Here is a 60948-nt window from a genome sequence, read left to right as displayed (position 1 = left end):
AATAAATCCAAGGCATTTGTTCGTGGGAGGGGCCAGGAGTCGTAGTGCACTGGTCCCCCTCACATGCCAGGACACCAACCGGGCACCCTAGGGGGCACTTTTACAAAAACAAAAAAAAAGGTAAACGAGCTCCCAGGTGCATAGCACCCTTCCCTTGTGTGTTGAGCCCCCCAAATCCCCCTCAAATCCCACTGCCCACAAGTCTACACCATTACTATAGCCCTAAGGGGTGAAGGGGGGCACCTACATGTGGGTACAGTGGGTTTGGGGGGGTTGGACGACTAAGCATTAAGCAGCACAATTGTAACAGGTAGGGGGGGGATGGGCCTGGGTCCACCTGCCTGAAGTCCACTGCACCCCCTAACAACTGCTCCAGGGACCTGCATACTGCTGCCAGGGAGGTGGGTATGACATTTGAGGGTGAAAGTAAAAAGTTGTGAAACATCATTTTTTGTGGTGGGAGGGGGTTAGTGACCACTGGGGGAGTCAGGGGAGGTCATCCCCGATTCCCTCTGGTGGTAATCTGGTCATTTAGGGCACTTTTTGGGGCCTTATTCATGAAAAAACAGGGTCCAGGAAAAGTGCCCTAAATTCTAGCTACAAACGCACACTTTTTGTCCATTATCGGCGAAAGGCGCCCATCTCTCCTCGGCCGATAACCACGCCCCAGTTCCACCTTCGCCACGCCTCCGACACACCCCCATCAACTTTGTACGCTTCCGCGATGGAGTGCAGTTGAAAACGTCCAAAATCGGCTTTCCATTATACCGATTTATTCGTTTTTGTGAGATAAACGTCTATCTCCCGATTTGGGTCGAAATCTAGGCGTTTTTCTCTTTCAATTATAAGGTGGATAGGGAAAAGGGATTATTGAAGAGAGGAAGACAAGATAAAGGTTACGAGCAGGTGACAAGTTAGGAATTAAAAGCAGCATCAAACAGGTAGGCTTTTAGTAGCAAGATTCCGGAATCCCAAAGAGTAACAAGATTCCAGAGTAGTAATATTCCATGCTACCAATCCAAAGGCAATTTAAGATAATAACAGGGCTCAGGGTGGCCTAATTGATTGTTTTCCTTTTCATAAAGCTTCCTTGTGAAAGTCCAAATGAGGCTCAGAGCAGGGTGACTATGTATTTAATTACATGGCTGCACACACTCAGCTTTCTGGTTTAAAAGCACTCTGCAGTAGTAATCCAGGGAGAGTGAACGAAATGAGGTGCACCTGAATCCCGCAGCAGCGATAAAACATTCTTTCCTAGCCTCACAGGTAAGTGATTGGCTTCAAATCACTAGTCAGCACTGCTCCTTAGCTCGTACTTATGTTTATGTTTAATTATGTTAAATTAAAACTTGATATGTAAATATCACTCTCTCATTCCTACTTTGGTCCGCTTCTAATTTTCTTTGGAATGGCCAGATTAAGAGACTGGGCAAAGGTAGAGTAAACTTTAGTGCAAAATATCTGTGGATATTATGTCTTCTGTCATTTTGAAATGACACATTTTTATCCCAGGCAAATAGCTCTGCACTAAATAATATGAGTATTGTGTTCAGTTCTGGTCGCCTCATCTCAAAAAAGATATAAAGGAATTGGAGAAGGTGCAGAGAAGGGCGACGAAAATGATAAAAGGGATGGGACGACTACCTTATGAGGAGAGGTTAAGAAGGCTAGGACTCTTTAGCCTGGAAAAAAGGCGGCTGAGGGATGATATGATTGAGGTCTACAAAATAATGAGTGGGGTAGAGGGGACAGATGTGAAGCGTTTGTTTACGCTTTATAACAGTAATAGAACCAGGGGACCCAAGATGAAATTAGAATGTGGTAGGTTTAAAACAAATTGGAGAAAGTTTTTCTTTACTCATTGCCGGAGAAGGTAGTGATGGCAGCTGGCCTTGCTGAGTTTAAAGGGGGTCTGGACAGATTCCTGAAGGAAAAGTCCATTGATCGTTATTAAATTTTGGGTTTTTTGCCAGGTTCTTGGGGCCTGAATTGGCCGCTGTCAGAGACGGAGTGCTGGGCTTGATGGACCTTTGGTCTTTTCCCAGCGTGGCAGTGCGTATGTACTTATGTAATATTAGCCAGGTTGAATGGAGGGGTCGGGTAAAAACATTTTATATAACTTTTTCTCTGTGATGTTATTTGTGAATTTTTGTCTTCCACATATGTTGCAGGAAATGAAAGAATTATGGAACAAAAGCACTATACAAAATTTGTTGTGTTCCTCATCTCACAGCCAATGCCCAAAACATTCTTAGCTCCATCACAACAAAATCAGAGATTAGCAAAATAAAAAATGTACCCATCCACCCAACTTCCAGGAGTTGGTTGGCTGATAAATTGTATATTCACTTAGATTAATTCATGCCAAAGTGCAGGGTAAGTTTGTCTTACTTAAGAAATGTGTTTATGATTGGATTTTACAGAACATTTAGCAACAGCGCTGCTTTCTTAAAGTTGTCTAATCCTTAAGTTGTCTTAAAGTGGAGGAGTAGCCTAGTGGTTAATGCAGTGGACTTTGATCCTGGGGAATCCGCTCGGAGGAAAAGGAAGGTGAGCAGTGGAGTTCCTCAGGGTGTCGGTGCTGGGGCCTATTCTGTTTAATATATTTGTGGGAGATATTGCTGAAGGGTTGGAAGGAAAGGTGTGCCTTTTTTGCGGATGACACGAAAATAGCCAATAGAGTGGATACCCTGGAGGGAGTAGAAACGATGAGAAGGGATCTCCCAACGTTAGAAGAATGGTCGAGGGTCTGGCAGTTAAGGTTTAATGCCAAGAAGTGTAGAGTGATGCACTTGGGGTGCGGAAACCCAAAAGAGAGATACCAGATAGGAGGGGAGAGATTAGTAAGCTCGACTCAGGAGAGAGACCGTGGGGTGTTGGTGTCGGAGGATCTAAAGGTGAAGAAACAATGCGACAAGGCGATGGCCATGGCCAGAAGGATGCTAGGCTGCGTAGAGAGGGGCATAACCAGCAGAAGAAAGGAGGTGTTAATGCCCCTCTGTAAGTCATTGGTGAGGCCCCATTTGGAGTATTGTGTTCAGTTTTGGAGGCTGTATCTTGCTAAAGATGTAAAAAGACTGGAAGCGGTGCAAAGAAAAGCTACGAAAATGGTATGGGATTTGAGTTGCAAACCGTACGAGGAGAGACTTGATGACCTGAACATGTATACCTTGGAGGAAAGGAGAAACAGGGGTGATATGATACAGACATTCAAATATTTGAAAGGTATTAATCCGCAAACGAACCTTTTACGGAGAGGGGAAGGCGGTAGAACTAGAGGACATGAATTGAGGTTGAAGGGGGGCAGACTCAGGACTAATGTCAGGAAGTATTTTTTCATGGAGAGGGTGGTGGATATGTGGAATGCCCTCCCACGGGAGGTGGTGGAGGTGAAAATGGTAATGGAATTCAAACATGCATGGGATAAACACAAAGGAATCCTGTTCAGAAGGAATAGATCCATGGAATCTCAGCGGAGACTGTGTAGAGACGCCGGTAATTGGGGAAACAAAATGGGAGCTGGGCATACTTCTACTGTCTACGCCCTGATCGTGACTGAATAGATAGGGATGGGCTGGAGTGTAAATTTTAAGGGGCTTCGATGTTAGCTTCAGAACTTAGTACAAGAACAGTACTGGACAGACTTCTACAGTCTGTGCCCTGAGAAAGGCAAGGACAAATCAAACTCTGATACACATATAAAGTATCACATACCATGTAAATGAGTTTATCTTGTTGGGCAGACTGGATGGACCGTACAGGTCTTTATCTGCCATCATTTACTATATGTTACTATATAAAAGTGGTGTGGTAGCCATGTTAGTCCACTTTTAAAGGTAATCAATAGAAATAAAACAAAATAAAACATGGAAAAGAAAATAAGATGATACCTTTTTTACTGGACATAATACATTTCTTGATTAGCTTTCGAAGGTTGTCCTTCTTCGTCAGATCGGAAATAAGCAAATGTTGGTAGATGACAGTATATATAAGTGAAACATTAAAGTATTCCAGTGGCAGTCTAACAGGATGGGGGTGGATAGGTGAGAGACAGGGAGATATGCATGGAGACAGGAGGGTGACAAACAAAGCAGTATATTTTTATGGTTTATAATGGGCTAGAAACCCCAGATCTTTGTTAAGTCCTGTCTGGTGGGTGTCAAAATATTTAATCATTCTGACTTCAAAGGTCTTACGTTCCTGTATTGTTTTAAAGTTACCTTTCAGGATTCTTACTATGAAATCACTGGTACAGTGTTCTGGTTTTGTAAAGTGGCGCCCCACAGGCGTGACATCCTGGCTGTCACTGGCATTTTTCATGTGATGTCTATGTAAATTAAATCTTGTCTTTAGCATCTGGCTTGTTTCTCCAATATAGTACCCTTCGTCACATTTTTTACACTGAATGATGTATACCACATTGGAAGATAAGCATGTGAAGGATTCCTTTATGTTGAATATTTTTCCTTTGTGAATGACCGTGGGGTCCTGTGAAATGTTTTGGCATAGTTTGCAGCTGGATATATTGCAAGGATGTGTGCCATTCTCTTCTTTTTGAGTCTGTGTTGGGAGTAGAGAGTTGCACGGGGACAGAAATCTGACCCATCCCTGCTGGAATCTTACCTGTCCCCACCCATCCCCACTGGAATCTTATCTATCCCCACAAAAATTTAACCCATCCCAACCCGTCCCCACCCATCCCTGCAAGAATTTAACCCATCCCTGTAAGAATTTAATGGTACATAAAAGAACATTCCGGTCAGCTCCCTCAGTCTCTCTCTGGATTTGAGCCACAGCACTGTAGGCAAGGAAGGAATTGAAGTTGAAACTTGGAACACTCTGGTATGCACATGTAAAATGTGTCTCTGATTTACTGGCACTGTGTGCTGATAGGTCACCACATGCACGTGCCAGAAGGTCAGGTGACATCCGATGCTCATGCCTGTGTCAGAGCTGAGGTCTGTGTATCAGCCTGGGAGCAAGGAGGATTAATTGTAACATAGTAAGTGACAGCAAATATTTTATTTATTTATTGTATTTGTATCCCACATTCCCCCACCTATTTGCAGGCTCAATATGGCTTACATAGATTTGTTGACATTGTCATAACAGGATATCAGATACAGTTAGTAGTGTGTAGCAATCAAGAAAGGGAAGAGGGAAGAAGGGAGGGAGTGAATTGGATAGCTGTATAAGGTAAGCTTTCATAGTTGAGAGGGTTGGTGAGGTGAGTTAATGAGGTTGTGGGTGCTCATTGTAGGCCTTGTTGAAGAGGAATGTTTTCAGCAATTTTTGAAAGATAGTTGTTTCGTTGATTGTTTTCAAGTCTGTGGGTAGTGCATTCCATAAAGACCTGAACCGTCCATCCAGTCTGCCCAATAGTCACACTCATTATCAATTCATGATTAAATCAACGAGTGTGATATTATATACTTGGATTATAGTCTTTCGTGTTTCTGGAGCGTAGACCATAGAAGTCTATCTGGCCCTACCCTTATGTTCTAACTGCTGGAGTTGCCATTGAAGCCCACCACTCTATTTGTCTTCTCATTTGTGGGACACAGACTGTAAAAATCTGTCCAGCACTGTCCTTATGTTCCAGCCACTGACGTTGCTGTCTAAGCCCTTTCCAGCCCATCCTAAACCAGATTGCCATGTATGAGACACAGATCATACAAGTCTGCCCAGTATCAGCCCTAGTTCATCAAAGCCAGAGTCGCCATCTAAGTGTCACTTGACACATCCACACACATGCAGCCATTTAAGGTTAGGTTTTATATAACTTCCATTTTCTAATTGGAGATCCTTTGTGTTCATCCCATGCCTTTTTGAATTCCATCATCATTTGTGTCTCTACCACCTCCTTAATGAAAGACTTTCCACATTTGTGCTGTCAAAGCAAGAAAGAAGAGGAAGAGGAGACAGCACTCAAAGAACTTTGAGTACTCGGTAGATGAGAGGCTGGTACAGGTGCAGCTTACATTTCCACGGGAACCCCACAGAACTGCTTCTGTCCCCGCGGGAAGCCCGCAGAACTGCTTCCGTCCCCATGGGAACCCTGCAGAACTGCTTCTGTCCCTGCGGGAATCCTGCAGGTTTTGCGGGTTTCCCGCAAACCACGTTCCCGTGCAGCTCTCTAGTTGGGAGCATACTTCTAATTAGCTTGTGTTTTAAGTTGGGTGGCTGTCAGAAGGCAAGCACTGGTGGGGATGGGAATATCTCTTTCAGTAATTCATCCTCCTGGAGTAGAGGCTGCAGATCTTTCATGATTTTTCTTAATTTCACATTTCACAGGACCCCACAGTCATTCACAAAGGAAAAATATTCAACATAAAGGAATCCTTTACATGTTCATCTTCCAATGTGGTATATACATCATTCAGTGTAAAAAATGTGACAAAGGGTGCTATATTGGAGAAACTTGCCAGATGCTAAAGACAAGATTTAATTTACATAGACATCACATGAAAAATGCCAGTGCCAGCCAGGATTCCACTCCTGTCCTGTGGGGCGCCACTTTACAAAACCAGAACACTGTACCAGTGATTTCATAGTAAGAATCCTGAAAGGTAACTTTAAAACAATACAGGAACATAAGACCTTTGAAGTCAGAATGATTAAATATTTTGACACCCACCAGACAGGACAACAAAGATCTGGGGTTTCTAGCCCATTATAAACCATAAAAATATACTGCTTTGTTTGTCACCCTCCTGTCTCCATGCATATCTCCCTGTCTCTCACCTATCCACCCCCATCCTGTTAAGACTGCCACTGAAATGCTTTGATGTTTCACTTATATATACTGTCATCTACCAACATTTGCTTATTTCCGATCTGACGAAGAAGGGCAACCTTCGAAAGCTAATCAAGAAATGTATTAAGTTGTGTCCAATAAAAAAGGTATCATCTTCTTTTCTTTTCCATGTTTTATTTTGTTTTATTTCTATTGATTACCTTTATATATAAAAGTGGAAATGAGGGAAATAAAGTTCTAAACGTGTCCGAAGAAAGCTAATTAATAGCTTGCATAACAAATGAAATTAGGGCACCAAGTAATCAGTTAGGTGCACCGTTTCTCCAGTTATACAAAACAAGGATCAGAAAGGATACACAATGTGGGAGAAAAGTTTAACATGCCAGATGTGCAGCATGGCTTCGCTAGTGGCAGGTCGTGTCAGACAAATCTGACTGTCTTCTTCGACTGGGTGACCAAACAGTTGGATGAGGGAGGGGCGCTTGATGTGGTACACTTGGATTTCAGCAAAGCCTTTGACACGGTTCCGCACGGGCGCCTGATAAATAAATTGAGTGCCCTCGGAGCGGGACCTAGTGTAACTGATTGGGTAAAAAATTGGTTGAATGGTAGGAGACAGAGGGTGGTGGTAAATGGAGCTTGCTCTGAGGAAAAGGAGGTAGTCAGTGGAGTACCGCAGGGATCGGTCCTAGGGCCGGCTCTTTTTAACGTCTTTGTGAGCGATATTGCGGAAGGGCTGTCTGGTAAGGTTTGTCTCTTTGCGGATGATACTAAACTCTGCAACAGGGTGGACACCCTGGAGGGTGTGAATGACATGAGGAAGGACCTAGTGAAGCTAGAGGAATGGACCGATATTTGGCAACTAAGGTTTAATCCCAAAAAATGCAGGGTCATGCACTTGGGTCGCGAAAATCTGAGGGAATGGTACAGTATAGGGGGTGTAGTGCTTCAGGGTACGAAGGAAGAGCGGGACTTGGGGGTGATTGTGTCTGATGACCTTAAAGCTTCCAAACAGGTAGAAAAAGCGACGGCCAAAGCCAGAAGGATGCTTGGGTGCATAAAGAGAGGCATGAGCAGCAGGAAAAAGGAGGTGATAGTGCCGTTGTATAAGTCTCTGGTGAGGCCTCATTTGGAGTACTGCGTGCAGTTCTGGAGACCACATCTATGGAAAGATATAAACAGGATGGAGTTGGTCCAGAGGGCGGCTACGAAATTAGTAAGAGGTCTTGATTGCAAAAATTATAGGGACAGGCTTATGAACCTCAACATGTATAAGCTGGAAGAGAGGAGGGAGAGAGGAGACATGACAGAAATGTTTAAATATCTCAAGGGCATTTATGTACAGGAAGAGAGCCTTTTTCAAATGAAGGAGAGCTCTGGAATGAGGGGGATTATGACAAAGTTAAGAGGGAATAGGCTTAGGAGTAACCTAAGGAAGTATTATTTCACAGAAAGGGTGGTGGAGGCGTGGAATGGCCTCCCGGTGGACGTGGTGGAGTCGAGGACTGTTCCAGAATTTAAAAGGGCATGGGATAAACATGTGGGATCGCTTAGGAACAGGAAGAATTAGTGGTTACAGAGGATGGGCAGACTGGATGTGTCATAGTAACATAGTAGATGACGGCAGAAAAAGACCTGCATGGTCCATCTAGTCTGCCCAAGATAAACTCATATGTGTATACCTTACCTTGAATTTGTACCTGTCTTTTTCAGGGCACAGACCGTGTAAGTCTGCCCTCCCCTATCCTAGCCTCCCAACCACCAACCCCTCTTCCCCCCCCTCTTCCCCCCACCTGCTGTCATGTTTCTAAGTTTACTTGCAGCATCTAAATTATATATACAGTAGTACCTCGGTTTTTGTTGACGTCTGTTTTCATCGTTTTCGGATTTCATTGATTTTTTTCGACGAGAAATTTGTCTCGGGTTTTCGTTGGTTGCCTCGGATTTCGTCGAAAAAGAAGGACGTCCATCTCCCAGTTTGTATCGGAAGTCCTTCTCCCGATTTTGGGCGTCCTCGTTAATTGCCTCGGTTTTCATCGGTTTCGGATTTCGCCGATTGTTTTCGGACAGATTATTGACAAAAAACGAGGTTTCACTGTATATAGTATTTAGAAGCATCCCTCTTGTTGCTGAAACAGTAAAGAAAACAAAAATTTCTGCAGTTAATACAAAACAATAAATTGAGAAAGTTTGCACTCAGATAATGGTCCCAAATAAGAAAGCTATCAATGTATTGCTTATACAAATTAGGGCAAACTAGGCAGTTGCCTAGAAAGGCTCTGGAACGGCACAAAACATTTTCATTCAAGGTACATAAAAGAGATTAACAACTTCAGAATCTAAACATTCACTCTTCCTGGAGTACAGAACACACACATACTGTATATATATGTAGCAATACTTATGTACTTACAGTATGTAATCTTACGTTTTGTCTGCTAAGGAAGCACACAATGGTTGAAACTGACTGTGGCCCTTCTGCAGGGTCACCGAATAGCCCTGAAATATCTTGATTGGCTTGCCAGCATATTGTAGGGTGTCCCATTTCTATCGGTAGCCCCAGACAAAATCTCCTCCTTATGCGCAACACATAATTAAACACTGGAATTTGTTGCCGGAGAACATGGTGAAGGCGGTTAGCTTGGCAGAGTTTAAAAAGGGGTTAGTTTCCTAAAGGACAAGTCCATAAACCACTACTAAATGGACTTGAGAAAAATCCGCAATTCCAGGAATAACATGTATAGAATGTTTGCACGTTTGGGAAGCTCGCCAGGCGCCCTTGGCCTGGATTGGCCGCTGTCGTGGACAGGATGCTGGGCTCGATGGACCCTTGGTCTTTTCCCAGTGTGGCATTAGTTATGTACTTATGAGGCCTCCATTTCCCTTCCTTCACATGCCCGACTTTGATGTGTTCTTTCAAGACACAGTGGACCCACGCTGTTTGATAGTGCGAACGCTGACGATAGCCAGCGCTTCATTTCTGTAATTAATGTTCTCCCTGCTCTTGTTTCAGGCAGTCCAACGATCCGGAGGTTGTTTCGGCGGGCTCTGTTTTATAGCCATCAAGTTTTTCAGATTGTTCCCACAGTTTTTTTACAGGCTGGCGAGTGCTCCGTCTGTTTTCAGGGCTGCATCCTGCAATGTGCACAACCGCTGTTCTAACTCCCCTGTTCTGTGTGTGAGATCTACTACCAACGTCTCCATACTGGATAGCTGGTCGGAGAGCTGAGTACGTTTAGGCTCCATTGCCTGACCCACTGCGGTAGTAATCTGGTGCAACTGTTGTTGACATACTGGGAAAGACCAAAGGTCCATCGAGCCCAGCATCCTGTTTCCAACAGTGGCCAATCCAGATCACAAATACCTGGCAAGATTCCAAAAAAGTACAAAACATTTTACACTGCTTATCCCAGAAATAGTGGATTTTCCCCAAGTCCATTTAATAACGGTCTATGGACTTTTCCTTTAGGAAGCCGTCCAAACCTTTTTTAAATTCCGCTAAGCTAACCGCCTTTACCACATTCTCTGGCAACGAATTCCAGAGTTTAACCAAATGTTGAGTGAAGAAAAGTTTTCTCTGATTCGTTTTAAATTTACTACATTGTAGCTTCATCGCATGCCCCCTAGTCCTAGTATTTTTGGAAAGCGTGAACAGACGCTTCACATCTACCCGTTCAACTCCACTCATTATTTTATAGTAAGCTCGCTGCCTTTTTCCAGTCATTTCTCCTCCTAAAAGTCACACAGATTTGTTCATGAGGTTTTGGGGCACAATTGAATAACTGTGCGTCCCACTGCACAAGGAAATTTCAGAGTTAATACTGCAAAAGAGAGAAAGATGAATGTCTCTATCCTCTCTCTGCATCACGTGATTTCGAATATTTGAATACTTTTACTGCTGGAAGTTGTTTGTTGCCTATGATCAACTTATTCTTGCTGTACACCGCCTTGGGTGAATTTTTTTTTTTTTCAGAAAGGTGGTTTATAAATTCTAAGAAATAAAAATAAAATTCATGCACATTACAGTGCATAAATGTTTAGAATAATGACATATACGTGTGTAAATTCAAACATCCTGCCTAAGCATTATTTTGCACATACCTGCCTAACTTACATAGCACATATTTGCAAACGGGGTTACCACATTCCTCTCTAGAGAAATTACAGCTATTAGGCTACTTTGCTGTGCGCATTGAACAGATCGTATTACACCTCTATTGAAACAATACCATTGGTTACCTGTAGAACAAAGGGTTAAATACAAAATAGCAATTTTGACCTTCAAAGTTCACTGCTTTGGCTACCCAGAGTACTTAAGTCAATCTTACAATTCCCTATACTCCCACTTGAATCTTAAGATCCTTGAATGACCGTCTCGTCCTTCCAGGACCAAGACTTGCGCACTGCGAGTTGACTAAACGTTGTGCTTTTTTTTTTCTTTCGGGCACCTTACATCTGGAATGGTTTACCATTACATGTCTGCAGTATTCTCAAACTTAAGAACTTTAAATCAGAGTTGAAAACTTGGCAGTTCAGAATGATAGAGCTGGCAAGAAGTTTGCTTTGTTCTTTTATGTCCCTTTTTTGTTGTTGTTATCTTTTGTTTTAATGTATCTGTCCCTTTTCTCTTGAAAAATGGAGCTATTTTCCTTTCTTTTTATAGCCTGTACACTGCTTAGATCTGTTTGTCAGTTAGAGAGGTTTAGCAAATTTTTAAGTAGAGGAGTGTGGTAGCCGTGTTAGTCCACTCTTAAGGTTATCAATAGAAATCAAACAAAATAAAACATGGAAAAGAAAATAAGATGATACCTTTTTTATTGGACATAACTTATATCATTGTGGTAAATGTCATTCAGTGTAAAAAATGTAACGAAGGATGCTATATTGGAGAAACAGGCCACATGCTTAAGACAAGATTCAATTTACATAGACATCACATGAACAATACAGCCAGTAGGGCCCCCACCCCGGTGGGACAGCACTTCACAGAACCAGGACACTGTACCAGTGATTTCACAGTGAGAATCCTGAAAGCTAACTTTAAAACCATACAAGAACGTAAGACCTTTGAAGTCAGAATGATTGAATATTTTAACACCCAACAGAAAGGACTTAACAAGGATCTGGGGTTCCTAGCCCATTATAAACCATAAAGCTGTATGTCTCTGTTGATCACCCCACCCCTCACCTATCCACACCCATCCTGTTAGAATATCAATGATATGCTTTGATGTCCCCATGCATACCTCCGACCCACCCCCATCCGACCCACCCCTCACCTATCCACACCCATCCTGTTAGAATATCAATGATATGCTTTGATGTCCCCATGCATACCTCCGACCCACCCCCATCCTCCCACCCTGTCAGACCGTCATAGTAATGCTTGAATGTTTTCACTTATATACACTGTCAGCTAGCACATTTGCTTATTTCCGATCTGACGAAGAAGGGCAACCTTCGAAAGCAAATTTTTAATAAACTATGGGGAGCAGCATGGTTGCATCATAGATGGGGGCTTCCACTTACATGTGCTGTATTTAAATGCCCGCATTTACCCTGGCTCTATGACTGGCATAAGTGCGGGCACCTTCATGTTAGGCGTGTCGATACTGGGTTACACTAGCATTCTATAATGGGTCCCAGGCACCTTGGTTCTGTTTTAGAATAGGCCCAACCACACAGCCTCGCACTGCCTAAATAGAGGTTCCCAGTTATAGAATTGCCTCCTAAATGACTTTATAAAATTACTCCCCACGATGTTCAGTACGTTGTCTGTTATTTTCTTTATGTAAAATTAATAGTATTTTTTTTCCTACTCTTTTAAAGAGAATGGCGAACTTCCCGACAACAACCCCATGGGCCGGACTGATACCGAACATAACAAACTCCAGTGATGGTGGGAGACTGTACAAGTGCATGTTTAATGAAGATTTCAAGTACATTCTTCTTCCTGTGTCCTACGGCATTGTGTTTTGTGTTGGACTGACCCTCAATGTCCTATCTCTCTATCTGTTTATCTTCAAGATTAAACCGTGGAAAGCCTCCACCACATACATGTTCAATTTGGCACTATCAGATACTTTGTACGTTGTGTCCCTTCCATTGTTGATACATTACTACTCCAAGGAAAACCACTGGCCCTTCGGCGTGGCCTTGTGCAAAATGGTTCGTTTCCTGTTCTACACCAACCTCTACTGCAGTATATTCTTCCTCCTGAGTATCAGTATTCACCGCTTCCTGGGTGTCTACTACCCCATTCAGTTGCTGCGCTGGGGACATGTCCGCTGTGCAAGGATTGTATCTGTCATTGTCTGGATCACCGTAATCGGGTTTCAGTCCCCACTGCTCTACTTTACCAGGACCAGCATGAATGGTGATTGCATCATCTGCCATGACACCACCAGCCCGGAACTGTTTGTCCAATTTGTCGACTACAGTTCGGTCTGCCTGGCTTTGCTGTTTTGTGTCCCCTTCACGGTCATCATCATTTGCTACAGTTTAATGGCTCGGACTCTGATGCGGCCAAGTTCAGCAACCTCAACGCCTTCCAAATCCAAACAAAAGTCCATTAAAATGATTATCATTGTTGTTGTTGTTTTCATTATCTGCTTCTTACCTTTCCATGTCAACCGCACTCTGTATTATTACTTTCGGAAACATGACTTTAACTGTGACACTCTAAATGCCATGAACATTGCCTATAAAGTAACTCGGCCCTTGGCCAGTGCTAACTGTTGCCTGGACCCTATTTTGTACTTTTTGGTGGGGCAAGCCTTTCGGAGGAGGCTCCCAGCTAGGAAAAAGGACAAACACATTAGAAATTGTTTTGCTCCACCTGTAAAGATGGGAGCTGGGCAAGAGAACAAGAGACAATCAGTCATAACTATCATGTGAGAGGAAAGACCCCTTCCAGTTGCTCATCTCCAGCTTTCGGTTGCACAGTGTGTTGACTCTCAGCATGCAAAGAGAAAAGGATTTTGGTTCTCGAGCCTGTGGATAACCCTATGTCTCTGTGGTCACTGTATTGTTGACTAGGGTAGCTGCCCTTGGACTTTTGCTTCAAGTCCACTATTATGTACTAATTATCTAGCTCCTATATTCTGATCCTCATCCCTTTTTGTCTGAGATGGTTAATGGTACAAGTTTACTGAAGTTCAGTCATGATACTTAAATGCACATTGTGACACCATATTGAAGTGCAAGTACACTGCTGTTCTACATGTCTACCATTCTGTATTTCTGTGGCTAACACTCTCTTCCTCCCTGTCTCATCAGCTTGTAACCTTGGGGTCATCTTCGACTCCTCCCTCTCATTCTCTGCACATATTCAGCAGACTGCTAAAACCTGTCATTTCTTTCTCTATAATATCACCAAAATTCGCCCTTTCCTTCCTGAGCACACTACCAGAACCCTCATCCACACTCTTATCCAGTGTGTTTTTCTAGCAAAAAAGGTGCCGGTACTCAAATGCCTGGCCACCCTTCAAGGGTGGGTTAATCACTGAGGAACCCACCCCACAATACCTATGCCCCCTGCAACCAGTCACAGAATCTATGACAAGGCAGAATTGGTGTGTAGAGTCTGAGCTCTTTCATTAAAATTTGGGGACCATGGGTCAATTTTAGCAGACAATGGAAAAGGTTCCGGTACTCAGTACCCCCTCAAAAAAAGCCCTGCTCTTATCACCTCTCGCTTAGACTATTGCAACTTGCTTCTCACAGGTCTCCCACTTAGCCATCTCTCTCCTCTTCAATCTGTTCAAAATTCGGCTGCATGGCTAATATTCCGCTAGTGTCGTTATGCTCATATTAGCTCTCTCCTCAAGTCACTTCACTGGCTTCCTATCCGTTTCCGCATACAGTTCAAACTCCTCTTATTGACCTATAAGTGCATTCACTCTGTAGCTCCTCAGTACCTCTCCACTCTCATCTCTCCCTACATTCCTCCCTGGGAACTCCGTTCACTGGGTAAATCTCTCTTATCTGCACCCTTCTCCTCCACTGCTAACTCCAGACTCCGTTCCTTTTATCTTGCTGCACCATATGCCTGGAATAGACTTCCTGAGCCGGTACGTCAAGCTCTATCTCTGGCCGTCTTCAAATCTAAGCTAAAAGCCCACCTTTTTGATGCTGCTTTTAACTCCTAGCCCTGATTCACTTGTTCAGAACCCTTATTTTATCATCCTCACTTTAATATTCCCTTATCTCTTGTTTGTCCTGTTTGTCTGTCCTAATTAGATTGTAAGCTCTGTCGAGCAGGGACTGTCTCTTCATGTTCAAGTGTACAGCGCTGCATACGTCTAGTAGTACTTTAGAAATGATAAGTAGTAGTAGTAACACATATAAGCACAGAGAAAAGGTAAATGCACAAGTTCACTTTGCAAACTGGGTTGATCAACATGGCCATATGAGGTTACCTGGTTCAATATGTGGTGCAAAGATACACATGTAAATAACAAACCCTGTATGCTATTGGCTCCTTTTACTAAGCTGCGATAAGTCCAATGCGAGCTCACTGGTCACTAAACAGCAGTGCCGTAGCAAGGGCGGCTGCCACCCGGGGCGGTTCACCACTGTGCACACCCCCCTTGGGTGCAGCATGACCCCCCCCCCCTCAGCGCATCAACACCCCCCCTCAGCACACATTCTTACCTAGTGGCATAGGAAGGGGGGGGGGGGCGGGAGGGCCGGTGTGCCCCGAGTGCACGCCGCTGGGAGCTGCGTCAGAAGTAACCTGTTCCGAGGCAGAGGGAGCAGGGAACCAGCGGAGCAGACACCCCCCCAGCGGCATGCACAGAAACAGAAGCCTGCGCAGCCTTCTACATGGAATGTTGCTAGTGGAATAGCAACATTCCATGTAGAATCTCCAATAGTAGCAACATTCCATGTAGAATCTCCAATAGTATCTATTTTATTTTTGTTACATTTGTACCCCGCACTTTCCCACTCATGACAGGCTCAATGCGGCTTACATGGGGCAATGGAGGGTTAAGGAGCTGCCTGTGCCTGAAGTGGGAATCAAACTCAGTTCCCGAGGACCAAAGTCCATCACCCTAACCACTAATAATCATTTCAATAGTGCTACTGGATGTCTGCAATGCTGTATGCTTTATATGCTGGTACTTTCTCTGCCCCTAGAGGGCTCACAATCTAAGTTTCTGAGCCTGGGTCAATGGAGGGTTGGGTGGTTTGCTTGGGGTCACAGGGAGCTGTAATGGGAATTGAACCCAGGTCAGTAGGCTCAAAGCCTGCTGCACTGATCATTGGGCTACTCCTCCACTCCACACTGTTTCCCCGGGGATATCACATCCTAAGCCTCACCCTGTAAGAAAGAGGTAGAGAATTCTTCAGACACCAGCTCTTAAAATTACAAAGGAGAAAACGTTCTCCAAGGCAAAACGTTATGTCTGATAATAGATATAAATGTGTCAGCAGCAACTCACAATGCCCAGTTCTGCCTAGCACATCTGTCTGCTTCCTTCTGCTTTCTTGTTATTTTAAGAATTAAAATTTTTTTTTACCATCAGGGCAGATGAGATTCTATGAACCCATAAATCTCACCACACAAAACCAAGGGGAAGCAAAGCCACAGGAAGAGCAATTGTGATATATTAACCTCAGAAAAACACTCTCCTACTCCAGACTGCACTCAGATGCCTTCCTCCCTAAGAGATGCCGTAGGAAAAACAAACAAACATTACACTGAGCCTCATATTCCAAATCACACTTTTTAATGAGCAGTATTGCAAAATGTGTGTGCTATTTTTCTACACATGCAAATGAGGCAGGGAGGGTTTTTTTTTCTTCTTATTGCATAATTCCACCTGCAAAAGCAATTTGACACATTGTTATGCAGTAACAGTTAACGAGTTGCTTTGCATGATTTTTGCATCTCAGCAGTTCATTACCTCTTCATTTAAATAAGTTTTTTACTCAGGAAACCCTGTGTAAAGTGTTTCTACTTTCAAAAGAGATGTACTTCACAAACACTGTTTCCCATGCTAAAGCGCGGGGTACAAATGTAACAAACAAAACAAAAACATGAGAACTAGTGGAGGTCTTTTACTAAAGCTTAGCTCCACTTATCTGCAGCAGGGCTCGTTTTATTCCTATGTGTCCTGCTGCTGATAGCTCAAGCCAAGGGCTTTAGTAAAAGCTGTGTCCCAAGTAACTCATGGTGTTTTCTGCATTAGCCTCTAAAGCTGTTTGCCGGGGAAATTTCTCTCAGAAACATCAACCTCAGTGACTGCTATAGTTTCAGCTCATTATAACTGAAACGCTAAAAGATCATCCCGAACACACCTAAACCTCCACTTCCCCACTTGCAAAGGCATGAAATACAAGACGCTGCACGCGTCAACCTTTTCCCACAAGAGCACGCAGGCTTGGAATACACTACCGCGCAACCTGAGAACGATTGACGATCAAGCTTCCTTACGTAAACTACTAAAGACTCACCTGTTTGAACAAACTTACGGAAAGAGCCAACTCACATAGAGTCCATACTCACTATTCATCAATGCAATATACATCCACTTTGATCCCTCATCCCGCACCCCAGTCTATCATACACTTATCCACGGAACTATGGACACCATATGTCTTTGTCTAACACTACCCTTTAGCTTCCCATTGTCCCCTTCCAATTATTTCTATGTTGATGTCCCATTGTCATATTCCTAATTTGATATTTGAATGTCTCGTATATCTTTGCACAATGTAATCCATAACCAAATTGTAACAAATGTATTCCTATTATTCATATCCTATTTGTAAGCCACACTGAGCCCGCAAAAAGGTGGGAAAATGTGGGATACAAATGCAATAAATAAATAAAGACAAACAAGTTGGATTTTAAAATATGTGGCTGGGGAAGATTTTTTTCTTCTTCTAAACAGAGCACTCTACAATCAGTGTTACAAATATAAATAAAACTTACATTCTGCAAATTACAAATCAGATCTAATGCGGATAACAAAAGGCATCAATCAATCATCCTCTCAGTTTTTTTCTGAAAGAACCTCATTTATTTGTATTTAGCTCACAGAGAGCTAAGTACAGGTACAGCAGCTATTTCCCTATCCCCATAAGGCTTCCAATCTAATTTGGTACCTGAGGCCCTCATGATCAAAAGCCCCGCGCTGTTCCAAACAGTGCCCTAAAAATAGCGCCTGGACAGCGCAGGGCTTTTCTGCATCGATGATCAAAGATAATGCATGCAAATCTAAGCAGCGCTATTATCTTTATCATGTTGAAGTGCGGGAGAATTGCGCCCGAGCTTGTCAAAAGCCCAAACCTGTCAAACAGCCTGGCCCAAGGCCCGAACAACGAGGCCCCCCCAAACCCCCAGAAAACGTTGTGGCCGCCAGCCAAACCCTCTCCCACCCTCCCACCCAGCGATGGGGGGTGGGGGCTGGAGGATCGGTGGGTCTCCAGCCCCCGAAACCCCCAGTAATTGTTGCTCCATCGACGGGGGGTTTTAAATTCCCTGGTGGTCCGTGGTGTGGTGACACCCCCCTGGCCCCGTCCCGGCCCCCTCCTGGCCCCCCCTACCTTTCTGTTGGAGGAGGGACCTTACATGGTTTGTAGCCCCGCCCAGTGCATCCCAGGATGCAGTGGGCGGTGCTGGGCGCCGCCATTTTGGCCTTCGACTGACAGGAAGAGGAGGGAGGCAGGCAGGCTGCGTCCCTCCTCCAACACAAGGTAGGGGGGCTGGGAGGGGGCCGGGATGGGGCCAGGGGGTGTCACGACACCACAGACCACCAGGGAATTTAAGGAGAATGCTGGGGGGAGGATTTGGAGTGGGCTGGAGGTCCACCGGACCTCTAGCCCCCCCCCCCCCCCGATGGAGCAACGATTTCTGGGGGTTTCGGGGGCTGGAGACCCACCGGACCTCCAGCCCCCGTTCGCGTTTGCCTTGGGGTGGGAAGGGGGGCCTGCCAGCATGCAACTGCATGCTAGACAGGGCTCACCATTCCTCCCCAATGATCCGCAAAATCTAACGCCAGCTCGGAGCTGGCGTTGATTTTGCTGCGGCCAGTGACCCAATCTTTGGCGCGCTGGTCGCTGATCATTGGGGATGAATGCGTTAAGTGCCAATTAGCATGCATTTGCAAGCTAATTGCGCTAGAAGCCCTGTTTAGCATGCATTTGCATGCTACTTGCGCTGAGAGCCCTCGAGTGCGCTGTTTCAGGCGCTCGAGGGCTCTGATCATGGGTCGGCTGCAAACTCTGGCGCTAGTATGGCGTTAACAGCCTCTAGCGCCAGAGTTTGCTTTTGATCATGAGGGCCGAGAGAACAGAGGGTAAAGAGGGAAAAGCGAGATTTTGAAGCCTGCCTTCCCTGTTTCTTAGGCTGCTGCTATAACCATGAGGCTACTCCTCCGCTCTTTTAAAATATAATTTGTGGTCCGTTACCACTTGGCTCTTGTTTCTCAGTGTACCATGAGGTCTGTGAGGAGTTATGTTACTGACAGCACCATGAAACAAATCAGAGCTCTGCACTACTGTTATCTGGGCTGTACTGTACTGCACGGATATGCCAAAGGATTGCCAACTCACCGGTCCTTGAATATAACAGTACAAATTGCCATGGAATGAGGATATTCCCTTCTGCAACACTGAATTAGCTTACAGCAACTAATGCAGCAATTGTGCTGTGACTGACCAACACAATATTGCTCACTGCCTGTGAAACTCTTTGCTGGTTAGTCGGGGGGGGGGGGGGGGGGGGGGTCCAGTTTCAAGTCACTTGCCAGTGCACTGCCTGTGCTGTAGACATCAGACTGTTGTTACTGCAAAAAATCATAATACGAATTCTCAGATCTGTGCAGTTCAACGCATTTGTATTAGTAGAATCATTGTTTTTTGAATTAGCTACTCTACCTGTCTCTGTAAAATAATGTAAATAGCATGAGAAGCTGCAATGTACAGTAATCAATTCTTGTAATATTTTTTTTGTTACATTTGTACCCCGCGCTTTCCCACTCATAGCAGGCTCAATGCGGTTTACATATTATATACAGGTACTTATTTGTACCAGGGGCAATGGAGGGTTAGGTGACTTGCCCGGAGTCACAAGGAGCTGGAGTGGGAATCGAACGCAGTTCCTCAGGATCAAAGTCCACTGCACTAACCACTAGGCTACTCCTCCGCTAGCAACATTCCATGTAGAAGCCTGCCCTTGCAGATCAGCAACACGGCCGCACAGGCTTCTGTTTCTGTGAGTCTGACATACGTGCAGGACGTCAGACTCACAGAAACAGAAGCCTGTGTGGCGGCGTTGCTGATCTGCAAGGGCAGGCTTCTACATGGAATGCTGCTAGTGGAATAGCAACATTAACATTCCATGTAGAATCTCAATAGTAGCAACATTCCATCTAGAATCTACAAATAGTTTCAACATTCCATGCAGAATCTCAAATAGGGAAATAGGACTTGATATACCACCTTTCTGAGGTTTTTGCAACTACATTCAAAGCAGTTTACATACATTCAGATACTTATTTTGTACCAGGGGCAATGGAGGGTTAAGTGACTTGCCCAGAGTCACAAGGAGCTGCCTGCGCAGGGAATCAAACCCAGTTCCCCAGGACCAAAGTCCACCACACTAGCCACTAGGCCACAAGGAACTGTGACGCCCAGTTTCCCTCTTTGTCACAGACTACTGACCACCGTTGCCTCTAAGCTGTGCGGGAGTCCTCCACCTACAGGCCTGCCAGTGGGGGGTGCTGTTTCCCTATCACATTTTCAATAGTGAGGGAAAGGCAAGCTCTGCCAGACTCCAGGTAACCTGCCTCTCTCTAGCGTTTAAAAACATAGTATTGAAACACCAGCCCCTACTGGCAGCAATGCAGTTGGAGGAGGCCTGTTCAGCTTAGATGCTGGGAACAGTTCGACTGACCAATAGCAGGGCAGCTTGCAGAATACTTAGTGACATCACAAAGGCATCTGATGGTCTGGGAACAGAACTTTAATAACCTGTTCGCCTATCCTATATAATAAAATGCACCTCCAACATTCTGAAGCTGTCTGCATGGCTGAGGCATTCCTGCTCTCTGTATCCAACTCCTGAATTGACATCAAGTACTTCCGGGTTTGTCACAAGCAGAAGTGACCAACCACACGAGGTTTCTCGGCTTCAGAATGTTGGAGGTGCATTCTATTAAATATGATTGGTCAGTTCCTTGAAGCACAGCCAGAGTTCAGCGTCCTTCACAGTAACACTCAGACACCAGAGAGAGAGAGAGGGGGGGGCCTGACACCAGAGAGGGGGGAGGTATCTCTGTCACACACACACTCTCTCTCTCTCTCTCTCTCTCTCTCTCTCTCTCTCTCTCTCACAGTCAATGTCTTTCTCTCACTCTCACACACTGTCTCTCATACACTCTATGTCTCACACTGTATCACATTCACTCTCTATATGTCACACAGTCACTCACACACTCTCTTGCTCTCATACACTCAGTCTCACAGAGAGTCTGTGTCTTACACACACTCTTTCGCACACACTGTATCTGTGTGAAACACACTCTCACATTGTGTCTCACATACACACTTGCACACACTCTCATTCTCACACACACACTCTCTCTCTCACAGACACACTCGCACCAAGACTCACTCTCTCTCTCTCTCTCTCTCTCTCACACACACACACACGCACATTCACTCTCTCTCTCTCTCTCTCTCTCACACAGTCAGTCAATCTCACACACAGTCAATCTCACACATACTCTCTCAAACATACACACTCCGAGGAAAACCTTGCTAGCACCCGTTTCATTTGTGTCAGAAACGGGCCTTTTTTACTAGTAAGAAATTAAAACAAACTGATTCAGAATATCAGAATACACATACAAAGGGGTTTATGTGCTGATCTATGTTAGCTGTTTTATACAGGACTTACCTGCTGCATTAGCAAGTTCAAATTCAATTTATTTTCCTATCTGGAAAAATCATTGCAAGATATCTAAGTGGTTTACAATTTAATATAACAGGGAAAATATAAACAGAAAACATAAAGTACCAATAGGGCAAAAGGAAAATGTAAGAAGAAAAAAACATAGACAATAGTTAAGGGAGCAGGGAGATTGGAGAGGATGAAAGGAGTTATTGACAAAGTCAACATGGATCTAGTGAAGGGAAATCTTGCCTCACCAATCTACTACATTTCTTTGAAGGGGTGAACAAACATGTGGATAAAGGTGAGCCGGTTGATATTGTGTATCTGGATTTTCAGAAGACGTTTGACAAAGTACCTCATGAAAGACTCCAGAGGAAATTGGAGAGTCATGGGATAGGAGGTAGTGTTCTATTGTGGATTAAAAACTGGTTAAAAGATAGAAAACAGAGATTAGGGTTAAATGGTCAATATTCTCAGTGGAGAAGGGTAGTTAGTGGGGTTCCTCAGGGGTCTGTGCTGGGACCGCTGCTTTTTAACATATTTATAAATGACCTAGAGATGGGAGTAACTAGTGAGGTAATTAAATTTGCTGATGACACAAAGTTATTCAAAGTCGTTAAATCGTGGGAGGATTGTGAAAAATTACAAGAGGACCTTACGAGACTGGGTGACTGGGCGTCTAAATGGCAGATGACGTTTAATGTGAGCAAGTGTTAAGTGATGCATGTGGGAAAGAGGAACTCAAATTATAGCTACGTCATGCAAGGTTCCACGTTAGGAGTCACGGACCAAGAAAGGAACCTAGGTGTCGTCGTTGATGATACGCTGAAACCTTCTGCTCCGTGTGCTGCTGCGGCTGAGAAAGCAAATAGAATGTTAGGTATTATTAGGAAAGGAACGGAAACCAAAAATGAGGATGTTATAATGCCTTTGTATCGCTCCTTTTTGGTGCTGCTTTTAACTCCTAACCCTTATTCACTTCTTCAGAACCCTTATTTTATCATCCTCACTTTAATATTCCCTTATCTCTTATTTGTCCTTTTTGTCTGTCCTAATTAGATTGCAAGCTCTGTCGAGCAGGGACTGTCTCTTCCTGTTCAAGTGTACAGTGCTGCGTACGTCTAGTAGCTCTATAGAAATTATAGGTAGTAGTAGTCTTTGGGATTCCGGAATCTTGCTACATTGGGATTCCGGAATCTTGCTACTCTTTGTCCTTATCCCTTATTTGTCCTGTTTGTCTGTCTTGATTAGATTGTAAGCTCTGTCGAGCAGCGACTGTCTCTTCATGTTCAAGTGTACAGCGCTGCGTACGTCTAGTAGCGCTATAGAAATGATAAGTAGTAGTAGTAGTACATTTGTCTGTTATCCCATAGGAACTGCAAAACCTGATAGCACGTAGGGATCCTTTTACAAAGCTGTGGTAGAAAGTGGCCTTAGCGTGTCCTTACACAGGTCTTTCCCGCATGCAAAGGCCACTTCTACCACAGCCAGAAAAGGGTCCAATTTCCAAAGTCATAGCCATGCACTAATGTTGAGAAAATTCCAAATGCCCATCACAAACAAGGAGTAAGAGGGTGCAAAACGTTTATTCGCCAAAATAAACTGACCCAAAAGACCCTACACAGGCCGTGTTTCGGCGACAAGCCTTCTTCAGGGGTCAATATGGTTTAGGTAAATCAGCATCGCAGTGTGTGAAATCCGTTAAAATACTGTGTGCCTTGGAAAGCGGTCTCTCTGCACATATAAGCTACGCTCAGCACTGTTTTTTTTTATCTCAAAGCACAAAGGTCTTCTTTAAGATCCCCCCCCCCCCCCCCCCAGGACTCTACATCAGAGTTCAAGCTTTAAATTTAGGATTCTTATGGAGCCAGGATTTGATACATACATGGCTATCCCGGAAACATCTTTTGCCGGCTTCCTGCTTTTAATATACCTAAAAAACATTTTTACTATGCATTTTTGCCTCCAACGCAATCTTTTTTTCAACGTCCCTCTTTGCCTCTTCTTCTTAAGCTCCCTTGCACCTACTGTCACTCTATTTTCCACTCTGTATATATTCCCGGAGTTGGTACTCTCCTTTCCGGAACCTGTAAGCCCCATTGAGCCTACTGCTATGCGGGAAAATGTGGGATACAAATGTAATAAATAAATAAATAAAATAGAGAACACTAAAGACTCCTGAGGCAGGCCTGTGACCGAAACACAGATCTATGTCGAGTATGCAATAAAGTTCATTTTTGTTCACATCTACCCGTTCAACTCCACTCATTATTTTATAGACCTCTATCATATCTCCCCTCAGCCGCCTTTTCTCCAAGTATATCAGACTCCTTTTGTAGAAGATTATAAGAGAAAAACAGACATATCTGAAAACATTGATTCAGAGCCCTGTTTACTAAGCCATGCTGTAGGCATGCTAGTGTTTTTAGAACATGCTAATGCTAGAGACACCCATATATTCCTATGGGTGTCTCTAGTGTTAGCACACGCTAATTTTTAGCGCATGTTAAAAACGCTAGCACATCTTTCAATTTTTTGAGTGGAGGAGTGGCCTAGTGGTTAGGTTGGTGGACTTTGGTCCTGGGGAACTGAGGAACTGAGTTCAATTCCCACTTCAGGCACAGGCAGCTTCTTGTGACTCTGGGCAAGTCACTTAACCCTCCATTGCCCCATGTAAGCCGCATTGAGCCTGCCATGAGTGGGAAAGCGCAGGGTACAAATGTAACAAAAATAAAATAGATACTATTGGAGATTCTACATGGAATGCTAATCCACTAGCAACATTCCATGTAGAAGGCTGCACAGGCTTCTGTTTCTGTGAGTCTGACATCAGACTCACAGAAGCAGAAGCCTGCACGGCCACATTGGTGATCTGCAAGGGCCGACTTCTACATGGAATGTTGCTAGTGGAATAGCAACATTCCATGTAGAATCTCAAATAGTAGCAACAGTGGAGGAGTGGCCTAGTGGTTAGGGTGGTGGACTTTGGTCCTGAGGAACTGAGTTGGATTCCCACTTCAGGCACAGGCAGCTCCTTGTGACTCTGGGCAAGTCACTTAACCCTCCATTGCCCCATGTAAGCTGCATTGAGCCTGCCATGAGTGGGAAAGCGAAGGGTACAAATGTAACTAAAATAAAATATCTGTGTAGCAGCACAGAGTGGAAGATTTTGGTTCTGAATCCAAATTAGGTGACGGTTTTTCCAATGGCAGGGCAGCAAGTCACCCTACATTCCCTATGTCTCTGCATTAATAGTGGATGTGTATAATCTGTCATGAAGACATCAAGCTCTTTGGTGAAATTTTCATGGAACACAGTATTCCACTAGGTGGCAGCAGCAGCGAAGCAAACCAGGAATAGGAAATAGCAAATGAATGCAACATTTATCTATTAATTAGGATTTATTTTACTGCCTTTTTGAAGGAATTCACTCAAGGCAGTGTACAGTAAGAATAGATCAAACATGAGCAATAGGCAATTGCAGCAGTAAAAATATTCAAATAGCAATACAAAGTATGGCATAGTACAGTACTTACAATGTCAACACAATACGTAATAGAACATTTAAATAGACAGCGTAGGGTATAAGCAAAGATGGAACATGTGGAGGGGCATAATTGAACGAAAACGTCTATCTCCATGGGCATTTATCTCCGAGAACGGGTCCGTGAAGGGGCGGACCGAACCGTATTTTGAAAAAAAATAGACGTCCATGTTTTATTCGACAATTTGTGAGCTGGGCGTTTTTGTTTTTCAGCGATAATGGAAAATGAAAGCGCCCAGCTCAAAAACGAATAAATCCAAGGCATTTGTTCGTGGGAGGGGCCAGGATTCGTAGTGTACTGGTCCCTCTCACATGCCAGGACACCAACCGGGCACCCTAGGGGGCACTTTTACAAAAACAAAAAAAAAGGTAAAAGAGCTCCCAGGTGCATAGCACCCTTCCCTTGTGTGTTGAGCCCCCCAAATCCCCCTCAAAACCCACTGCCCACAAGTCTACACCATTACTATAGCCCTAAGGGGTGAAGGGGGGCACCTACATGTGGGTACAGTGGGTTTGGGGGGGGGGGGTTGGACGACTAAGCATTAAGCAGCACAATTGTAACAGGTAGGGGGGGATGGGCCTGGGTCCACCTGCCTGAAGTCCACTGCACCCCCTAACAACTGCTCCAGGGACCTGCATACTGCTGCCAGGGAGGTGGGTATGACATTTGAGGGTGAAAATAAAAAGTTGTGAAACATCATGTTTTGTGGTGGGAGGGGGTTAGTGACCACTGGGGGAGTCAGGGGAGGTCATCCCCGATTCCCTCTGGGGGTAATCTGGTCATTTAGGGCACTTTTGGGGCCTTATTCGTGAAAAAACAGGGTCCAGGAAAAGTGCCCTAAATTCTAGCTACAAATGCATACTTTTTTTCCATTATCGGCGAAAGGCGCCCATCTCTGTTCGGGTGATAACCATGCCCCAGTCCCGCCTTCACCACGCCTCCGACATGCCCCCGTCAACTTTGTACGCTTCCACGATGGAGTGCAGTTGAAAACGTCCAAGTTCGGCTTTCGATTATACCGCGTTATTCGTTTTTGTGAGATAAACGTCCATCTCCCGATTTAGGTCGGAACTTGGGCGTTTTTCTCGTTCGATTATAAGCAGGAGAGTATACTGTTGACATTATACCTCTAAGAAAGAAGGAAACCATAAGTCATTCATATTTAGGGTAATAACCAGTAAATAACCCCACTAAATAATTGAGATCCAGATGGTCTAGGGGTGAAGAACAGTACCACGGAAGATATAAAACTTATTCATGAAGTCATACGCCCCCATCAACTTTGTATGCTTCCGCGATGGAGTGCAGTTGAAAACGTCCAAAATCGGCTTTCCATTATACCGATTTATTCGTTTTTGTGAGATAAACATCTATCTCCCGATTTGGGTCGAAATTTAGGCGTTTTTCTCTTTCAATTATAAGGTGGATAGGGCTCCTTTTACTAAGCTGTGTTAGGCTGCACACGCGCCCAACGCATGCCAAAATGAACTTACCGCCTGACTGCTGCGTGCCTCTTGCGGTAATTTCATTTTTGGTTCAAGTCCGCTACGCGCATCCGGAAAATATTTTTTTAATTTCGGATGCGAGTAGCAGACGCGCACCAAGTGGCATCTGATGTGTGTAGGTCCTTACCGCACAGATTCCTTACCGTTAGGTCTATGGCTGGCAGTAAGGTCAGACACCCAAAATGTACGCGAGGCCATTTTGATTTTGCCGCACATCCATTTTCGGCAAAATTTTTAAACAGGCATTTTAGATTTATGTGCTGAAAAATATTTCTGCACGCAGCCAAAACCCGCACCTACACTATCGCAAGCCACTTTTTACCGCGGCTTAGTAAAAGGACCCCATAGATAGGTAAGAAAGTAATAGGAGTTAGAAAATCAGGTCATTAATGAAACTAGAATTTTAGTTAAAGCAAGCATAAAAATAAATCAAACTGCTAGATTTTAGGATTGCTTTTTTAGACTGTCTAGGTAGGAACTGAAGAAACAAAACCACAATAGGGGAATACGTAAATACTAGGAAAGAAGGCCCGTTTCTCAGAGCAATGAAACGGGCGCTAGCTGTTTTTGGTGGGGGGGGGGGGGGGGTGTGACTGACATACGGAGAACAGTGGCGATTTTCCTGGGCCGCCCTCGACGTCATCGCGTTTTGACACAAGGGCGGAGCACAGGTACAGTAATAAAACTCACCCTCAACGTTTGCTCCGCCCTCGATGTCATGACGTTTGACGCGAGGGCGGGGCCCGGTGGCTTCACCACCACGAACCTTCGAACCTGAAGGAACTGAAGTCAGTGGCTTGGCTTCACTGACGTCAGTGTCCTCAGAACGTTGAGGGTGAGTTTTATTATAGTAGATGACAAAAGAGAAAATATCCCCAACCACTCAAACAAAAGGGATGAAAACAAATAATAATTTTGGGAGGAAAAAGGTGACTCTCAGTTATCTAAGCTATGACGTTTCCAGCTTCTAAAGCTTACTAGGAGAGCAAGGATTCTGAGCAATTTTGTTTCATGCTTTAGCATTTGATGCCTAGATACATCCTCGAGTCACCTATTCCATGTGTATATAACGGTGAAATTAATTAAACCATCCCAAAATCAAATACAGTGTCCCCAAAAAAGCAAAAGAAAAAGACTCTAAACTAATAAATAAAACAAAACAATTCTCAATAATGGAGAGTCTAAAATACTTATCTCAAAGTTCAAAAACTCTCCAACCTTTGTATGTGGTGGTGCTTTTTTTTTTTTTTTAAATAAAGCTTTATTTTACGCTTATTTGGCTGCTGGAGGTCTTTTGTTCCACTCCCTACTCTTGTTTTCTGTTGTCTTGGTCCATATATAAGGGTTTGTTTCCTGACTTTTTTTGGTATGGCCTGAATTTAGGAGCCACTTTCAGAATTACCACCTAAACATTTTCTCCATAGATATGTGTAACCTCCTTTTTATTGACCTAACTTAATGTATCATAAGTACATATGTACATAAATGTTGCCATACTGGGACAAACCGAAGGTCCGTCAAGCCCAGCATCCTGTTTCCAACAGTGGCCAATCCAGGTCACAAGTACCTGGCAAGATCCCAAAACGGTATATTTTATGCTGCTTATCCCAGAAATAAGCAGTGGATTTTCCCCAAGTCCATTTTAATAATTGTCTATTGGACTTTTCCTTTAGGAAGCCATCTAAACGTTTTTAAACCCCGCTAAGCTAACTGCTTTTACGACATTCTCTGGCAACTTAGTAACATAGTAGTTGATGGCAGAAAAAGACCTGCACGGTCCATCCAGTCTGCCCAACAAGATAACTCATATTTGCTGCTTTTTGTGTATACCCTACTTTGATTTGTACCTGTGCTCTTCAGGGCACAGACCGTATAAGTCTGCCCAGCACTATCCCCGCCTCCCAACCACCAGCCCCTCCTCCCAACCACCGGCTCTGGCACAGACCGTATAAGTCTGCCCAGCACTATCCCTGCCTCCCAACCACTTCCCACCACCGGCTCTGGCACAGACCGTATAAGTCTGCACAGCACTATCCCCGCCTCGCAACCACCAGCCCCGCCTCCCGATCTTGACTAAGCTCCTGAGGATCCATTCCTTCGGCACAGGATTCCTTTATGCTTATCCCAGCCATGTTTGAATTCTGTTACCGTTTTCATTTCCACCACCTCCCGCGGGAGGGCATTCCAAGCATCCACTACTCTCTCCATGAAAAAATACTTCCTGACATTTTTCTTGAGTCTGCCCCTCTTCAATCTCATTTCATGTCCTCTCGTTCTACCATCTTCCCATCTCCGGAAAAGGTTCGTTTGCGGATTAATACCTTTCAATATTTGAACGTCTGTATCATATCACCCCTGTTTCTCCTTTCCTCCAGAGTATACATGTTTAGTTCAGCAAGTCTCTCCTCATACGTCTTGTAACGCAAATCCCATACCATCCTCGTAGCTTTTCTTTGCACCGCTTCAATTCTTTTTACATCCTTAACAAGATATGGCCTCCAAAACTGAACACAATACTCCAAGTGGGGCCTCACCAACGACTTATACAGGGGCATCAACACCCCCTTTCTTCTGCTGGTCACACCTCTCTCTATACAGCCTAACAACCTTCTAGCTACGGCCACCGCCTTGTCACACTGTTTCGTCGCCTTCAAATCTTCAGATACTATCACCCCAAGATCCCTCTCCCCATCTGTACCTATCAGACTCTCCCAGCCTAACACATACGTCTCCCGTGGATTTCTATTCCCTAAGTGCATCACTTTGCATTTCTTCGCATTGAATTTTAATTGCCAAACCTTAGACCATTCTTCTAGCTTCCGTAGGTCCTTTTTCGTGTTTTCCACTCCCTCCCGGGTGTCCACTCTGTTACAGATCTTAGTATCATCCGCAAATAGGCAAACTTTACCTTCTAACCCTTCGGCAATGTCACTCACAACAAATTCCAGAGTTTAATTACACACCGAGTGAAGAAATATTTTCTCTCATTTGTTTTAAAATTTACTACTTTGTTGCTTCATTGCGTGCCCCCTAGTCAGGTTTGGAGAGTTAAGTGAAGAAACAGTGCAGTTACACTGGCTTTAAATAGTACAAATTCCTTTCAGCCTTGGGCTGTCTGCATGTTTTTACATCCCAGTGAAAAGGAGTGGGATAGACAGAGAGGTAATGGGACTATAACTATTTTAACTGCATTGTTTCTTCACTATCTGATGAAGAGAGGATAACTCTCCCACGTTTGCCAAAGATACATCAAGTTAGCCCGATAAAAAGATCTCACCTATAGCTGGTTGCTGATCCTTCTTTCTACTTATCCATTTAGACTAACACAGCAACCACAATTCTCTCCCCGTAGACATAAAATAGGAAAACTCTCTTAATACATTCTAAAGCTGTGTCCGAGTCAAACATGACTATCATTCTCACTCAATCAATGAAAGGCTCTTTCCTGTATCACTGGAGCCAAATAATCTTTAGTGCTCAAACCTTACCAAGTTTTAAATAGTACTAAAAACAAAACACTTACATAAGTACATAATGTTACACGCCCTCCCTGGTAAGGTAGGCAATGTCGGCTGCAGGTTCTCTGAGGGTTAGTTGTCAGTAGTCGTGACTCGCCCTCAGGAACACTCTGCCCAAACTGGAAGGGGGTACAAATCAACTAACCTTGTCTCCCATCCTCAAAGGGCGGGAGAGGAACAAAAAACTAAATTTAGGATAGACTCTGAATTTGAAGGAGACCAATTCAAATAATTGCAAAATATAAATTTTATTGATGTCCAATAATTATTATTATACCTTTTAAACAACAAAACTTTGTATCTAACTTAGCTCTAAACATTTAAACAACATTTCAATTGCTTCACTTCAACATCATCATTCTCCCTTTTCTAGACAGACTAATCTGGACTCTATGCATCACCATCAGATAAGTTCCTTTTCATACATTTACCCTTTTTAATCATCAACCTGTTGCAACAGCTATTTATTTTCTTTATCTATTTTCTTCCCTGAAATTAGGAAGAATTTGATATTTTGTGTCCTTTTTGTTTCCCTAGGTTACCCGGACTCTCTCTCAGGTAAGTATTGCTTCAAAGTCTATTTCACTTTTACTAAGCTGTCCTTCTCCTTCTGGAATTGATGCAGCTTCGAACTTTCTTGCGTGGGGGCCCGATCACCTCTCCTCCAGCACTGCTTTCACGTCTCTCTTCCTCCTACACCTTACTCTTAATTAAATAAAATAGGAAAGAAAACCCTTTCCCCCTACTTTATCATATACCACTATACTAAATGCCTTTTAAATGGAATCTCAAATACTGGGGATAATAACTATCATAAATAAAAATAGCCAAAGGCACCTCACTTCCAGGCCTATACTATTACTTGTGCTTCCCTAAACTGGAAGGGTATATTCACTATATACATGCACTCCAATTCAATCACCTCATTCAAACTATTATTCACACATTTTCCTGATATTTCCCCTTTCAGAACAGTATCAGACTTTCATTTTCATGTACCCAACACTCTTCTCAGATCCCTATTACCTCCCTAGTAATTCCTCCGCTCAGACACCAAGCACCACACATCCACTCTTTCCAACAGACTTCACCCTTCTCCCTTTAATATCTCCTCTCTAGACACTCACTCACATGTATTCACCCCTTTCCCAATCCTAACTCAGCATATATATATCTTTCTCCACCTCAATCAGCACCAGCCTCACCCACACACAACCTCTCTCACCGCAGCACCAACTCCTTCTGGCCACTCTCACACTCAAAAATACATATACTCTCTTCCTCTGTTTCTGCCCAACTTTCAACTGACCAGCAAGCTGTCGCCAAGGCAACCAGGTCTCAGCTTGCTCAGCTGTTGTTCCAGAGTCATGTCACTATAGAACTCTGGAGGAGCCCAGTTAAGATTATTTTAACCCCTAGGTTACATTCGCCCATAGTTTAAAAATGAATATTGTCCCCAATATTCCTTTCCCACACCTACCAATCAGCACAATGACATTCTCACTTCTCACCCCGCATACTTTTTCCAATCAGACATTCCATAAAACCGATACCCTTCCATCCCCAGACTAGCCAACCCACACAAACATATCTAAATCACACTATCATCACTCACTCCTATGGCACTGGCTATATCAGTGATCTCTATCTTACAAGGTAGGCCTAAACCTTTGATCTTCTAAGACCATTCTTATTTATGCCAAAACATTGTCTCCAACTTAACAATTTTGTAATTTTCCAACACTTGTACATACATGTAAACTCAGACTTTTGATTATTCTTTTATCAAAAATCCGTTACATTTCTTCACACTGGTAGTATGTCATGTATCAACTTTTCCCACTTAACCCAAAACAAAATGTTCAGCTAGGTAAGGAGAACAAATTCCCTTATTAGTTCTTGCTGAACTCCTTATTGTTTCCACATTTTCTGTAACATTAGGGGCAAAAATAGCTTCCGTGTAAATTATATACCCACAGTTGTTCTTTTCTGTTACAACATTATCATCATATACTTCATCCTTTTTAATAACTTCCCTTCGAGTCTGTGGTTCAATATCAGGTTCCACCCCATCCAAAATATATCTCTTTACTGAATTACGATGGACTGTTTTTTTCACCATCCTCCTCATTTCCAATCTTAATGACATTGGAGTTGTCCCCATAGATGGCAATAACTCTATAAGGTCTAGCCTCCCAAATGTCCTGTATTTTGTGCCTCCCAGAAAATCTCTGTCTCCGAAGCAGTACCCACTCTCCCACTTGGATTAGCTCCGCCCTTGCCTCCTGGTTATTATAATGACCTGCCAGCCCCAACTGGTAAGGTGTCTCGGCAAGGGATCTATCACAAACTTCTAGATGTATCTTTTGCAATGAGAGACAAGCTTCATAGTTCTTGATTGCCTGTGAATAGCTTTCAGATTCCACACCGACCATACCTCCCCAAGCTTCAAATAGGCTGAGTAGCAAGTAACCATGCTTCTTTGATTTTCCTCTTTCCATAGATGACTTTGGCTGACTCTAGCATCTCCCCGGCCAGGTGCAGATTTCCAACCTCATCCTCTTGCTTCAGCTTACTCTCTTTCCCTGCCTTCTCTTCTGCACTTGCAGTTACTTCAGGTTTCACGTTATTGGTTTTATTCCTTCCCACCAGAACAGTATTCATCACTGTCCCTTCATCCATTTCCTCTTTAAGGCAAGGGCTGTTATCCGCCACTGCACCTCGTGACACAGATGTCATTTTGTCATCAGCTGTCTCTTGATTTCCTGATATAGCCTTATGTCTCTCAGGTTTAGAAGGCACCCCCATCTCTTCTGTGCTCTCAGCAGCTCTTTCACTATCTGGCAGCAATTTTGTTTGACAAATTCTAGACACCTCCACTCTCTCCTCAGACAAGTCTTTCTCTTTCATTTTTTTTATAGTAGCATTTAACAAGGCTTCACTGCTTTCCACAGCTTCTATCATGCCTTTTGTTCCAACCTTGCTTTGTTCTTTATTCACATTGCTCACAGATTCTGCTGAACCTATCTCCGCCATTTGCTCTCTGTCTGGGAGAACATCTTGTACTCTCACATTGATCTTCCGGACGGAAACATTTCCTCGCCGTAGTGGAACCCAGGTATTGGCTATCATAGACTTCTTGGGTAAGTTCGTCCTTCTAGAACCCAAACCCAGTACCGCTCCTGCACTCGTCCGTATCTGTTGGCCCTTTCTCATCAGGATCTTTTCCGACCTTGCAGGTATGATTTTCCTCACGTTTCCCTGCAGCTTTCCCGCCCCATCAGATTCCCTGATCTTGGTGGAATGCCTCTGAGAAATCTTGGTCAGAATACCCTCAATCTTCACTGGTTCCAGAGTGAAGCATGAGAGATCCTTGAATAGGCCCTCTAGATGCTGGAGGACATTCATCCCTATGATTCCCTGGAAGGAATGATTCTCAGTTTGTCCATTGCAGAAGTTGTTTCTCATAACAAAGATATATCTCCTTGGTATTAACTGTCCCAAACACTGGACATCAGCGTCGATGTAACCCAAGACTGGCAATTCCATCCCATTCACAGCCACAAGAGTCAATTTACTTGCATCTTTCAGGCATTCAGAATTTTTGAAATTCTTGTAAAAGAAACTGGCCAGTATTGTCGAAACGTTGGAGCCAGTATCAACAGTACATAGGGTATCCACCCCATCAATCTTAACCTTCAATAATGGGCTCGAGCCTATAGCCCTCTCTCCAAAATGTTGTTCGTCACCTTCCTCCTCTTTATTGACACGCCTCTGCATTCTCACCGTAGTTTTAACATCAGACGGTCCCGACACTTCACAGGTATTTCTCGGTTTCACATATTCTCCACTGGTACTGGGCATTGCTGGCTCGCTTTTACCTTCCCTCAGATAAGGTCTATTCATCCTCTCACTCTGGCAGTTTCGCGCTATGTGCCCAGGCTCCTGACATCGATAGCAGATCAACTCTCCATTGGTTCTTGACTCTCTCTCCTATTGGGATTGTATCCTGAATACCTTCTCTCCTGGAAATTGGGGTATCTCAGACTTTCCCGTTCTCTCCTCTGCCATTCCCATTCCTCTTCTTGTCGTTCACATAAACGCGCAAACATATTTGTCATTTGCTGCATCATCACTTTCGCAGTCTCTTCAGGCCTACAAAAGTCTCCAGCCTCATCCCGACTCCTCTGCAATATTCTCTTAGAGAAGGATTCCCATGGAGCCAATCCTCTCTCTTCACCAGCCCAACGGATGGCCGCCTGCATCAACTCTGAGAAAGATAACACCGGGTTGTCCTCACTACGTTTAGAAATCTCTCTCTTCAAGCTCTCATCTCTCAAACCGATGACAAATTGCTCTTTAAGAGTTTCGTTGGGATTTCCCATACGACGTCTATCCCTCTTCATGATGGCATCCAGCTTCTCTTGCAAACGATAGGCGAAAACTAGGATCGACTCTTTTTCTCCTTGCCTCTGGTTGTAAAATTCTTGTATGCGCAACTCCAGGGCAACCTTGTCCCCATACACCTGCCGGAGTAGGTCGTAGATCTCCTCCACTGTACATTCCCTCAGGAGAGAATACTTTACAGTATCCAGAGCAATGCCTTTAAGGTGATCTCTGACAACCTCTACATGATCCTCCACTGGAACCCGCATGATTCTCAGTCTGGATTTCATCTTTTCGATCCAATCCTCCACTTTCATGTCATCTGGATCTCTAGCAAATCCGTGGAAATCCGGGACCGTCCGATCTTGAGGGATGACGACAGTGTGGGTCCAAATCTGAGGGGCGCGACCTCCTGTCGCTTCACCTTCCATGTTCTTTAGTTTTTCTTCAGAGAAGGGTAAGCCTCAAAAACAAAAGACCCCAGGAGAACACAAAACACAGGACACTTTTTTTTATTTTATTGCACAGCTTCTGCGAATTGGGCAATGAACTCTACAAGATTCTTCTCACCTGTAACAGACTCTCAGGGTTCACAGAATTTCATGCAATTACCCAAATATCCCCTGGTGGCACCCCAAATTCAGGAGCTATCCTGCCGACTATGCCAAATTTGTTACATGCCCTCCCTGGTAAGGCAGGCGATGTCAGCTGCAGGTTCTCTGAGGGTTAGTTGTCAGTAGTTGTGACTCGCCCTCAGGAACACTCTGCCCAAACTGGAAGGGGGTACAAATCAACTAACCTCGTCTCCCATTCTCAAAGGGCGGGAGAGGAACAAAAAACTAAATTTAGGATAGACTCTGAATTTGAAGGAGACCAATTCAAATAATTGCAAAATATAAATTTTATTGATGTCCAATAATTATTATTATACCTTTTAAACAACAAAACTTTGTATCTAACTTAGCTCTAAACATTTAAACAACATTTCAATTGATTCATTTCAACATCATAACAATGTTTTTTTGTATTCTCCCTTTTCTAGACAGACTAATCTGGACTCTATGCATCACCATCAGATAAGTTCCTTTTCATACATTTACCCTTTTTAATCATCAACCTGTTGCAACAGCTATTTATTTTCTTTATCTATTTTCTTCCCTGAAATTAGGAAGAATTTGATATTTTGTGTCCTTTTTGTTTCCCTAGGTTACCCGGACTCTCTCTCAGGTAAGTATTGCTTCAAAGTCTATTTCACTTTTACTAAGCTGTCCTTCTCCTTCTGGAATCGATGCAGCTTTGAACTTTCTTGCGTGGGGGCCCGATCACCTCTCCTCCAGCACCGCTTTCACATCTCTCTTCCTCCTACACCTTACTCTTAATTAAATAAAATAGGAAAGAAAACCCTTTCTCCCTACTTTCTTTATCATATACCACTATACTAAATGCCTTTTAAATGGAATCTCAAATACTGGGGATAATAACTATCATAAATAAAAATAGCCAAAGGCATCTCACTTCCAGGCCTATACTATTACTTGTGCTTCCCTAAACTGGAAGGGTATATTCACTATATACATGCACTCCAATTCAATCACCTCATTCAAACTATTATTCACACATTTTCCTGATATTTCCCCTTTCAGAACAGTATCAGACTTTCACTTTCATGTACCCAACACTCTTCTCAGATCCCTATTACCTCCCTAGTAATTCCTCCACTCAGACACCAAGCACCACACATCCACTCTTTCCAACAGACTTCACCCTTCTTCCTTTAATATCTCCTCTCTAGACACTCACTCACATGTATTCACCCCTTTCCCAATCCTAACTCTGCATATATATATATCTTTCTCCACCTCAATCAGCACCAGCCTCACCCACACACAACCTCTCTCACCGCAGCACCAACTCCTTCTGGCCAGTCTCACACTCAAAAATACATATACTCTCTTCCTCTGTTTCTGCCCAACTTTCAACTGACCAGCAAGCTGTCGCCAAGGCTACCAGGTCTCAGCTTGCTCAGCTGTTGTTCCAGAGTCATGTCACTATAGAACTCTTTTTTCTTTTCCCTCTGGAGGAGCCCAGTTAAGATTATTTTAACCCCTAGGTTACAATAAGTATTGCCATACTGGGAAAGACCATGCCCCTTAGTCCTAGTATTTTTGGAAAGCGTGGACAGACGCTTCACATCTACCCTTTCTACTCAACTCATTATTTTATAAACTTCTATCATATCTCCCCTCAGCCGCCTTTTCTCCAAGCTGAAGAGCCCTAGCTGCTTTAGCCTTTCCTCATAGGGAAGTCATCCCATCCCCTTTATCATTTTCGGTGCCCTTCTCTGCACCTTTTCTAATTCCACTATATCTTTTTTGAGATGCGGCGATCAGAATTGAACACAATATTCGAGGTGCGGTCGCACCATGGAGTGATACAAAGGTATTATAACATCCTCATTTTTGTTTTCCATTCCTTTCCTAAAAATACCTAACATTCTATTTGCTTTCTTAGCCGCAGCAACACACTGAGCAGAAGGTTTCAATGTACCATCAACGATGACACTTAGATCCCTTTCTTGGTCTGTGACTCCTAACGTGGAACCTTGCATGACGTAGCTATAATTCGAGTTCCTCTTTCCCACATGCATCACTTTGCACTTGCTCACATTAAACGTCATCTGCCATTTAGATGCTCAGTCTCCCAGTCTCGTAAGGTCCTCTTGTAATTTTTCACAATCCACCCGGGATTTAACGACTTTGAATAACTTTGTGTCATCAGCAAATTTAATTACCTTACTAGTTACTCCCATCTCTAGGTCATTTATAAATATGTTAAAAAGCAGCAGTCCTAGCACAGACCCCTGGGGAACCCCACTAACTACCCTTCTCCAATGAGAATACTGACCATTTAACACTACCTCCTATCCCATGACTCTCCAATTTCTTCTGGAGTCTTTCATGAGGTACTTTGTCAAACGTCTTCTGAAAATCCAGATACACAATATCAACCGGCTCACCTTTATCCACATGTTTGTTCACCCCTTCAAAGAAATGTAGTAGATTATGGAGGCAAGATTTCCCTTCACTAAATCCATGTTGACCTAGTCTAATTAATCCATGCTTTTGAATATGCTCTGTAATTTTGTTCTTTATAATAGTCTCTACTATTTTGCCCGGCACCGATGTCAGACTCACCGGTCTATAATTTCCCGGATCTCCTCTGGAACGTTTTAAAAAATCGGCGTTACATTGACCACCCTCCAATCTTCCGGTACCACGCTCGATTTTAAGGATAAATTACATATTACTAACAATAGCTCCACAAGTTCATTTTTCAGTTCTATCAGTACTCTGGGATGAATACCATCAGGTCCAGGAGATTTGCTACTCTTCAATTTGTAGAACTGCCCCATTACATCCTCCAGGTTTATAGAGAATTCACTCAGTTTTTCCAACTCGTCAGCTTCGAATACCATTTCTGGCACTGGTATCTCACCCAAATCTTCCTCGGTGAAGACTGAAGCAAAGAATTCATTTAATCTCTCCGCTATGGCTTTGTCTTCCTTGATCGCCCCTTTTACTCCTCGGTCATCTAGCAGTCCAGCCAATTCTTTTGCCGGCTTCCTGCTTTTAATATATGTGTTTTTGCATCCAACGCAATCTTTTTTTCGAAGTCCCTCTTAGCCTTCCTTATCAGCACTTTGAGTTTGACTTGACATTCCTTATGCTGTTTCTTATTATTTTCAGGCAGTTCCTTCTTCCATTTTCTGAAGGATTTTCTTTTAGTTCTAATGGCTTCCTTCACCTCACTTTTTAACCATGCCGGCTGTCGTTTGGTCTTCCGTCCTCCTTTTTTAATATGCAGAATATATTTGGCCTGGGCTTCCAGGATGGTGTTTTTGAACAGCATCTATGCCTGATGTAAATTTTTGTCCCTCGCAGCCATTTCTCAGTTTTATTTTTCACCGTTCTTCTCATGTTATCATAGTCTCCTTTTTTAAAGTTAAACGCTAATGTATTTGATTTCCTATGTATACTTACTTCAAAGCTAATACCATGCCATATTTTGTATTGTTACTTGAATATTTTTGTTTGATCTATTCTTACTGTACACTGCCTTGAGTGAATTCCTTCAAAAAGGCGGTAAATAAATCCTAATCAATAAAATAAATAAAATCTAATCATATTATGATCATTGTTATCAAGTGGCCCAGCACCATTACCTCCCACACCAGATCATGCACTCCACTAAGGACTAGGCCTAGATTTTTTCCTTCTCTTATCGGCTCCTGTACCAGCTGCTCCATAAAGCAGTCCTTGATTTTGTCAAGGAATTTTACTATAAAGGTTCCAGATGAGCAACATAGCACAACAAACTCATTTGGAGATTTATGTTTAAACAAAGGATAACATGTCACTACATGGTCATGAAATGCAGTTTATTTTCCTCAGTGAATCATTTTACTCAATGACATGATTAAGCCAAAGCCTGACTTGTTTACACTGAGAATACTTAAGGATTAAGTGGCTGTCGCTGTCCTCCACTATTTGAATTGTAAGCTAAGGCAGTATACAATTCAACACCGGCCTACAATATGAACCTGACTTTTAACAGACCTAATGCAGAGGCCTGGTACTGTGTAAAGGCCTCGAGGTACATGAGGAGTCATCCAGTCTGCTAAAAACAAAACACTCTACAGAGTGGCCTAGTGGTTAGAGTACCAGTCTTAGAATCCAGAGGTGGCCAGTTCAAATCCCACTGCTACTCCTTGTGATCTTGGGCAAGTCACTTAACCTTCCATTGCTTCAGGTACAAACTTAGATTATGAGCCCTCCAGGGGCAAAGAAATGTCTAGTGTACCTGAATGTAACTCACCTTGAGCTACTACTGAAAAAAGGTTATGAGCCAAAAAAAGAACTTGGACAATAACGTTATGTTGTTATCAGCATGGACGTCATTACAGGGACTTCAGGTCATCAAGATCCAAGACACTTGACACTAAGAAAAGTCTAAAGACCCCTTCCTTGAAGGTGTTATCAGTTAGCTGGCACCTGAGCTGTTATCTGTCGGAACCTCGGTAACAGCCATCAGTTGGTTCTGAGCCTGCCACCAGAATTAAGGCTCGTTAATCTGTGGTATCACCACCTGCTGCCTGTGTTCCTGAGTCCTGATTTATCATCAGTTCCTGTGCTGCCCCCTGACCCAGTGTCGTGAGTGGTACCTGTCAGATCTGAGCTGTTATCTCCTTAGTGGCTATGAGTGCCTGGGGGTGCTAGGTATCCTAATATTTTAGGATTAGGGGCATGGCTGGCCCAAGGCAAGATGCCGCCTAAGACAGAGATAAGATGCAACTCCCCCCTCCCCCCAGGCCAAGATGCTGCTCCCCACCCCATGCCGAGATGCCTCCCTATCCCGAGCTGAGATGCTGCCCCCCCCCCCTTCCTACCTCCAGCCCGTTCGCAGCATTTATCTTGTCAGTTCCAAACCTGAGCCTCTGACAAAACAGGAAGCTACATCAGAGAGGCGGCCGCAGTAAAAGGAAGAGGCGGGTGCCAGCGGTAGGGCAGCATATGGGAATCGCTGCCACTGCCGTGTTTGGAACATGTTAATGTAAATGCTGTGAAGGGGGAGATGCCGCCCCCCCGAAGAGTGGGGAGGTGCCGTTCCTGAAGAGTGCCACCTGAGGCCCCCACCTTAGGTGGCCTAATGGTCGGGCCGCCCCTGATTAGGGGAGTATTAGCATAATTCATTGTGTCTGATTACATCTATTATTGCCTGTTGCCAGTATGGTACAATAAACAGCTTTGAGTTCAGGCAGTTAAAGTGCTTTTAAGAATGAAATAAAAGGTGGGGGATTATACAGAAGAAAATGTACAGAAAAATTGAAAGTTTTTTGAAGGTTTCTTATTTATTTATTTATGACATTGATATCCCACAATATTCCCACCCATTGGCAGGCTCAATGTGGCTTACATAGTTTAGTTATGATATTGTCATTCCAGGATATCAGATACAATTAGTAATATGTAGAGATTAAGGGGAAGAAGAAGGAAGTGATTGGGTGGGTGGGTTTAGAAGGTGGACTTTCATAACTGGATGGATTGGTGAGGTGGATTGTTGGGGCTATGCAAACCTTTGGGCAGATAAAATGATCATATAAATTACAAAATCAGGGTCACATGTACTTGGATATTTCAATAAAAATCTCCTGCTCACCGGTACGACTAGCTGAATATAAAAGCTGCCTTAATCATAACAGGCTCCATTAGTGGAATATTGTATCATGAATAAGCCTACTTTTTCTTCTCTACTTTGTAGTGTTATTGATCAGGTACAGGAGGGCATGACTAATCCATAGAAGTACTACTACTACTATTAAACATTTCTATAGCGCTACTAGACTTACGCAGCGCTGTACAGATGAACATGAAAAGACAGTCCCTGCTCAACAGAGCTTACAATCTAAATTGGACAGACGAACAGACAGCTAGGGGTGGGGAAATTGCAGTGGTAGGGGTGATAAGTGAGGGTGTTGAGTAAGAGAGTCATGGTTAGGAGTCGAAAGCAGTAGCAAAGAGGTGGGCTTTAAGCCTAGACTTGAAGACAGCCAGAGACTGAGCCTGACGTACTGGCTCAGGGAATCTATTCCAGGCATAGGGAGCAGCGAGGTAGAAGGAACGGAGCCGGGAGTTAGCAGTGGGGGAGAAGGGGGACGACAGGAGACATTTACCCAGTGAACGGAGTTCACGGGGAGGAGTGTAGGGAGAGATGAGAGCGGAAAGGTACTGAGGAGCTGCGGAGTGGATGCACTTGTAGGTCAAAAGGAGAAGCTTTTATTACAAAGAGAACAACAATGGATCTTTGATTTAAACACTGAAGAACCGAGATGATCAAACCAGAAGACTGAGTGGAAAAGCTTCTTCTGATGTACAATATACAGTGAGCACAGCACAGGAAATGACATCATTATTTTCAGTTTTAAAAGAGAAGGTGTCCTGCGGCCATGTTAGGGGAACCTGGTGATGCTGGCAATATGCTGGCAAGTACTTGACTTTTTAAGCAATATTTTAGGTGTGTTTTTTTATCTGGATTACTGATATATTTAAGCACCAATAATTTATTTTATATGTTTTTTAAGTTGGACACTCATTGTTATGTTTTTTAGACAAATGATCCTGGACACCTTGAAACAACCACAGGTGAAACTTTGGCCACAGTTGGTGGGGTCTACAGCAAAAAATCTTTAAAGCACTTCGTTTTAAAGATAAGTCACGTGTTGAAATAATCATTTTTGTGGGTGACCAGTAAATCGGCATTGCACAAAGCCTGAATAGTTTCAATGGGGAGGTTTTTTACGCCTACGATGTTCTTGCCCGTTCATTCCTGTTACTAAGTAGAGTGAAGGTGGGGTTCTGAGGCTTTTTCCTCCCTATTACTATCATACTCTGCTGTTGTTTGTTTGATTTTATTTATTTATTTTATTTATGACATTTATATCCCACAATATTCCCGCCCATTGGCAGGCTCAATGTGGCGTACAGTAGTTAATAAGCAAACAGCAATATCAATAGTACAAAGTACAGTAGACAAGGTCACAGGTGGGAGAGAGAAAGAACTGATGAGGAAAAGGAAGAGAGGGTAGGTGATAAGTCATCACAGAGTGAGCTGCGGGCTAAAAGGGTGTGGCTCCTGTAGGGCTCGTGGTGTATGCTCTGCCAAAAAGGAAGATCTTGAGGTGCAGGACGTCAGAAACAGAACGAAGCCTTCGCGGGAAGAAGAGGACCTCCTCGGCTGGCGGGGATTGGGGTCCCCTGCCAGCAAAGATCGCACGGCGATGGCGGGGGAGGGTTGGTGGCGGGAGGGGGGGGGGGTCGAGAGGGTCGTCAGCAGGGAGTCCAGGGCCAAATCTATGGGGGTCCAGGCTCCCCCTGGCCCCACATAGCTATGCCACTGCCTTGGACACAAGCATGGAATTTTCTCAATATTGGGGGTGCTCAAGCACCCACAGCACCCACAGAGTCGGCTCCTATGAGCGCTAAGGTTTGTCAGGACAGACAGCATTATAGGACACCTTTAAGAGAGCAATAGATATATCAGGTCCCATTACAATGCATAATTTTTTGACTTAGCATACACATTGGAAGCTATTGGTCGTAGAGGAGGTTGGGTGAGGCAATGAGGTTACCTATGAGAACCTAGCCATGCATACCTCTACATACATTCACTCCTGTATTGGCCACTGTTAGAAACAGGATGCTGGGCGAGATGGATCATTGGTCTGACCCAGTATGGCTATTCTTATGTTCTTAGTGTTCTATAAACTACATGTGTAACTGGGAGGCACGCCCATGCTCCACCCATGTGTACACCCCCCAGTACTACGGCAATTAGGTGCTACCTTATTGAATAGTGTGCTTAGTGCACATAGGTGCCTTTGACATAAGGACATAAGAATAGCCATACTGGGTCAGAACAATGGTCCATTTAGCCCAATATCCTGTTTCCAACAGTGGCCAATCCAGGTCACAAATACCTGGCAGAATCCCAAACAGTAGCAACATTCCATGCTACCAATTCGAGGGCAAGCAGTGGCTTCCCAATGTCTGTCTCAATAGCAGACTATGGACTTTCCTCCAGGAACTTGTCCAAACCTTTTTTAAACTCAGATATGTTAAACACAGTTACCACATCCTTTACCTTGGGCAACGAGTTCCAGAGCTTAACTATTCGTTGAGTGGAAAAATATTTCCTCCTATTTGTTTTAAAAGCGTTTCCATGTCATTTCCTTGAGTGCCCCTTAGTCTTTGTACTTTTTGAAAGAGTAAAAATCAATTCTACACCACTCAGGATTTAATAGACCTCAGTCATATCCCCGCTCAGCCGTCTCTTTTCCAAGCTGAAGAGCCCTAACCTCTTTAGCCTTTCCTCATACGAAAGGAGTTCCATCCCCTTTAACATTTAGGTCACCCTTCTTTGAACCTTTTCTAATTCCATGATATCTTTTTTGAGATGCAGTGACCAGAATTGTGAGTTCAATACTCAAGGTAAGGTCGCACCATGGAGGGACACAGAGGCATTATAACGTCTTATTTTCTTCCATCCTTTTCCTAACAATTCATAGCAGCCTGTTTGCTTTTTTTTGGCCACTGCCACGTACTGTGTAAGCGGTGCGGATCTCTATCCTTCATGCGCTTCTCTCTGACGGATACCATCATAGATTGATTTATAAGAAAAAAAAATCTCTTCATACATAGGTGTTTATATAATGCAGAACAGAAATAAGCACAGTTGGACCCCTTTTTATTGCATGGGTGATATTTCTTTTAGAGTAAACTAAGGAGCATCTAATGACGTAACATGCGGTTTCGAATCCACTTCTAAGATGGGTCTTGTTTGATCTTAAAAACTTGGTTATAATTCTTGTGTTAGGTCAATGAAAAGTACCAAAATGTACACAGAATTCAGGGAAAGCATGGTAAAATGTATCCTACAGGTAAGTGTAAAGAGAACTTGGTGTCTGGGCATTTAAAGAAAACAGGAGGGCAATTGTTCTTCCAAGCATGTTTTTTTAAAAAAAAGTGCTGAAATATTTTTGTGATGATCAAACTATATTCATGCTGCTCTTTTTCACCTAATTAGCTGGCTTAAAGGGCATAGTCAGGATAGTTGGAGCTGGCCACTTCCCCACGCTCACTGGGTTCTCAGTGAACAGCGGTGAGGACATTTGGAGGTTACAATAAGGTTTGCCAGGGGTAAACAGAGATAAGTGGAAAAATCAAACACTGAGTGTAGCTATCATGGTGCAATTTTTGTGCAAATAAAAGGCTGGATTCACAGGTCAGAAATTAATCCAGGAATCACCATCTGCACACACCACCAACCGGTGCTTTCTTCCTCCACCTGCTTCTGGCGTTGAGGCATTCTCTTGGTTCCCTTTTTTAGCACCTGCAAATCCAGGGTGCAGACTGGTCGATAAACATAGTAACATAGTAACATAGTAGATGACGGCAGAAAAAGACCTGCATGGTCCATCTAGTCTGCCCAAGATAAACTCATATCTTGAATTTGTACCTGTCTTTTTCAGGGCACAGACCGTATAAGTCTGACCAGCAATATTTCCCGCCTCCCAACCACCAGTCCCGTCTCCCATCACTGGCTCTGGTACAGACCGTATAAGTCTGTCCTCCCCTATCCTAGCCTCCCAACCACCAACCCCTCTTCCCCCCACCTGCTCCGCCACCCAATTTCAGCTAAGCTTCTGAGGATCCATTCCTGCTGCACAGGATTCCTTTATGCATATCCCACGCATGTTTGAATTCCGTTACCGTTTTCATCTCCACCACCTCCCGCGGGAGGGCATTCCAAGCATCCACCACCCTCTCCGTGAAAAAATACTTCCTGACATCTTTTTTGAGTCTGCCCCCCTTCAATCTCATTTCATGTCCTCTCGTTCTACCGCCTTCCCATCTCCTGAAAAGATTTTTTTTGCGGATTAATACCTTTCAAGTATTTGAACGTCTGTATCATATCACTCCTGTTCCTCCTTTCCTCCAGGGTATACATGTTCAGGTCAGCAAGTCTTTGGTCATACGTCTTGGAACGCAAATCCCATACCATTCTCGTAGCTTTTCTTTGCACCGCTTCCATTTTTTTAACATCCTTCGCAAGGTACGGCCTCCAAAACTGAACATAATACTCCAGGTGGGGCCTCACCAACGACTTGTACAGGGGCATCAACACTTCCTTTCTTCTGCTGATCACACCTCTCTCTATACAGCCTAGCAACCTTCTCGCTACGGCCACCGCCTTGTCACACTGTTTCGTCACCTTCAGATCCTCGGATACTATCACCCCAAGATCCCTCTCCCCCTCAGTACCTATCAGACTCTCACCGCCTAACACATACGTCTCTCGTGAGTTTCTACTCCCTAAATACATCACTTTGCATTTCTTCGCATTGAATTTTAATTGCCAAACCGAACTGAAAATTCTAAAAACACAAGTCAGGAGACTAGAACGAGCATGGAAAAAAAATGAAAGATGAATGTACACTTAACGCATGGAAACAAATGCAAAGAAAATACAAATATTCAATAAGACAAACCAAAAAAGCATACAACACCACCAAACTAGGGCCAGACTACAAAGATGCACATAAACTCTACCAACTCGTGGATAAATTACTAGACACCACACCGGTTACCACAACCAGCATAGACACCCCATCAGCAGACAACCTCGCCAAACACTTTAATGAGAAATTTATAAAACTATGATCCACGATACCACTGATCACGAAAAATTCATGGATTGCCTGGACCCAACCCCCAATGAATACCCAGCAGATCGAATCTGGACAAACTTCGATCTTCTAACCGAAGAAACCATCACTCAAGCAATTAACAAATTCGCCAAATCCCACTGCAAACTGGATATTTGTGCCAACAACCTAATAAGGCTCGCCACCCAACAATTCATAACAGACCTCACATCACACATGAATTACATGTTACAACACGGACTTTTCCCCAAGGACAAAGGAAATTTACTACTCACCCCTATACCCAAAGATTTAAAGAAAAAATTAAATGACACAACCAACTATCGACCAGTAGCATCCATTCCACTGGTAGTCAAACTAATGGAAAGTATAGTAACTAAACAACTTACCGATTACTTAAACAAATTCACAATACTACATGAATCACAGTCAGGATTTCGATCCAACCACAGCACCAGTGCTAATCACTCTCCTAACCAAATTCAAACAAATAATTGCAACCGGAAATAATGTACTTCTCCTACAATTTGACATGTCCAGCGCGTTCGGCATGGTCAGCCACCAAATACTTTCCAACATCTTAGAGTACTACGGGATTGGAGGAAACATACTTAGATGGTTTAATGGCTTCCTAACTGCAAGAACATATCAAGTGATATCAAATTCAAAAACGTCATCACCATGGAAACCTGAATGCGGAGTACCACAAGGATCACCGCTCTCACCAACCCTTTTTAACTTAACACCTTTAGCAAAAACCAAGGACTCAATCCGTACATCTATGCACACAATGTCACGATCTACATCCTGTTCAAACACGATCTAACCGAAATCACAAATGAAATCAAACGCAGCCTCCAAATAATGAATTCATGGGTGGACGCAATCCAACTAAATCTAAACGCAGAAAAGACACAATGTCTCACTCTCTCCTCACAATATAACACAAACAAACCCAGCACCACAAACACCCCAGACTACACCCTTCCTATCTCAGACAGTCTGAAAATTCTTGGAGCTACAATTGACCGGAATCTCACACTCGAAAGCCATGCGAAAAACACGGCAAAGAAAATGTTCCACTCAATGTGGAAACTCAAACTAATCAAACCATTCTTCCCAAGGGAAATATTCCGCAGACTGGTACAATCAATGGTGCTAAGCCACCTAGATTACTGCAATGCCATCTATGCCGGATGCAAAGAACAAATCATTAAGAAACTCCAAACTGCCCAAAACACAGCAGCCAGACTCATATTTGGAAAAACGAAATACGAAAGCGCCAAACCCCTAAGAGAAAAACTACACTGGCTCCCACTAAAAGAACGAATTGCGTTCAAAGTTTGCACCCTGGTCCACAAAATCGTCCACGGGGAAGCCGTGATCTCTATGTCAGACCTCATAGACCTGCCAACTAGGAACACAAAAAGAACAGCATGCACATTCCTCAATCTCCACTATCCCAGCTATAAAGGACTTAAATACAAATCCACATATGCATCCGGCTTCTCCTACATATGCATGCAACTTTGGAACGCACTACCGAAGGCCATAAAAACAATGCACAACCTAACAATCTTCCGAAACCTACTGAAAACTGACCTATTCAAGAAGGCATACCATAATGATCCATCCTAAATACTGAACAATTAGACTTTACATGAACTAGACAAAATCGAACTCTCTACACATGACTGTTTACCTCCTTGCTACTAATGAAAATTACGCAATACGCACTACCACTTTATTTCTCATGCCGGAAATGAACTCTCTATAGTTGATTATCTAACTTATGTTATAATTTATTCTATTACTCAGGAACCTCTATGCAATACCATATTGTATACTATTTTACCATGTATGTGCCTTAATGCACTACCATTTGTAATTCTTTACCCAGTAATGTAAGCCACATTGAGCCTGCAAATTGGTGGAAAAATGTGGGATACAAATACCACAAATAAATAAATGGACTATTTATTTGTTGCATTTATACCCCGCTCCTTCCCGCTCGATAGCAGGTTCAGTGCGGCTTACAATGTATGGGTACAAAGTATCAAATGGAATAATACAATGTATGGGTACAAAGTGTCATAGAGATAACATGAGTGGGGGGTGTGCCATAAGATGAAAAAAGTTGAAAATCTCTGCTTCAGCGATTAGGCCCGTAGCCAGCAGAACAGGTGGGGTGACCAGCCCCCCCCCCCCCCCCACGGGTGCCACGACTCCATCAATAGTTTACCCAACATAGCATCACTGGGGGGAGGGGGCAAGGCTAGAGATTGGCCTCTTCGACCCCTCCAATCAAACAGCTGTTCCATTACTGCCGCCATAATCAGGAAAAGTTATTCAGGTGCTTGATTAACCTACGTCAGAGAAGCTCGAGGGCCTGCACCTCTTCCTGTCCCGCACCCTCCCCCTGTCCGACTCCCGGCCACTCAAGATTCCTTGCAGAACATGAGAACATAAACGTTGCCATCAAGCCCAGCATCCTGTTTACAACAGTGGCCAATCCAGCTTACAAGTACCTGGCAAGATCCCAAAATAGTACAATATATTTTATGCTGCTTATCCTAGAAATAAGCAGTGGGTTTTCCCCAAGTCAATCTTAATAATGGCTTATGGACTTTTCTTTTATGAAGCTATCCAAACCATTTTAAACCCCGCTAAGCTAACTGCTTTTACTACCTTCTCTGGCAAAGAATTCCAGAGTTTAATCACACGTTAAGTGAAGAAATATTTTCTCCAATTTGTTTTAAATGTACTAATTTGTAGCTTCATTGCATGCCCCCTAGTCCTAGTACTTTTGGAAAGAGTAAACAAGTGATTAAGGTCTACCCTTTCCACTCCACTCATTATTTTATAGACCTTTATCATATCTCTCCTCAGCCATCTTTTCTCCAAGCTGAAGAGCCCTAACCGCTCTAGCCTTTCCTCATAGGGAAGATGTCCCATCCCCTTTATCATTTCCGTTGCCCTTCTCTGTATCTTTTCTAATTCCACTCTTATCTTTTTTGAGATGCAGTGACCAGAATTGTACACAGCATTCAAGACACGGTTGCACCATCAAGTGATACAAAGGCATTATAATGTCCTCATTTTTGTTTTCCATTCCTTTCTTAATAATTCCTAGCATTGGCATGAGGGACAGGTGAGTCTTGAATCCATGGGCTGGTATATCTACGGTTGTGGCTCTGAGCCCCGCCCTCCCCCAATTTATTTTCCCACTGTAGAATACAATAGGTATCTTGTGTCTTCCTGTTTGTCATATATTTCAGAGCGATATCTCAAGTTTGTAACATCTTTAACTATTGTATCTTGTACAGTCTCTAATCTTGTTTTCCACCTTCTCAACACGTTTTCCCATTAATTCTACTTTAGCTTCATTTTCATTTATTCTTCGTTCCAAAGCTGTGATTTTTAAAGACGGTTTGTTAGATTGTAGTAGGAAAAATCTATGGGTCTGAGAAATCAAATCCCATAGTGAGTCCAGTGTTACCTCGGTCAGTTTTCTCAAGAACTCCGGGAGCTCACCCATTTGAAAGTCCTGGGCTTCCCTCTCTCCTCCACAATTAATCCTCCAGGGCCGCGTGTTCCGTGGAACTCCAAAGATTCCACCACCTCTCGTCCTTCCGACAGATCTCCAAGCACTCCTCCAGCGTCGGCGCCCCTGGCAAGTTGCATCGTGGAGCCCGTCACCTCTACGGAAGGAGAGCTGGTCCACTGGGGCTGCGGAGGCGGCGCACGAACGTCGGGGCTCAAGCTGACATCAAGTCCGATGTGGGCAGACATTCCCTCCGCTCCGTCTGCCCTCACCAGAAATAAAGAACTAGGAACTGGAGAAAGGTAGACTGTTGACACTAAATTTGTTGAAAATTTGAAACAAAGAAAAGGAGACAAAATCAGTAGGGAAAAATCTTGAATAAAGAGCAAAAAAATTGAGGAGGATTACCGTTAAATTGAAAGGAAGGGCGACAAAGATGATACAGGGGATGGGACGACTTCCCTATCAGGATAGGCTGAAGACGCTGGGGCTCTTCAGCTTGGAGAAAAGGCGGCTGAGGGGAGACATGATAGAGGTCTATAAAATAATGAGTGGAATGGAACAGGTAGATGTGAAGCGTCTGTTCACGCTTTCCAAAAATACTAGGACTAGGGGGCATGCGATGAAACTACAGTGTAGCAAATTTAAAACAAATATGAGAAAATATTTCTTCACCCAACGCATAATTAAACTCTGGAATTCATTGCCGGAGAATGTGGTGAAGGCAGTTAACTTAGCGGACTTCAATAAAGGGTTAGACGGCTTCCTGGAGAAAAAGCCATAGAATGTTATAGAATGGATGACGGAATAATGTAGTATTTCTAGGATGGGCAGGACAAATTGTTTGTTCTTGGCGACAGGGTGCTGGGCTCGATGGACCCTTGGTCTGTCCCAGCATGGTGATGCTTATGTACTTATGTTATGATAAAGCCTGACATGGCCATTTTTTTGGGCTCATCACCTGCATCGGTGATACCATAACACCACAAAAATCAGAATATTAAACCACAAACTGTAAATTTTGCGATCTGTAGATGAGATGTTCTGCTACTGTAGTTTCTGTGTAGGTATCCGCCAGGGGCATATCTGGACTTCAGTGGTGGGGGGGGGGGGGGCAGAGCCGAGGTGAGGGGGCACATTTTAGCCTCCCTCGGCGCAGCCCCCCCCCCCGCCGCCATCGCCGCCACCCCCTGCCGCCACCAGCACCACCTCCAACAAGTTTGACACCCCCCTCTCGACCCGCCCACCATCCGTCGCCGTCTGTACCTTTGCTGGCAGAGGACCCAACCCCCGCCAGCCGAAGTCTTCTTCCTGCGTTTGGTTTCTTCTGAGTCTGATGTCCTGCTGCACGTACAACGTGCAGGACGTCAGACTCACAGAAACAGAACAAAGCCTTGCGATCTGCAGGACGTCAGAATCAGAAGAAACCAAATGCAGGAAGAAGACTTTGGCTGGCGGGGGTTGGGGTCCCCTGCCAGCAAAGGTACAGACGGTGACGGCAAGTTGGCGAGGGGGAGGGGTTGAGAGGGGCGTCGGCAGGGGGGATCCAGGGCCAAATATATGGGAGCCCAGGCCCCCATGGCTCCATAGCAGCTACGCCCCACTATCCGCAGCAGTCTGCTTGCTCTATTTTCCCAGTTGGAGGTGTATCGGTGTTATAGGGCCCAGTGCAGTGCTGCCTTTTGGTGTGACTCCTGGGAGTTAGTCGTTTTAGGGGATAACTAGTAAGTAGTTAACCTCTTTGAGCCGGAGTCACTAAATGGCGGCAAAAGTTAGATGCTGTTAAGATCCACAATAAGCACCATTCTGGAGAATAGCACTTAAAGTGCAAAGATTTACACCTACTAAAACCAGAGAGGCGTAGTCTAGTGGTTAGTGCAGTGGCCTGAGAACCCAGGGACCTTGGTTTGATTCCTACTACAGCTCCTTGTGAATTTGGGCAAATCACTTAACCCTCCATTGCCCCAGATACAAAATAAGTACCTGTATGTAATATGTAAACCACTTTGCTTGTGACCAGAGAAAGCAGGTATATCAAGTGCCATTCCTTTTCCCTTACTTGGTCTAAGTCCTTGTGACCAACCAGGGGCGTAGCCAGACTTCGGCGGGAGAGGGGCCAGAGCCCGAGGTGAGGGGCCACATTTTAGCCCTCCCTGGAGCCGTGGACCCCCGCCACCATTGACACACACCCCCGGCGCCCCTCCCCTTTTGACCCCCCCTTCCTGCTGCCGCCAACCCTCCCCCGAATCCCCCGCTGCCACCGCCATCAGGTACCTGTGCTGGCAGGGGTCCCCAATCCCCACCAGCCGAAGTCCTCCTCAGCCGGTCTCCAGGCCGGCGCGTTGCTGCAGCTGATGTGGAAGCCTAGGATTCTGTGTGAGTCGTCCTGACGTCCTTCACGTTCAACGTGCAGGACGTCAGGACGACTCACACAGAAACAGAATCCTAGGGCCGGCGCGTTGCTGCAGCTGATGTGGAAGCCTAGGATTCTGTGTGAGTCGTCCTGACGTCCTTCACGTTCAACGTGCAGGACGTCAGGACGACTCACACAGAAACAGAATCCTAGGACTGGCGCGTTGCTGCAGCTGATGTGGAAGCCTAGGATTCTGTTTCTGTGCGAGTCGTCCTGACGTTCTGCACATTCAACGTGGCCCCACGTAGCTACGCCCCTGCAAGAGGACAGGGCCGCAGAGAGATGGAACCGGGCTCATGCCCCACCCCCTCCTTTCCAGCATCTGCTCCTCCCTTGGTCTGTCACTCTTGTGCTTCTGTGTGCCAGGAACGGGGTACTGCGTAAACGCAATCACCCGGGTCACGACACACAGGAGCAGGAGACAGACAGATCAAGGGAGTAGAACCTTCTGGCGTCGGGCCCCCCTTGGAGGCCTGGCACGGGAAAACTTGCCCCCTCCCCCTTCAGCAGCCCTACTAACAGACAGCAGTTGAGAACAAAATTTTAAGTATTCTATAACACCACACCTAATACCTGGGCCATGCCCCTTACCCATCCATGGCCACACCTCCTTTGGAGCTGCACACTACGAAATTTAGGCATGGATGTTATAGGATAGCAACAAGGCCGGACGCATGCGCAAATCCAAATTGGTGCCAATTAAATCTGATTGTTGATACCTCGTTAACATATGCTCATCTGCCCTCTATGTCCACATTTGTCTGTCCAACCTTGGGCAACCTATATAGAATCCAGAGGTCTATGCCAATGTTTTGTATTATTTCAAAAATGTGTCCCACAGTGGAGGAAGTTCCTGCTTTGAATTTATTGTGGACACAGGGTAGGTGTACACAGATGCAGATTTCATCCCATTCTGTATAGACACAGAAGTAGCTATAGAAATGATACATAGCAATTGTAATATTTCACGTCCACCCAGCTAAATTATTATTATTATTATTATTAGCAGGGCTGTGCCAAGGGTCTCTGGCGCCCCCCTGCAGACTATCAGTTGGCGCCCCCCCCCCCCATGTGGCACAAGATGCAAAGGAAAGAGGAGCTGAAAGATGGAGTGCATCTTTGTGGGATTGCTGAACAAATAAAGGGTTTACAACCACTTAGCTTTTCGTGCTTTCATGTTCATGAAATTGGTAATTAAATCTTTGATATCTAACTGGGCACATATATCATTCTCAATAGCAATCATGGCAATGCTTACAAGCCTTTCTTGCAAAATACTTGATCGCAAATAATTTTTTATGATTTTTAACCGTGAACATGATCGCTAGCACTGACTCTAAAGTTTAGCAATTTCATTAAAGCAAAATGTATTTTCACATATCACAAACTCTTTACTCTTCCTATCCAAGGAGAATGTTTTATATAAAAACACACACACAAAAAAAGCAATCAGATTTCACTTACCAGCTCTTCAAACACTAAACAGTCAGCTAAACTTCTTTGAAACTACTGTTGGAACCATCAGCCAATGAAATGGCTTTTAGCTCTAGATATCTCAGGTTACCTGATAATTATGCACACATCATTGCAGTCATCATGCCCTCCTCTCGGTGTACATGCTCAGAAAAACTTTGAACCACTTACAGATTTTAACAATTACACTATTTATTTTTTATTTCTCCCCAGGCTCACTTGCACACCTCCCTCCAAACCTGTTCTCTTTAATTTGAATGTTGTTCAAGCTCACCCTGACTAAGGAGTTCTTCCCACACCAAAGACATATATAGCACTAGTTGTATTCTTTCAAACAACTTCAGCAGAGCCTGCCTGCCTCAGTGAGCACTGCTACGTGAAGAGGGGAGGGGAGGGGAGGGGAGAGAGGAGAATCACAACTTCAGGTAAAAGATTTTGCAACTGAGCAGACCTCAGGCGCCCTCCAGAGGTCGGCGCCCCCCTGCAGTGCTTACCTCGCTTACTGTGTTGGCACGGCCCTGATTATTAGTTACATTTTCCCACCTATTTGCAGGCTCAATGTGGCTTACATAGTACCGTAATGGCAATCGCCAACTCCGGTAAGGAACAAATACAGAGCGATGTTGTGGTATAAATTGATTGAGTGATGCCATCAAATAATTTTATATTTCAATCTTTTTATTGATGGCAAAACACATAAACAACAATTGTCATCTTATCTCTGCCAGAAACAAGAAAATCCAAATATTCCAATACATTTAACAGGTGTCGAGAACATCAACCATCCTCGATAAGTTTTGCTTTCTCCCCAAGTCCCACCCCACCCCCAGTCCCATCCCTCCCTTCATGTGCACTTTCCCTCTCCCCAACCTCAAACAACACATCACAGAGTGCCATGGAGTATAGCCACATCTAGCATGCAGTAAACTATGTAAATGCAAAACTATACGAAAACATTCCAGGTCCTCTCCAGGAGAGGTCTCCAGCCATTAGTTTCGTGACCCTTGAAAGGAATGTTTTACATAACCAACCTACTATCCCTTAAAATCACCCCTTCCTCTCTCCCCCACCCCATTCAGGTGCTGCGTCATACACTAGAAGTTTAATATTCTACTGTGCGCCACCGCTGTCAGGGAGTCCCAAAACGGAGACCAAGTATGACAGAAGTTGTCACCGTTAGGCGAGGCTAAATCGCCCACCACCCTACGTTCCATCGAACAAAGAAAAATCATTCTGGATCGCCACTGAGAGAGAACCGGGCAGTCAGGGGTTACCCATAGATGAAGGATAGCCTTTTCCCCCACAAGAGCTGCCTTCTTTAAAAATGGCTTCAGCCCCTTTGGCGATAACTGAGAAAGATGGAACTTATCAAACAACAGCGTCGGTCTCCGGTGCCAAGTGATTCCCCAAAGATTAGACACATTTCCTCAAAGTATCTTTATAGCCGATAATAGTGTCCTCCTCCCCCACCCCCCGGTCAATCGGACCTCCCTACTGCTCTCCCAAATTAATTAGTCAAACTATGTTTATGTTTTCAAAATAAATGTTTTATTTGCCGTTCTGAGGCTTGACTCCAGTACGTGCAGCTGTGAATCAGATCAGACAGGAGTCTGGATAACTTTTGGAAAAATGACAGACTGAAGTTAAGAGCAACATCTTTTCCAGACTATCACTCAAGATGAAAGAATCCAGAGATCTGTGGAGTAGAAACGGGAAAGCATAAAAGAAAATAAAAACTGTGTTCTGTAACTTTGCCTTGGGACTATCGTCTGACTTAGGACAACAATTGGAAAAAGTACAAGTGAATCTCAGATGCAGACAATAAGCTAATGGCAGACTTGAATTGTTTGTTTTTCATGGCTGAGTTTGCATGTTTTATCTGGGACATGTTGGGCTGAAATTGTGCAATATTAGAGCAGGCTTATCTGTCATTGATACAGTGGCGCCCATGAGAGCAGGGAAGCAGCTGGTCCTAACAGTATGAGCAGATGGTGAAATATAAGACAAGGTGGGCGTCAGGGATGCCAGCAGTCATCCTGTAGTACGTGAAGTGTCTGTTTACGCTTTCCAAAAATACTAAGACTAGGGGGCATGCGATGAAGCTACAAAGTAGTAAATTTAAAACGAATCGGAGAAAATTTTTCTTCACTCAACGTGTAATTAAACTCTAGAATTCGTTGCCAGAGAATGTGGTAAAGGCGGTTAGCTTAGCAGAGTTTTAAAAAGGTCTGGACAGCTTCCTAAAGGAAAAGTCCATAGACCATTATTAAATTGGACTTGGGGAAAATCCACTATTTCTGGGATAAGCAGCATAAAATGTTTGTGCTTTTTTGGGATCTTGCTATGTATTTGTGACCTGGATTGGCCACTGTTGGAAACAAGATGCTGGGCTTGATGGACCTTTGGTCTGTCCCAGTATGGCAATATTTATGTCCTTTTTTTTTTTGTTACATTTGTACCCCGCGCTTTCCCACTCATGGCAGGCTCAATGTGGCTTACATGGGCAATGGAGGGTTAAGTGACTTGCCCCAAAGTCACAAGGAGCTGCCTGTGCCTGAAGTGGGAATCGAACTCAGTTCCCCAGGACCAAAGTCCACCACCCTAACCACTAGGCCACTCCTCCACTTATGAAGACGTGACTGCTTGAAACTATAAATAATGCACACGAAAAGGACATTTATGAGTGGAGAGAAAATTCTGGGTGTAAAGCTTCAAGTCAGTAGACTTGGAAGTAACTTCAGAAAATATTGCGTCAAAGAAAGGGTACCACCAACACAGAGAAGAAGAATCTCCGCAGGTCATACAAAGAAACCTAAAGGAGCAGAGGTGGCCCAAACTGGAGACAAAAGTACAGGTCCAGACAAAAGTGCTTTATTGACTGATCCAACACGGCCGTGTTTCAGCACAATGCCTGCCTCAGGGGTCGTAATCTTGCTGGGAAACAGATGTCTCTGCCACACTCACGAAATCCAAAAGCACATATCTGTTTGAAATACCAAATAGTCAGAACAGCAGGAAACTCAAAGCAGCCACTCAGCACTCACAGAAAGGGTGGCAGGAGCATGAAAGTCTCCCAATCTTGAGGTGGGTCTTTGAGCAGGACAAACACAGCCAGAAAAAGAGCAGGATGCATCAAGCCAGGATGGTCATTCCAAGCACGTAGGGGGTAATTCTATAACAGTATGTCAATACGTAGGCATCAGAAAGGTGCCTATATAGTACTTATTCTATACAGGAAAAAAGGTGCCCACTCTCCTTTATAGATTACTAGAATACCAGGGGAAATACATGCCTCTAATGTTGACCCAGACACTTACGCCAGCCATAGAGCTCGTGCCTAAATACCAGAGATACATGTATAACTTTTAGTACTGTATAACATCCTACTATATAAATGAGCTGTGACCAACATGCCGCACATGTGCAGGACAGCGCAGCTGTTCTGCACATGCGTCACTTCACAGGTCTCTCCCGAGCCACCCAGCGATTCTTCTCTCTCCCCTGCCCCCCTCCAGCCACCCAGCAATTCTCCTCTCTCCCCTGCCCACCCCCCAGCCACCCAGCGATTCTTCTCTCTCCCCTGCCCCCCTCCAGCCACCCAGCGATTCTTCTCTCTCCCCTGCCCCCCTCCAGGCACCCAGCGATTCTCCTCGCTCACCTGATTACCTGTCGAAGCGGCCGCGTCATTGAAAGCCCTGCCCATCTCCAGCCTTCCCTTCGAGTTCGTTCCCTCAGAGTCCCGCCTTCTGACATCATTTCCTCTTTCCGTGAGGGCGGGACTCTGAGGGAACGAACTCGAAGGGAAGGCTAGAGACGGGCAGGGCTTTCAATAACACGACCTCTTCGACGGAGGTAATCAGGGGGTGCGAGGAGAATCGCAGGGTGGCTGGTGACTGGAGGGGGGGTAGGGGAGAGAGGAGAATCACACACTCTCTCTCTCTCTCTCTCTCTCTCTCTCACAGACACACTCGCACCCAGTACCCAGTCTCACTCTCTCTCTGTCACACACACTCTCACATTGTGTCACACACACTCTCACATTGTGTCAGAAACGGGCCTTCTTTACTAGTATGCACATAAGGGAAATGGGACTTGATATACCGCCTTTCTGTGGTATTTTGCAACTACATTCAAAGCGGTTTACATATATTCAGGTACTTATTTTGTACCGGGGCAATGGAGGGTTAAGTGACTTGCCCACAGTCACCACGAGCTTCAGTGGGAATCGAACCCAGTTCCCCAGGATCAAAGTCTGCTGCACTAACCACTAGGCTCCTCCTCAAGTGTGAATCCTGCCCACACTCCATCTCTGTGTACATCTACCTGTAAAATATGCATTCTCTCAGATATATGCGTATTTATAGCAACGGCATTGCCAGAACACAATTTCTGGGTGGGCCAAGGGGTGGAATGGGTGGGCACATGCATTTCTTCTCTGCTCTGGCTCCCCCCATCAGTATATGTAAGCAATTAATTCCTTGGCTGGAGGGGATCCCCAAGACCTGCCAGCAAAAGACATTCTCTGTGGAGCCACTGTGGAAACTGCATGATTTTTATGTCAGAAATATACCTCTTTACGTATCAGCTATTAGATTAGGATTCTAGTATAACAGGATGTTACTAACTAACCTAGGCCAGGTGTACGTTATCTCACTGTCTTAGAAGTGAACACGTGGAGGGGCATAATCGAACAAAAACGTCTATCTCCATGGGCGTTTATCTCCGAGAATGGGTCCGTGAAGGGGCGGACCGAACCGTATTTTCGCAAAAAAATAGACGTCCATGTTTTATTTCGACAATTTGTGAGCTGGGCGTTTTTGTTTTTCAGCGATAATGGAAAATGAAAGCGCCCAGCTCAAAAACGAATAAATCCAAGGCATTTGTTCGTGGGAGGGGCCAGGAGTCGTAGTGCACTGGTCCCCCTCACATGCCAGGACACCAACCGGGCACCCTAGGGGGCACTTTTACAAAAACAAAAAAAAAGATAAAAGAGCTCCCAGGTGCATAGCACCTTTCCCTTGTGTGTTGAGCCCCCCAAATCCCCCTCAAAACCCACTGCCCACAAGTCTACACCATTACTATAGCCATAAGGGGTGAAGGGGGGCACCTTCATGTGGGTACAGTGGGTTTGGGGGGGGTTGGGCGACTAAGCATTAAGCAGCACAATTGTAACAGGTAGGGGGGGATGGGCCTGGGTCCACCTGCCTGAAGTCCACTGCACCCCCTAACAACTGCTCCAGGGACCTGCATACTGCTGCCAGGGAGGTGGGTATGACATTTGAGGGTGAAAATAAACAGTTGTGAAACATCATTTTTTTGTGGTGGGAGGGGGTTAGTGACCACTGGGGGAGTCAGGGGAGGTCATCCCCGATTCCCTCCGATGGTCATCTGGTCATTTAGAGCACTTTTTGGGGCCTTATTCGTGAAAAAACAGAGTCCAGGAAAAGTGCCCTAAATTCTAGCTACAAACGCATACTTTTTTTCCATTATCAGCGAAAGGCGCCCATCTCTGTTCGGGTGATAACCATGCCCCAGTCCCGCCTTCACCACGCCTCCAACACGCCCCCTTACAACTTTGTACGCTTCCGCGATGGAGTGCAGTTGAAAACGTCCAAGTTTGTCTTTCGATTATACCGCGTTATTCGTTTTTGTGAGATAAACGTCCATCTCCCGATTTAGGTCGGAACTTGGGCGTTTTTCTCGTTCGATTATAAGCAGGAGAGTATACTGTTGACATTATACCTCTAAGAAAGAAGGAAACCATAAGTCATTCATATTTAGGGTAATAACCAGTAAATAACCTCACTAAATAATTGAGATCCAGATGGTATAGGGGTGAAGAACAGTACCACGGAAGATATAAAACTTATTCATGAAGTCATACGTTATCTAACCTTTGCATCTGTAATAATTAATCTTTTTTTTAATCCGTTTGATCTATTGTATTTTGTGAGCCTGAAGCTCTATATTAGGGGCTGGTCTTTGTCCAGCATTTAGAACAAAACCAACAAGGAAGTGTAATGGGCCGCACATGGAACAAGGAGGCGGAGCCTTGGATCGGAGGAAGTAGGTTGTTAAAGGACCCAATATGGTCCATGTTCCGGTGAGGTGCCTGCATCAGAGGTCTAGTCACATAAATAAAAACAAAAGGGGAAATAATTTAATATACAAATAAACACAAAATGCAGTTATACTATGAATTAAATAAACGTAGACATGAATGTCATGTACTGATACCACATAGCAGTTTCAAAAATGCATAAAACTTCCTGTGTAATTCAGCAGCAGAGATATTCTAAATGAAAATATCTGTAATGTATAAGTGAAAATTGACATGGCAAAATATAAATAAAATGTAAAACCCAAAAGACAATTGTAAACAATATTATCAAATAAAAAAAGTTTGTGAAAATATATACAGAATGATCATTGATAAATCTGCATGTTGAACATGCTAAATGGAGTGTATTCGTGGATGTCTATTACTGTAAGTCAAAAAACAAAAAGCGGAGAGGAAAATCCTCACGCAAATTGAAGACAATAAAAACCAAAAAGTGAGGACAAGTGTGGAGGCAATCCGAAAAACTTTATTGATGATCAAAAAATGACCCGACACGGCCGTGTTTCAGCATGAAAGCCTGCATCAGGGGGTCAAACAAATCTTTTTTGGTTGTTGCTCAGAGATCATTGACAGTACTTCTGTGTATTTGCCATCGAGGCGTTTGACAATTGACTTCCTAATCTCTGAGTTTCAGGGAAAATGACATTTTCTTTTGATCTCTAATTGAGCAACAACCAAAAAAGATTTGTTTGACCCCTGATGCAGGCTTTGATACCGAAACATGGCCGTGTCGGATCGTTTTTTGATCATCAAAGTTTTTTGGATTGCTTCCACATTTGTCCTCACTTTTTGGTTTTTATTGTCTATTACTGTAATACAACTGATGTTATGCAGATGTCTCACACTTTCAGACTAGACTTATATCTTAAAAGCATATAAGTTAAACAAACCTTAAGGTCATTAGAAATCTAAATCTTTATTGACTGTGCATTTAGAACATACTTGCTCTGCACCCAGACTCTCTGCATCTTCATATACATCGATGTCTATTAATAAACAATTGTTTAACTAAGCACCAGGTAGTAACATACATACATAATAGATGACGGCAGATAAAGATCTGTACGGTCCATCCAGTCTGCCTAAACAAGATAAACTCGTAGAAGAAGGTATGATGCAATATTACATATGCATACTTGATCTTGATAAAAGAGCTGAAATGGGACTTGAACCTCAGTCCCCTGATTTACAGTTCACTGCACTGACCACTAGGCGGCTACTCCTCAGACTTTTGCACATGCTCAGCTCATGCATTGAGAACTGAGCATGTGCTGCTGGGGTGTGAGCTGGGGAGGAGTTTTGGTAATAGGGTTCAGAAAGAAAAAAGCTCCTGAGGAACACGAGTCTGGTGGTTCTCCTTTCAAATCGATAGCAGATTCCAGTGCAAAGCATCATTAGCAGATGGTCCAGACAAAAACCAGAAATGATGTCAAATGCATCTGGTAAACCAGTGTCCTGTTCTTTATAAAAACCATAATCATTGATATATCATTATAA

The 60948-nt window shown here is 44.0% G+C and overlaps 1 protein-coding gene and 1 long non-coding RNA gene across 2 annotated transcripts; both read left to right on the top strand.

Moving 5' to 3' along the window:
- Positions 1 to 1213: 1213 nt before the first annotated feature.
- Positions 1214 to 14089, top strand: LOC115468378 (P2Y purinoceptor 2-like). Its single transcript, XM_030200030.1, has 2 exons — positions 1214 to 1266; positions 12587 to 14089. The coding sequence occupies exon 2, from the start codon at positions 12590 to 12592 to the stop codon at positions 13652 to 13654; it is 1065 nt and encodes a 354-aa protein (XP_030055890.1). The 5' UTR covers positions 1214 to 1266; positions 12587 to 12589; the 3' UTR covers positions 13655 to 14089.
- A 5407-nt stretch (positions 14090 to 19496) lies between these two features.
- On the top strand, positions 19497 to 40997 carry LOC115467836. Its single transcript, XR_003941768.1, has 3 exons — positions 19497 to 19611; positions 22418 to 22421; positions 40981 to 40997. It is a non-coding gene; the product is annotated as an uncharacterized LOC115467836 (long non-coding RNA).
- Positions 40998 to 60948: the final 19951 nt, after the last annotated feature.

The sequence above is a fragment of the Microcaecilia unicolor genome, chromosome 4 (genome assembly GCF_901765095.1).
Source record: "Microcaecilia unicolor chromosome 4, aMicUni1.1, whole genome shotgun sequence".
Taxonomy (NCBI): domain Eukaryota; kingdom Metazoa; phylum Chordata; class Amphibia; order Gymnophiona; family Siphonopidae; genus Microcaecilia; species Microcaecilia unicolor.
Note: the sequence above shows the minus strand (reverse complement) of the source record. Positions and strands in the feature narration are given on the sequence as shown.

Coding starts and splice junctions, on each gene's coding strand:
- LOC115468378 (XM_030200030.1), top strand. CDS start 12,590: ATGGCGAACTTCCCGACAACAACCCCATGGGCCGGACTGATACCGAAC.